The sequence below is a fragment of the Tasmannia lanceolata genome, unplaced genomic scaffold (assembly GCF_043159265.1).
Source record: "Tasmannia lanceolata isolate RefF3 unplaced genomic scaffold, GAP_Taslan_0.1 ptg000011l, whole genome shotgun sequence".
In the NCBI taxonomy this organism is placed as follows: Eukaryota; Viridiplantae; Streptophyta; class Magnoliopsida; order Canellales; family Winteraceae; genus Tasmannia; species Tasmannia lanceolata.
The window spans coordinates 11326047-11398135 of NW_027518688.1; the positions used below are offsets into that span (position 1 = coordinate 11326047).

At 40.1% G+C, this 72089-nt stretch overlaps 2 protein-coding genes and 1 long non-coding RNA gene across 24 annotated transcripts; 2 read left to right on the forward strand and 1 right to left on the reverse strand.

Moving 5' to 3' along the window:
* The first annotated feature begins 6147 nt into the window (after window positions 1-6147).
* LOC143886431 (UDP-glycosyltransferase 73C4-like) lies at window positions 6148-7874 on the forward strand. Its single transcript, XM_077390398.1, has one exon. It carries the CDS (start codon window positions 6273-6275, stop codon window positions 7770-7772), a length of 1500 nt encoding a protein of 499 aa, XP_077246513.1. The 5' UTR covers window positions 6148-6272; the 3' UTR covers window positions 7773-7874.
* Window positions 7875-9704: 1830 nt separating this feature from the next.
* LOC143886432 (uncharacterized) lies at window positions 9705-57474 on the reverse strand. Of its 22 annotated transcripts, none has more exons than XR_013253814.1 (10): window positions 57383-57474; window positions 56751-57271; window positions 24779-24895; window positions 16653-16746; window positions 16456-16520; window positions 14452-14547; window positions 13464-13563; window positions 12606-12662; window positions 10181-10308; window positions 9705-9977 (listed from the first exon to the last, which is right to left on the reverse strand). It is a non-coding gene; the product is annotated as an uncharacterized LOC143886432 (long non-coding RNA). The 22 variants fall into 22 exon arrangements; XR_013253812.1 differs by having other exon boundaries at window positions 13464-14141; XR_013253801.1 differs by lacking the exon at window positions 16456-16520.
* Window positions 57475-62282: 4808 nt separating this feature from the next.
* Window positions 62283-63152, forward strand: LOC143885872 (uncharacterized). The gene has a single exon (XM_077389917.1). It carries the CDS (start codon window positions 62283-62285, stop codon window positions 63150-63152), a length of 870 nt encoding a protein of 289 aa, XP_077246032.1.
* Window positions 63153-72089: the final 8937 nt, after the last annotated feature.

Consider the following 72089-nt stretch of genomic DNA (forward strand, 5'->3'; position numbering starts at 1 on the left):
TTTGTGTATTTTACTAAAAGTATCTAGTTCTACCAGAAGAACTTAGTACAATTTCATAATGGCTGAAAAATAAATATCAATATCAATAAGCATCAATGTCAAGTTTCAATCAAGAACCAGACCTAAACAGTTTCTTTACAAAGAACCATTCCATGTTTCCATTTGGAATGTTACAGGCATCATATCCAAATTGAGGTAAGCTGTATCATCAAGTTTGGAATGAAACAACCTTTCCCAAGAAGGACATGTCATCAAATGTGGAATGACATAAAGATAACTGTAAACATCATTGAAACATATCAAGTGCTTATCTTGGCCAAGATAGGGAGATTCGAAAAAATTCAAAATAATAGGAATGTAGGTTAAGACACGTCTACACAGTCTTTAACCCCATCTCCCCCACAGTTTTGAATATTCGATCTTTGTTCAGTCCCTTCGTAAGAGCATCGGCCATATTATCCTTCGATCGCACATCAACCAAAGTGATAATACCTTGTTCTAGAAGATAATTCAGCGTGGCATGTTTCAGCCTGACATGTCTCCTCTTACCATTAAAGAGTGAGTTTTTCACAATCGTAATTGTAGCTTGATTATCACAGAACAAACTTAAAGAGTTAATCTTTAAATGGGTCAATGGAATGTCCATGATCAGATCTCTTATCCACTCTGCTTCATCTCCTGTAGAAGCTAAAGCATAAAGTTCCGATTCCATAGATGACAGAGCAATACAAGTCTGTTTCTTTGACTTCCAAGCAACAGCGGCTCCACCCAGTGTAAAAACATAACCACTGGTAGATTTACTGTCTCCTAATTCTGAGCCCCATGATGCATCAGAATACCCTTCCAGGATAGGAGGATGGCCATTATAACATAGAGCATATCCTTGAGTACCCTTAAGGTATCTCATCAGCCTCATAAGGGCATCCCAGTGCTCATGGCCAGGATTACTAGTGAAACGACTCAGCATGCCAACTGTAAAGGCTATGTCTGGTCTAGTGCAACTCATAGCATACATGAGACTACCAATCAGTTTAGAATAATCTAATTGATTCACACTGTCTCCTCCATTAGAGATCAGCTTCTTGGTATAATCAAATGGTGTCTCAATCGGTTTACACTCACTGTATCCCCATGTAGAAAGTAGTTTTTCAATATAATGGGCTTGGCTAAGAGTAATCCCTTGCCTTTCAAAACTTACTTTCATACCAAGAATGGTGTCAACCACACCAAGATCTTTCATATCGAATTCTTGAGCCAAAGTGGTTTTCACGTCACTCACTACAGAGAGATCGGAACCAAGAATCAACATATCGTCCACATACAAACAAATAATCGCAACCTTATTCGACACAGAACGATAGTAAAGGCATTTATCTGAGTAACTGGTCTGAAAACCAAAGCTCTTTACTACCTTGTCAAATTTTTGATGCCACAATTTAGGTGCTTGTTTAAGACCATACAAAGATTTGTGTAACTTACAAACTCTGTTCTCGAAACCTTCCATGACAAACCCTTCAGGTTGGTTCATGTAGATTTTCTCTGTGAGGTCTCCATTTAGGAAAGCCGTTTTTACATCCATTTGATGCACAACATACTTCTCAATAGAAGCCAAAGCAAGAAGAATTCTTATCGTTGCCAAATGACAGACCGGTGAGTAAACATCAAAGTAGTCTATCCCACTGACTTGAGTATAGCCCTTAGCTACTAAACGTGCTTTATACCGAGCTATGGATCCGTCAGGATTAAGTTTCTTCTTCAAAATCCACATACAGCCCACAGTCTTAGCCCCTTTTGGCAAATCGACTAGCTGCCAAGTTTGATTTTGTAGCAGAGAGCTCATTTCATCATCAATGGCTTCTGCCCACAACAAAGAGTCCCTAGATCTCATCGCTTCCTTATAGGTTGATGGATCATTCTCTACATGGTAGGTCACAAAGTCCTCACCAAAGTTCTTGGGTACTCTATCTCTTGTAGAAACCCTTAAAGGTTCTGATGTAGAAATCAGTGTAGGACAGGTGTCAGAAGTATTCTGTTCAAACTCTACATGCAATTCTGTAACCATCTCAGTATCGCCAGGTAGGTTCAAACCATGATCTCTGAGAAATTTATTCTCAAAGAATACTGCATCTCTAGATTCTATAACCAAATTGGTAGATAGATCCAAAAACCGATCAGCAGCACTATCTTCTGCACCACCTAGATAAACACAAGTGTTTGTTCTAGGTCCTACCTTAGGTCTCCTAGGGTCTTGTATCCTCACATAAGCAATACAACCCCAAGTCTTAAGAGTGTCATATCTACAAGGATGTTTATGCCATAACTCATAAGGAGTAGTGGTCAACTTAGAGTGGTGTACTCTATTCAGGATGTGATTTGCAGTTAAAACTGCTTCTCCCCAATAGCTAGTAGGCATGCCAGCTGTCAATAACATAGAGTTTAACATTTCAGTTAACGTCCGGTTCTTACGTTCAGCTATGCCATTAGATTGAGGTGAGTAAGGAGCAGTAGTTTCAAGTATTATGCCCTGAGAGGCACAGAATTCCTTGAACTCTGTCAAAGTGTATTCTCCTCCTCTATCACTCCTAAATCGCTTAATTTTCAAGTTCAATTGATTTTCAACACGATTCTTGAAAATTTTAAATTTATCAAAAGCTTCATCTTTCGATTTTAGGAGATAAATATGACAATATCTAGAAAAATCGTCTATAAATGTGATTAAATACTTCCGACCACCTCGAGTAGTGAAACTTTTAAAGTCACAGAGGTCAGAATGTATTAACTCAAGAAGTTGTGTGCTCCTAGAAACCGAACGAAAAGGTTTTCTAGTGATCTTGGTTTGTGCACACACTTCACACCTGTCAAATCTAATCGATGTATCTAAAGGTATATTATAAGTTTTAGCAAGTGTGACCATTTTCCTATAGTTCACATGTCCCAATCTAGTGTGTAACAACTTAGGATCAATCAAAATGGAACTAACCTGACTAACGGTTTCATTTGCTAAACTCAGTCTATACATACCATCGATTAAGAAAGCACAGCCAAAATAATAAGAGTTAACAGTTAAAGTTACTCTACCACCCAAAAAAGATGAACACATGCCAGCATTGTCTAAAAGACTAATAGAAATTAAATTCTTTTGAATAGCAGGAACTACTTTAACATTTTTTAAAGTGAGTATTTTACCTGAAGAAAGGACCAGGTTCGCAGTTCCAGTGTGAGTCACCTGTGCCTCAGCTCCACTAGCCACTGTAACGGTCTCTTTCACGCCAACGGCATCCGTAAGAAGTTTCTTTGAGTTGCAAACATGGCAGGTGGCTCCTGTATCTAACCACCAGTCTGAAGAAGTACTGGCCTTACCATTGCCTAACATGGCAATAAAACTCTTAGGCGCAGCACTGCCCACCATCATATGAGCTTCCTTTTGTGGTGTGTCAGATTTAGCCTTCTTAGGTTGTTTACATTCTGCAGCAAAGTGACCCCATTTCCCACAGTTGTGGCACTTGCCCTTCTTTTTCTGAAAGATAGTCTTTTTGGCCTCCAACTTGGGATGTTCACTTTTAGGTGACTTGGATTTCCGAGGAAATTTCTTGGGATATGTTACCGCGTTAGCAGCAGACTGTTGCTGTCTAACCATCTCCAAGTTATTCCTAGCTCGATTCTCATCTTCGATTCGAATGAATCGTTTGAGATCATCCAGTCCCACTTGCACCTTTTTCCGATACATCTCGGTTTTGAAAGAATGCCATGCAGATGGTAATTTATATATAATTGCACCCACAAGAAACGAATCACAGACAGCTATTTTTTCATTATTCAACTTAGATCTCAAATTCTCTAGATCAGTAACTTGAGGAGTGATTTCCTTGTCTTCTTGAAACTTGAAATCCATGAATTTGTCCACAAGATGGGTCTTGGACAATTCTTCTTCCTTCTTAAAGTGAGCATCTAAGTTGTCCCATATTGCTTTAGCAGTGTTAAATTTACTATAGGTTTCTGCAAGACGATCTGAAAGACAATTCAACAGGTAGTCTTTGCAGAAATCCTCATCTCTAAGCCATTGAGATTCATCAACTTCTTCATCCGTCTCAGCAAAGGTACTCAAAACAGTGTAAAAACAATTCATATATTTGAGACTGAATTGAGTCTTTCGCTTCCATGAGTTAAACTCAGATCCACCAAAGGAGTGAAGTTTGACCATCTCAAAAGGCATAGAAATTTTTTCCATTGGATATTTCAGATGAAATTAAAAATTAGAAAGAGTGCACCTGATTGGCGAATCGCAGAACCAAATTCCAATAACCGTTCCAAGAACCAGAATCCAAGAACGGCGCCAAGACCCGTTCCACGAACCAAAATCCAAGAACCGAACTACGAAGAATTGCAGCACAATATTTGCACCAACAAGATTCGGCAATAAGAATTTGTACTCCACCAAAGATCCAAACTGCTTCGGTTGTGGGAGGCAACCAAACAAATTGGCCTTGTCCTTTCCCACTATCGTGAATAAAGATAAGCAACAGTGAGATCGTCCCCTCTCGTGAATAAAGACAAGCAACAGTGATGAAATGATTGAGGGCTGCAACTTAATGGCTTCAACAAACCCACTTTGGTTCGGTTGAGAGAGGAGAAGGATTCGGTACCCAACTGCAGGATTCAACCAAATATGGGTTCCAACTGATGGCAAGCAAAGGTAGGAGATCGACCCTCTCTCTCTCTCTTTTCAAATTACTACAAATCCCCAATAAAAACAGAGACGATTCTGCTGTGATGGAGAGTAATATCTCTGTGGAGAATAAATCCTCACAGTAGAGAGAGGCCAACTTCCTTTGTGTCCCAAAGACAAGAGATAGAGGAGACGTCCTCTTATTTTGCTCTGAATTTTTGAACGTGAGATCCCACCTGGAAGTGAGTCCGGCAACGAGTCTCCGGCAAGAGAGAACCTCCGATTGTTTTATTCCAACCAGAGAGAGAGAGGCAGACGTTCCCAAGAGAGAACCCTCAGCCAAAAACAATATTTATGCAGACAAAATCCACGCCCAAAAATCCGAACAAGAGAGAGAAGACGGCTAGGGTTTTTGATGCTTTCGTATGCTTCTCTCTCTCAAAAAAAATCGCAAGAACATCAGTCTCTGTCGAGTGAAAGAAAGAGATGGAGGCTGTGGGAGAAATCCGTCTTCTTCCTTTTGTGGGCGTTGATGAAACCCTAAAACCAATAATGCTTTAAGATTGTAAGGGTTATTAGGGTTTAAGCAGGATGCTTAAAGCATTACACCCAAGGTATCTAGTTTGGAATACCAAGTTTGTTGCCTCCAGCCCCTATATATAGAGATACACTAGGGTTAAGAGAGGTTAATGGGCTCCAGCCCAAATGGGCCCACTACACCTGGTCCATTACCTATTGGGCTTATATTAGAACATACATGGGTTATATTATATGTACCCAACAATAAAAGGGGCGTAAATAGCATTTCCCAAGAGAAAACATTGCAAATTCAATGGAAGCAGTTCGAATTGAAAAAAAAACTAATCACACATACGTATTAATCAAAAGAATAAGAGAATGCAAACCCAAACAAACATAAATCAGATTTTTACCCTATTAATATAAAAAAGAAAAGAAATACAAGACTTGGATATATTTTTATTGAATAAATATTGTTTTTCTTTGTTTTTAAAACTTAGACGAATTTGTCATATTTCCCACAAATTGAAAAAGAAAACAAAATTATGCTGCCCCGTGCATCGCACGGGTCTGCAACTAGTTCTTCTTATGCCGCAATCTTTGATGGTAATCCTCTATCTACCTCTCAAATATTACTTGTGTTTTTATTTAATCTTTTACTCCTTACACATTCCTTTCATTTCAGGTGTAACATTCTGCAAAAAAATATATCCACGAAATGAGATTGAACCTTTTTTTTTTTTTGATAGGTAAATGAGATTGAACCTGATCTTGCTTATGTAGTGGCATACGTCACATGATCAAATACCTTGACTACAAGTCAAAATAGGCTTCTTGTTTCCATGTCCATGTCCAAAAATTTCACTAGCAACAAATTGAGTTAGATATGTAAGAAGTATCATGGAACCTGACCTGCTTATGTAGGGGCATACGTCTCATAGTCAACATCTTACTTTCCAATGAACTCTAGATAAGATATGTTTCTGATTTATATATCCACCCCTTGCATTACGAAAGCAGTCCATAAAGAAAAATCAAACTCCTATCTGCATACTTCAACTTCATCCTCAATTTCCACCAATTTGCCATGGATTCACAGCCTCACTTGATTATGATCCCTTTCTTGGCACAAGGTCACATGATTCCCATGATAGACATGGCTAGATTGTTCGCAGCACGCGGTGCGATCGTGACCATAATCACCACATCGCTCAATGCCTCTCGATACGAGCCCATCATCGGTCGGGCGGCGGATTCCGGCCTCAAAATACGACTTCTCCCCCTCCAATTTCCATGTAAAGAAGCCGGATTACCCGAGGGATGTGAGAATTTAGACACCGTTCCAAGCCTCGACTTGTTGAGAAATTTCATTGACGCCATCGGAATGCTACAGCAGCCGGTAGAACAGTTCCTCCAAGAAGTTCGACCGGATCCAAGTTGCATCATCTCCGACACGGGATTTCCGTGGACTTCGGAAACTGGTCAAAAGTTTGGGATTCCAAGGATTGTTTTTCATGGGATGTGTTGCTTCGCTCTCTTGTGCTCACACAATGTGCGCCATTACATGCCCCATGAGAGCGTTGATTCGGATTCGACGCCCTTTGTGGTGCCCGGCTTACCTCATAAAATCGAGGTGACAAAAGGCCAGCTTCCACAATCTGTTTTAGGGAGATCAAATAGGCAAGAGTTTCACAAAAGAATCAGAGAGGCTGAATTAACAGCTTATGGTGTGGTGGTAAATAGTTTCGAAGGCTTGGAACCGGAATTCATCGAGTACTATCAGAAGGCTATAGGAAAGAAAGTCTGGACCATCGGGCCGATGTCTCTCAATAACAAGGAGATAGCGGATAAGATGGAGAGAGGTAACAAGGCAGCAATCAACGAGAACCAATGTGTAAGATGGCTTGATTCGAAGAAGCCGAAGTCTGTTATCTATGCTTGTTTCGGTAGCATTTCACACATTACAACTTCCCAATTGATGGAGATCGGTTTGGGATTGGAAGCTTCAAATTACGAATTCATTTGGGTGATTAGAAGTGGCAAGTACTCGTCGGAGGTCGATAAATGGCTTTCAGAGGGATTTGAAGAGAGGATTAAGGACAGGGGCCTTATAATTAGAGGATGGGCGCCACAGATATTAATCTTGTCGCACCCGGCAATTGCAGGGTTCGTAACTCATTGTGGTTGGAATTCGACACTTGAAGGAGTTTGCGCGGGATTACCGATGATAACATGGCCCTTCTTCGCGGATCAATTCTTTAATGAGAAGTTGGTTGTACAGGTATTGAAGATTGGAGTAAGCATTGGAGCCGAGGTCGGTGTTGGCTTTTTGGAAGAGGAGAAGGATGGGACATTGGTGAAGATGGAAATGGTTAGGAAAGCTGTAGAGCTCTTGATGGATGAAGGAGAAGAAGGAGAAGGGAGGAGAAAGAGAGCAAAAGAGTTGAGTGAGATGGCAAGAAGGGCCATGGAAGAAGGTGGGTCTTCTTACTTGAACATGACTAATTTGATCCAAGACATTATGCAACACTCTGAACAGAAGAACACGTCCTCGGAAGAAACTAGCAACACTGAAAATTGTCTGTAAGTCCACAAGTAAAAACGATCTCTGTTTTTTTGGTGAATTACAAAAGGTGAACTGTAAAACTTAAAGTCTGTTATGGAGTTGAATTTTCTATTCTGATAAGGACATCTGGGTGCACGTGAGAGTAACAAAATGAAGTTGATTTTATATGGGTTTATTGGAAAGAGAAGATTTGCAATCGCAAATCTGAAACAAGATTACCAAGAGATGGTCTTTATATGATGCCAATTTATACAATGCTTAACTTTTAATGTTTTTTTTTTCTTAGTAAAAAAACCCGTGCGATGCACAGGGCGACAAAGAAGTTGGAAGATATTTTAGAGTTCGCAGTAAATTGAAAACTCATTAAAGAAATGTACCCTTTTTATCAAAGTGAATAGAACACTAAACATGAAAAGTATATTTCAATTCTCACAACTTAGAAATGGAAGGAAGAGAAACAACCATCCAAGATTCAGATAATATCCTAATTCCAACTACCCTGCTCAAAGGGCCTTTTAGAAAGATCTTCTAACCTTGCATAGTTATCATATTGGTTTGAGAAAAAGAACTTCGCAAACCTATGGACTTGCTAGCTGCCAAAGAGTAAGTAGTTTCAAACCCATATGATATGTGGGTTTTGATTCTCACAAAGAAGATGTGTCAATTTAGATGAGTACATGGACATTTTATCTCCGTTAGGAGTAAGCCATTGATGAGAACAGGTGGTAGTGCCACTTGGATAAGTTATCATGTAGTGAATTATAATGATCTGCATTGGCACCAAAGAGACTTGAATCCACAACTGAATGCATTTCAGAAGAAAAATCAATGCAAAAAGCAACTGATATAGAAAAAAGTTTGCCCGCATATATAATATTTATGGTTCAACAGTGTCAGGATTTTCCAAACAGTGTCAAGAGGAAGTTGCAAAAAAGAACCCATGGTTTTGCTCCCTCACAAACCGTGAGAAATCGAAGCAACTATCTTCAAAAACCCACTTGAAAGAAACTCAAAAGCATGATTAATAGAAGCAATACTTAATAAACAATAAACAAACAAAAAAGTAATGGCCCATACACAGAAAAAAGGAAAAGAGGGAACGGGAAAGGAACACCCAGACGCCAAAAAAGCTAAAAAGGAGACATCCAAATAGAAAGTCACCTGGCGACATGGGGCTAATCTCGGAGAACCACCAGGGAATATCAGAAGAGATGCCATCTGGAGTAATATGAGATGTTGGGAGCTTTTGTTTACCTTAGTGGGTTTTATCCTCTAAACTTTTTCATGCAAAAATTGTGATCCAAAATATATGCACTCCATCAATTTGATATTAGCCCTCTCTTATAAAATTGTTTTGAGTATTTTTATTTATTTTTTTTTTTTTTTTTGAATGGTATGTTTTGAGTCTCCTGTACAATATCTGCTAAATGGGAGCCATCAAGACCCCAATGGTTCATTGTTAGTCTCTTCAAGAACCTGAATAAAAAAAATAAAAATTAAGAACAATATGCATGTCGATTCCTTGACAGTTGGCTGGAAGGACGCTAAAACTGAACAAAAGAATGAAGGTGAAGGGATATACTAAATTCAAGCTGAAAAGGCTCTGATAAATTAACAGAAAATCCAATAATGGACATTGAACAGACATGTAATTTCCTCTCCTTTTCTAATTTTTAAGTCTCTCGTCTTGTGTTCCCTCATCTAGAAATGAGTATTTATTCTTATATGCAAAATGAATACTTGAGTAATAGTATTATAATTAGAATCATCTTATAAACTATGGCAAAAGAAATGCTTTTTTTTTCATTTCGATGTAAAATAGATCCTATATGATACGTAAAGCCCACTTGATGTAAATCCAAATCTAAAAACAAAAGTTCATGAACCATTTCCAAAGAAAACCACAATAAGAGAGCCACAATAAGCAAAACAAAACCCATGAGAGAACCACAATAAGCAAAACAAAACCTATGATCCCATTTGAGCTATAAAAAAGATAAAGTTTCAGCCAAATGTTGTAAAAATCAACCGCTGTGATCATCTATAAACCAATAGATAAATGGACAGTAATTTCATTATTGTTACATGCATCGGTCCTTAATGGTTGAAGAGAAGATTGAAGGAAGGCATGTCAAATTCTTCAGAAATCATGAGTGGAACCATAGTTGACAGATCTTCTATTGTGAGTGGTGAAGGGACTGGTAATTCATTCTCCCTCAACTGGACCTTCAAAATTTCAAATAGTTTATCAATTATAACAGTATGTTCCATTGGCAACGGAAATAAGTAAGCTATCCTTTGAAGTTGTAGATGATAGCTGAACAAAAAATATAATTTTAGCTGAAAGTACAGCTTGTGAAGCATAAAACTATAACTCAAATTCGATTTGCAATAAAATGAGAAAATAGAAACAAATTAGAAAACCGAACCTCAACAAAGGGGTGACCATTAAAAAAATAAGTCCAACAAATTGGCTGGAGTCCGGAGGAATTGGTAAGCAATGATTTTGCATCATTTCAAAGAAATTGCTCGGAGTCCATGACTATTGAAAAAAAATCTGCACAATGAATTGAAGTAAAAAAAAAAAAACAGTTCAGTTGATAGAAAGATACAAATATTCCCTGGATATAGTGCAAACCAATAGATGTAGTGAAAGGATAAGGATACCCAAAACTGCATTTGGTAAAGAAAAATGAAGGCCCAATGTTGTAAAGTCATGAAAATGAAGAACACACATTTCCTTTTACAGAGCACTTCAAATTGGTGAGTCTAGCCACTTCAAATTGGATTAGTGTCCCCCGCTTCCCAAGCTTTTCCAACCCTGCAAGGAATGTGGTGTTCTTCTCCATCCAGGAAACTCCTAAAGTAGGAAGAACGCATGCAATTCCAAATGAGGGGTTGGACCTGTAGCTCAATGGTTGAGGCCTTGTATCTCAACCTTGAAGTCCCAGGTTCAATCCCAGATTACCTACCAAAAAACTAGTACCAATGCAGCACATCCAAATGCAGCACAACCATGAAACAGATTTCAAAACTTTAACCAATCAGATCCACGCTATCTGTAATTGCTGCATGAAAGCATTGAGCATTGTAAACCCAGTAAATGGTAAGAAGAAGATGATGGGAGCGGAGAGAGATGTCGTGTGATTTTGAGGGCAGAGGAGGTATTTCCAAGTAAAACGGTGGGACTTTGAGGGCATAGGAGGTATTTTTATTTATTTTAGGTGAGGTGTTAAATCCACAGATTCTTCAGAAAAATGATAAAAATTCTGCCTTTTCTCTTCTGCTATATATATACTAGTAAAAAACCCCGTGCGATGCACGGGCCGACAAAGAACTGTACGGACCACATCATAGGTTGATCCAAACCATCCATGTGATGGAACACAACATCAATAGGTTTTGCCCGTAAAATCATTTCTATAGGCTGATCCTAGCCCTCAAATCTATAGAGGTTTCCATAATCTGTTGTTCGTTTGAAGGTGCCTGGAATTTGTAAATATTTTTACAGGTGTGTAGAATTCATAATATCCTCAAAAATTAATAAGGAAAAGTAGTTTTTTTGTAATTGTCATATTTGATACCTCTTCTTTGTACCAGGTACCCATTTCCGTAATTTCCCTCCCAAACTTTACTACGTAATGATTATTATTGTAGCTTCTTTCTTTACGTATTATTGCTAGCAACCTTTCAAGAAATAGTATTTCCGTGCAGTTTTTCATCACATCTAATAAGACAAATATCTGAATACATACAATTGCAAAGGATGGGCGAGACATATCGTTTGGAGAAGGTGGCTAGCAAATCAAAATTCGAAATTACCAGCGAGGTGTTAATGCCACAGATTTTGCAAATAATTCCGAACATTCATACCTTTTTATCCTCACATAGATAGTATGTACATATATGTGGGGAGGGCAAAAAACGGTGAAAATCATCCACATTGACGTGTTAAATGGACAATATTCTCTCCTTTTCTCTTCTGCTATATATATACTAGTAAAAAGCCCCGTGCGATGCACGGGCCGACAAAGAACTGTACAAACCACATCATAGGTTGATCCAAACCGTCCATGTGATGGAACACAACATAAATAAGTTGTGCCCCAAAAATCATTTCCATAGGCTGATCCTAGCCCTCCAATCTATAGAGGTTTCCATAATATGTTGTTCCTCTTAAATCGGATGGTTAAGATCACCCTATAGATTTTTTATTAAAAAAGCATAAAGGAAGGGGGTAAGATTGAAAGAATGTGGCTTTAATGGGTGCCTTTGCTAAAAAGTATAGAGGAGGGGGTAGGATTGAAAATATGTGGGTTGAATGGGTGCCTTTGTTAAAAAAAGTCAAAAAAAGTGATATGTAATTCTCATAGAATTTTCAAATAATTCAAAAAATCCTTTTCTTTTCTCTTTTGCTATATATATCTATATATATACTACGTGGGTTTTGAAGCAATGGAGTCATTACTACAAAATATAAAAGGTAGTAGCATTCGATTCGAACTACGTAGTTGAGAGATCTACCTCAAAATGGGTAAAATATTGAAGATGAATTATGATTGCGGTTCAAGTAATGTGAGAAATGAAGATCAAGGACTTGATCCGGGGAATAGAATAGATGGAGATGCGATAAAACCATCTAGGATAAAAACCTAATACTGGCAACAAAAATATTTAAATAAGAGAGAGAAATTCAACACGCCATGCCCTTAATCTCATGACATTATTCATTATTCAATAGAGCATATGAAAACAAAAAAATACATTCTGCATAAGCATAAACTTAAAAAATGAAAACTCTCTTGGCAATGAACCTACAATTATATATCTACATTACCCTTCAAGAAGCCTCACCTCTTCTATGAGGAAAAATATTTTGGTCCTCCAATTCCTAATGTTGCCTTGAATTATCTGTTCAACAGTGTGCAATCCTTCAGTAATGCAAAAGCTGACAATAGAAAAAATAATAAATAAAAAATATCAAGTGGGGGGAACTCTTAACTGTCTTAAACACTATTGTAATTGGGTATTGACTGCTGTTATTGAATCATACTGGACTTTTAATAGTTAATTTGAAAAGTATAATAGAAAGGGTGGATTGCCATTACCAAAACAACAGAGTTTGAATATCATTTCCCGAATCAATAGTTTCCTTGTAGGTTTCTAATTGATGGGGAACATGACTGAAGTTTATGTGGAGTTCTAAGTTCGGTTTGGTAAAAGAATCAATGTAAGCAATAATTAATGCAACAAAATTTTAAGGAATGAGATATCATTTTTTTTAATGGAAGGCATGAGATACATGGGCCATTGTGTTTTTTTCCTTGCAACCCAAACATGGCCCATTTAATGAGGATTTTTTCTTGCACTGCAGGCAATAGATGTTTTTATAGGTGATAATGAAAATCACATTTCTGCAGGTGAAATCCTAGATTTTCATAGAATAAGGGAAACCCCTCAAGGAAAGAAACCCAAACAATAAATCATGGGTAAATATGGAAAAGCCCCACAGAAAGGAAGAAATATGGAAGTAATCATAAATTCATAAAAAAAATCGGATTATGCATGTACTATGGAATTTCAATTGCAATATCTGTAATTAGAAATGAAAGATATTTAAAATATAACTTTCTCCCTAAAAATCAAAACTCAATATTACATTTCTGCAATCATGGATTGGAGAAAAAAAATCCATGCATGAGAAGAACAAACCTAGCACCAAAATCTTGTCTTCTTCCACCATAACAACCTCGGAAAGCCACAATCCAAAAATCTGTTGAAGCCGAGAAGGCAGTTGAGATCTTCCATGACTCTGCAGCAGGACTGTTTTCAGATTAGAGTTATCGGAAGAATCCACTCTCAAAACCCCTATCAGACACCAATTTTTCCGTACTTGCCCGAAATTTTCTCAGAAATGCAATCCTCTATAAAGGGGAAAAAACAGAAACCCCTGAACTGAAACATTCAATCCAATCCCAAAGTCCCAAATCAACAACATGAAAATGTTCATGGGTTCTGCTCTCTCCATCAGAGGCGAGTTTTTCAGGATTTCAAAAATGCGAAGGACGCGAGTTTAATGAGATTTTAGCGAAATGAGGGGAATTTGTTTCCTTTTCCGTTGTTTTTTGGTATTTTTTACGATATTTTCTCCCTTTTTTCTGATATTTTCTTGCTTTTCTTAAATGGGAAATAGAGCTGAAGAGGAAGGAGAGTCGGACACGTATCTGTGAACAGTAAAACCCCCTTTCCTCTTTATAATTAGGATTAGGATATGTTCTCCCTTTTTTTCTGATTTTTTCTTGCTTTTCCTAAATGGGAAATAGAGCTGAAGACGAAGGAGAGTCAGACACGTGTCTGTGAATGTGAACAGTAAAACCCCCACATTGAGAACTGCCAAAAATACATGAAGTTTAATGAGGCTTCAGGTGCAAAAATTACTTTCAAGAAGTTACAGTTCTCTCTTAAAAACAAAGGATGTATCTTAGATATTGCAATGGAATGTACATGGGCTAAAAAATTTTGAAATAAATTATCAAGTTGGCATTTTAATTTCAAACTATTCAGATCCTTCTAATGCTCGACATAACAGATTTGGAAGAACCAAAACATGAACCAGATAGAGAGGTACAATGACTATCAATAGGAATAGAAGAACAATTAGAAATTTTTTGGCTTGGAATCTTTATTGTAAATTTGTAACCTAATGAAGTATAGGTATTTGGTTTTGAAGATGAGTCTGTTGATGTCATTTGAACTTCACTTCCATTCGGCAACCACTTGAGTTCTTCTGACTTCACTGCATTGCCAGAGGACATCATCATTAGATTGCAAACAATATGCGAAAAACTGCAGCCACTCTCCAAGCTATTGGGATAAGAAATGACAGTCATATTTCCCCTCATCCAACAATGAGGGTAGACATCGAATAATTTATGCATTGAAACTAAGTGGAGCTTGTTCACAATGTGGCTTTTCGTATTTGTTCAACCATCTCTCCCATTAGAGTCCCATCCTATCATTTCTCCATGTAAATAAACATTTTGATTCTTATATAAAATTCTGGCAAAACTGTATAATTGTTGCATTAAACAGTTTTTGAAGGAAAAAATCTAAGGCAAAAATCTAAATATAATTAATGCATTAAAATAAGTTTAGAATCTTTGCAAGTCCAAAACAGTTTTTGAAGTGGAAGCACCAACAGTGACCCACTTTGAATTAACAAAACCTCGCTAATCAGAAACCATGCATCGAGATCAAATTGAAACCTTAAAAACGTGATATAACATCATTTTTGTTACAAAAGTCCAAAGCGCGATCTAACGTATTAAAAACATAGCAACTAAGATGTCAACCAAGGTGTTGTCACATAACCTGTGGTAATATAGCAACCGCTTCTCAATGAGGGATATAACCCACATCCTCATTTAATCATAACTAACATGTCATACCTTGACAGTAAAGGCACGGACAAAATCACTACACAGGTTATGTCATGTTTGTTCAAAATAATGTGAACAGACATCAAGTTTGGTTGATTCAGACAAAAAACAGCAAACTATGCATACCAAGGTATTGGAGAGCCACTATTTGGGAAAGAGGCACCAATTCTTTCAAAGAAAAGAAAACAAAGTACTTTTTCACTGATTTGTTGACTTGGAAAAGGCTGGTAGAATCTCAACAGAAAAGAAAATCATTATTTGGCAAGCGAAATAACCATGATGTTTAAGTCCTTGTCATCCTCCATTTTGTAGAGCTTAGGTCCTAGAGTTCAGAGCTAACAGATTAATATTTGGAGGAGCTTTCAATCCAAGAAGTCCTTTGCTTCACTTGCATACACCCATCAAACAACATGAATCTAATTATGGTCATCAAACCTTAAGATGATTAAGAATCCATACATGCAAATAAACAAAATTTCAAAGTTTACCCCTAAAAAAAAAAAGATATGCCCACAGTAGAATTTGATGAAAATTTGTTTTTTTCCAAATGCTTTGTGAATTTTAGTTCTTTAAAAAAAAAATTGATTCAATCGAATTCTGAAATTTCAATCAAGGTTTTGATTTAATATTCAGTTTTTTTTTTTTTTGATTAATAATCATGTTTAACCCAAAAAAAAAAAAAAAAACACTGTGTTTAACTACAAAGAAAATGGTTCATAAGCCCCATAGTTCCATGTCATGTTTCAAAAAATTTATTAATATTAAATCAAATCTAAACCATCTAAATTCATAATACAACATATGTTTCCCCATAGCTATCATGTACTCCATATGCCAATCTCCATAGAACTCAAATTACTAAAAGACTTTTCAATCAAGGCAACGGGAGTCCGAGCAAGAGATAACCTTTGAACTGACTCGACATAGCCATATGTTAGAGTCAATAAAAGAAAGGAATGGGTCCATTCGGGTTCATTCCCAAATAACACAGAAATCAAACAACTTGAGGCGACAGGAGGGTTATTCCAGGGTAGTTATAAAAGGAAGGATCGGGTCCATTCGGTTTCATTCCTAAATAACACAGAAATCAAACAACTTGAAGCCAAGAAAAAATATGCTCAATAGAGGAACAACAAAATAGAAGACCCCAATTATGTAGAACCAAGTAGGGGAAAAATACCTAAACCCAAAAACCATGTGAGTAAAAAATGGAACTGTAGAAATTATAAGACCTAGAAGCAAATAAAAAAAAAGTTAGACGATACATGGAGCCATATCCAACTATTCATCCTGGTCTTAACAACTCCGCAACTTGGTTTTCTTAGCACACCTATAGACGATAAATAAAAAAACAACAGAGCATTTAGTGATCTCGTTAAACTGTACTAAGAATTAAATCATTGCACACCTCCTCTGAAGGAACCTCCACTGAGGCATTAGCTCGAACAATTGGGGTACATACCATAGAGTATGCTGATTACATCCTCTACAGCACCGGCCGAGAGCCACCAAAAGCCACGAAATTTGAGGCTGAAATCTGGCTTGTATTAATCACCCTGAAATGCAAGAACAGAAAGTTGGTTTGGAAAAAAAATGCCAGAGAATAAACAACTAACATCAAAAGATCCAGTAATACGGGAAGACGGTTTAGAAAACGAAACAGGGGAAACTCAACATCATTTGAAAGGGGAAAACACAGTAAAATTTATGAAGAACAACATCATGGTTAATCCCATTGATAAAAATACCAACGACAATCACCATAGCATCAATAAACATAATCACCGAACAATAAATAGAGAAAACAAAAAACCAATCTACAGAAACATTATAACTTCAATAAAATTCTAAGAAGTAAAAAAAACCCCGAGCACAAAAGGACAGAATCACTGATGAAAATGGTTGCCAAATGTGACCTAAAAGAGTAATATTATATTCATTGTGCTTGAGAAAAAAAATTAAATGTGCAAGAATATGGGCAATGTGATGAAGAGCATGAACCTTTGCCTCTGCCTCTCGTGGCTCGAATCCACAAAATTGCAAAATGAAAAAAAAATACCAAACGATTAGAAAGCCATGAAGGAAGGAAGCATGCCAGTTAAATGAAAGAAAATTTGACACGGGGGACAAATAATTCACATGATATCACAGGGGTCATGGGTTTGTTGAAAATTACATAGGGGAGTCAAAATCCAGATAACGAGGTCAGGCATGACGAAAATGCCCCTCTGCCATAAAAACAAAAGCAGACAACTGATTTGACTTTGAAAATCTGCTTTCCCTCTTCCCTCTTCCCTCTTCCCTGTTCTCTCTTCGTTCTTCCCTGTTTTGTTTTCCTCCTCTCCTCCGGCAACGTCATTTTCGCCGGTGATCTCGACGGTGAGTGCGAAGGTGAAGCATATACACGGTTAGGGTTCAAAAAATGTAAGTTATTTCCTCTCTCTCTCTCTCCTAACTGCCATGCCATGTTTTTTTTTTTTTTTTTGTTGACATATGTAACCATGAACTTTTTGATGGGTAATCTTTGATTTGTAACCATTTTTCTGCTATTTTGTGCTTGGATTTGTGATAGGATTTCAATGGTTGAAATATAGATTATTTGAACTGTGATGAGTGTCGGATTGAATCAATTGAATTGACTAAAGTTTCCAACACTTCTGCTTGTTTAGTGTTTGATGAAAGTTGTGACTTAGCAATATCTTATGGAGCACAACCACCCCTGTTCATTGCCTGTGCTTAGAATTAGTAATTCAAAACTCATGCTATCCCATTTAGCTTTGGTGTTAAATGTGAAAGTGCCTGCCAAAACAAGACAGATATGAGTTTGATGAGTATAGGAATTGAATTTTTCAAAGATTGGTTTCACTAGGATTGGGACTAAGCTCAATGAGGCCATGGCAATAATCGTACTCATCAATAATCGTTTCCCGATACATCTCTATACGAAACCATTTCTGGCAATAATCGTACTTATCAAAATCTGTGATGGCAATGGCTGCCATGGCATGTCCGCACGGTAGGCCAAGCATTTGGAACTCACGACATGTACAGGTTTGCAGCTGCAAGTCTACGACATCATGATGATCACGGGACCTTACTTCAAATTCATGCACACCTACTCGATAAGCATCATATCCGCGACCCTGTTCCTTGGCCAGACCCAAACGTTTTTCAGTATAATGAGTGCACTTTGTTTGCCATTCACGGCCCATCGCTTGACGTTTCTGTATGTATTCGGAGTTCTTAAAACGAGTCAGCTCCACCGCAGCTGCAATAGGCAATTTTCTCGCATCCTTCAGCACTGCATTGTAACACTCCGATCTATTGGTGGTCAACACATCATATCTACCCCCCTTGAAGAAGAAACTAGCCTAGTTTTCCTTTGGAATAGTGGCTATCCAGTTGTGTGCATTTTCACTCCTCGCCTTAATTTTTTCCATTGTGTCTATGAAAACACTCTCTCTCAAAGCCCTAGCAACTCTCCAGAACAATTTCTTAAGTAAAGGGTCTTTGAAGTCAGTGTACAAATTGGCGGCGAGGTGATGCATGCAGTAGCTATGGTTTACTTTAGGCACTGCTTGCATCAACCCCTTTTGTCGATCGGAGCATAGGGTGAATGCGCCTATCCCCTCCGGCAATACGTGCCGCTTCACCAAATAGAGGAACCAGCACTAGCTATCTTCGTTCTCCGTCTCGACAACTCCAAAAGCTAATGGAACTAATCCGTTGTTCCCGTCTACCCCAATTGCGATCAGTAAGATTCCAAGATACTTTCCACGTAGATGCGTCACATCGACCAAAACTATCGATCTGAGTGTTTGCTGGAAAGAACGTATGCTGGAACCAAATGCCCAGAATAAGCGAGCAAATTTATCATCTCCCCCTGGACGTAAATCTCTCGCTCGAAAAACATGCATGTAAGTGTCCGGGTTTGTTCTCATAATCTCAACTATCAGTGCAGGCAGCAAGCAGTACGAGTCCTCCACATTTCCACACTTTATTTCAAGGATGATGTTCATCGCAAGGTGTGCTCTCCGGGAGGTCATGGTTATACCCCAGTGCGACTTGATGTACTGTCTTATGATCCTTGTCCCGACATCTTCTGGACGATCAAATAGGGGTAAGCATGTCTCGGCAACCCATGGTGATGTAACTAGATGATTATCATTGCCCTTTAAGTGAGATGTACACGTATGGTCGCTGACAAACTTCTTCACTAACACATAAGTGAAATTCCACTTAGCAACCCAAGAGGGGGTGAATTGGGTTTCTTTTCAAATTTTAAGGATTTTGCAAACTTAGATTGCACTAGTTTTAGATTGAATAGGAAATCAAAAATAGTATTTAAAGCAATAGTAAAAAGCTTACCACAAGAGAAGAAGTGAAGAGACAAGGAAGCTTTGACACAAGGGTTTTTATAGTGGTTCGGTCTTAGCTCAAGACCTACTCCACTCTTCTCAAGTTTCTCTCCTTGAGGATTCCACTATCTTCTCCAAGGAACTTAAATACGGCGTTCCTTCCGCCTTGTACAAATCGAGCTTCACACTCCAAGGGTCTTCTACGGCGCCCTTTGTGCCAAATACAAGGAAGATGAAATGAAAAAGCTTGCTTGCCTCTAGATAGGCTAATTTAAAGTAAAGCTCACTCACTCTCACAAGAACAAGATGAACAAATGAAGGTCCTAAAGTCTCTCAAGAATAATCTAAGGTAAATGGCACAAGAGAGAGATGGAGAGTGAAGATCTTCAAGAGAAGGAGAATAAATGCCTTTTAGTGCTCTTGAAATCTTTGTAAACTCCTTAGGTTGTGTTCCAAGAGTCCCATGGTTCCTATTTATAGAGGAGAAAAAAATACACAATTTTTAAGCTCTCCAACGGTCTTCTCAGACTCCGGGCTCGGAGCTCCGAGCCTTATTTTTTTTGAACCTGGAACCATTCTCGGAGCTCCGAGAAGCCTACGACAGCAGATTTTTTCTTATAATTTTGCTGTTTTTGTTTGGGCTTTTGGAACTTTAATTTATCAAGTGAAATGGAATGTCATGAGGGTCCAACAATGTTGGGACACCACTATGATCATTCACTTAAGTTCAAATTAGTTTGATTTTGCTTGTGAAAATGTAACCGAGTCATCATTAGTCTCACTTTCAGGGTTAAGTTCTTGCCAGTACACTTCATAGTCAGGTAGAATTATAATTATAGATCTCCTTACCCTTGAGGTTCTTCTTTATATCACCCCTTCCTCTATTTATTGTGGAGTCTGGTCAATGGGTTCATTAAGATCCTATTCCTCACGGAGTGATATCACGTAGGTTGGTTGCTCAAAAATTTCATCCTGTGGGATACCAAGAGATACAATCACCTCATGTGTAGGTATAAAATCCTAAACCTACAACTGCCTGAGTTGAAAACTTTGAGGTTTCTCACTCCCACTAATTTCAAAGTCCTCAAGAAACATAGCATTCGTAGCTCCAATTATCTTCGTTGTGTGGGAATGACAGCAGAATCTATATCTGTTGGTCCCATCAGCGAACCCACTCTTCTTCTTCTTTTCTCTCCCTAGCCTACATCAATTTCTCCATGTTCATCAACCTACTAAATTCAAGATGCACAAATTGCACAATAAATCTCAGAAGGAAATAGCACTTCCACCCACGAAAGAGACACCAAAAGCACCACCGTGGTCTGTTAGTCTAAATTACTACTATCAAAGTTCAATTTGATACAACCTCCGGAGGGTTACCAATTTCTAGACAGCCTATAAAGAGTCTAGAAGGTAAGAAACCCTCAAATGACGAGTATAATTATCATCTCTTGCTTCACACAAATGGATCCATGCCTCCTATCTTGTTAGCAAAAATTTGTTGGCAACTTCATATGGTTGACCTTTACTTTGAAATCTTAATAAGAAACACAATCAGTCGTATTGATTCTTTCCATTCCTTTTGTTTTTACACTAGCTATTATGATAACAACGACTTCTTCATCTTTGAAGAATAGCAACCATCCTTCTATGAAACTCGTTCAAGAATCCTTGCTAGTTCACTTTTCTCCAATCTTTTGCTATCAATATTTACTAGATTACCACTACCCATCTCACAAGAGGTTCTATGAATTGATGAATTAATGAATAACTGACTTGAATTCACTGGATGTGGCTGCTAGAGTCACTATCCAATTACCAATCTTCTTTGGCGAGTTTGGGACAATATCATAGACCATCAAATCAGAAGCATTTTCATTCTCGATTTGTTGATATTCTTTATATCCAACTTGTTCTCCTGTGGCTTGTACAGCACCACACCTTTATCTCAACTAAATAGTTCCATATGTGTACATGGCCTAAACTTGGTTTTCAAACATTCCAAAGCTCAAAGGGTGTCTTTAGAAGTACCTTATTTGGAAAGTTGTTTATGATGTACACACAATTCTTTAGGACCTCACTTCACAAAGACACTAGGAGAGTGGAGCTTCTAAGCATACTAAACATATTCATTAGCATACGATTCTTTCTTTCAGCCACACTAGTTTATTGTGGTGTTCCCGGCATTAAGTATTGAGAAAAAATGATCTTCTCCTTATGGAAGTTTGCAAATGTTATTTCCTTGTGTAGCAACCACAATACTCTCCTTCTCTATCAGACCTCAGCATTTTAATTTCTTTTCTGTCTATCTCTCTACTTCAGCCTTATAAGTCTTAAAGGCATATAGTGTCATGTTCTTTTCAAATAGAAGATAGAGATACATGTATGGTGAGTGATCAACAATAAGGGAGCTAAAGTATACCTGACAATCTAAAAATAAAATTAGGAATGATCCACACGTATCAATGTCTATGATCTCTAAGATCTCCGAGCACCTCTTGGCACCGTTCTTAGTTTTGTTTGCTTGCTTTCCCTTTTATGCGTTCACACAATCACTAAAGTCATAGAAATCAAGTGTCTGTAGGAATCCATCATACACTAACCTTTTAATCCTCTCTGTGGATATATGTCCCAATTTCCTGTTCCAAAGCATTGAGAAGTCCTTATCACAAGTACGACGTTTTGTGCCACTTTTATTAGGCATGGTCATTGGGGTCCAAACGCAATTTATATAGACCATCAATAAGGGTTCTAGAACAAATAGTAGAATTCTACTTAATCAGTTTAAAAGTAAAATCAACGTAACTAAAGGCAAAACCATTCACGGCAAGTCTAGAAATAGATTTCAGTTTCTAGAAGAAGATGTAATGTTAAATATCCTCTCAAGGTTTAAACTAAATTTGGATTGAAGCACAAGTTCAGCAACCTCCATACGTGAACAGACAGAGCATTCACTTTCCGCTGAAATCCTATGGTAAATAAAGTCCTGCTGGGTGGTGTCAACATGGATTAAAGAACCAAAGTCAGTCCACCTTGTATTATGTAAAAGGTCAAGTATTAGACTCATAACACAAAAGGATTTGATATTACCTTTCTTCTCAACCCACTTCTAGTATTTGGTGCATTCTTTCTTGATGTATCCTTTCTTCTTGCAAAAGAAACACGCACGAGATTCCTCATCACCAACTGAGTGAGCTTATGTCATCTTGTGCATTATCTCATTTTGAATACAAAAGCCTTCCTTTTATGTCTCTTTCCATGAACCACTAGGTGTACATTCTCTAGTTTCACCTTCGTTAATATTCCTTCCTCTTGAACACGCATGATCAGTAATTCATTTAACGGTAATTTTACCCTACGTATTTTGTAAGAGATGTTTAGTGGCCCATAGTAGTTATGGAGGAAGTTGAGTATGAACAAGACAGGGAAATCCTTGGAAATCCAAATCTCCAACAAGATCATCAGAGAAGCTACTTCCCGCATCTCCATAATGTGCTCAAACATACCTCTCTCCGTTATGTTTCATATTGATGCTTTAAGATATTTTTATGGAAATGTGTTGGGTTCGACAGGACCTGTGTGATGCGAGCATGTGTACCCTAGCCTAGCTATGTTATTGTATCCCATTACATCTGCCTGTAGAGGCTGTGAAACTAGTGCGTGGTCACTAAAGATCGGTCTCCCACCTCGTCCAGTAGGAGCTGTGAAACTGGACTTTACCTCATCTAGTAGGGGCTGTGAAACTAAATACCTTTTCCAGTAGGGGCTGTGAAACTGGCCATGACTGCATTGGACCGATCACCAACCTTTGCCAGAACGGGATGTGAAGCTGGTGTTGAATTGTTCGCCACTCGGGAGGTGACAGTGGCCATAGCTATGTCTAGTCGGTAGCTGTTTGTTTTACACATGGTATCATGAAAACTTGATGTTGTTTCCAAATATTGTTTTCAATGGTCATGTCATGATGCAATGCATGTTTAGAAAGTAACTAATGCTTTGTGAAATGTTTTGCTTCATGATTAATCATATGCTTGATCCATCTGATATAGGATACATGTTTACCTACTGAGCGTAAGCTTACTCTGATATTATCTTATATTTTCAGATTCCAAGGACTAACTTGGATGGCGTTACTGGATCCGGGGCGAGAGAGGATCTAGCCGATAGGGCTAAAATTAGACAGTTGACGAGGAACTTTTATTGAATTTATTTATTGGTTATGGCGAACAATGATTGTTTGGGAATTGAGGAGTTTGAATTCTTTCAGATTAATTGATGGTTTAGTCTATATTTGGCTTTTATCTGATCTCCATATTTAATGCTGTATAGTTGAATGTTGAATAGCCCACCTTGCGCGTCCCCTAGGTTGGTGTGTGGATGCAGCACTGTCGCTGGCCCTGCTCCAGGCGTGACAGCTACATAAAAAAGAAAGGTCTGTATTTCCTTTGGAAGCTAGCTCGAAATCTCGTCTTATGTGGGAGGATGGTTTGGAGTAATTCTTGGGACACATGGCCCCTATTTTTTTAATTTTTTTTTGGGTGACATAGTGTATCCCCACCCCAATTTTTAGGGTGGGACTATTCCCAATGGATGCGCGCAATCACCCATAAACCACGCGCAATCACCCATAAACCACGCGCAATCACCCGTAAACCACGCGCATCAGCCAGGGGATTCGAACTCTCATCACTGGGGAGCATACCATGACTTTAAGCCAAAGAGCCACACCCGTACTGGTTGGGACACATGGCCCTTGCCATTAATTATTTCTCTACTTCTAGATTTTCAAGTGCTATTATAAATGTACTTTGATGGCGACGAACCAATGGAGGCACCCTTTCTGCTGTGTTTTCCAAGCAAGGGCGCCTCCATTGGAGCAAAAACCCAGCTCGTTGAGTTGCATGTGTCGACTGCAAACTATGCCATGCACATAGGATATATATAAGGTATCACCATTCACACTTACGGTTGATCTACTAGAGAGGTGAAAACTTAAATAAATAAAATTGAAAATTTGGGGATTTGGTTTAGGTTCAATCTGACCTTATGAGTTAGGATATTTTCCAGGCTTGAGGCTTGAGTCACTTTTTGCGAGTTTTATGGTTCGGAGTACTAACCTATTGTAGTGAGCTTTGCTTGATCAATTAATTACAAGGCTGATGTACAATAGGGAACTGATTTTGTTTTGGGCCGTCTTAGTGCGCTTTACAATTTGTGACGAGAGGCAAACCTGAAGTCTAAAATCTGTTCGCTGGAGTGCGTGCGGCACGAAAGGACCTGTTGGCTGTTTTGATGAGCGTTAGCGTGCACAAATGGAGACCGAACAAGAGTATGTAAATGTCCTATGCTGAAATGTTGTGAAACAAAGGGAGATGTATTAAGTGTAGCAATATGATCAGAAAGACTGGTTTCTATATAAAATTTGAACTTGAATGAATGAAAAAGTGAGACAAAGCAAAGGGATACTCAATCTTAGCAAATGATGGTATTTTAAAGGCTGTATGAATGTATATCTTAGCATTGAAAATAGATTGATTGGCAAGCTAATTAATATCAGTGAAGAGAGTAAGCAGGACTTAGTTCCTCTTTGGCATATGGGCTGTCCAACTCAAATGAGCAGGATCTAGTTATTATAGTTTTAATGAAACAAACAACATGGGAACTACGTAAAATAGAGTTTACAATGAGCAGTTCAGAAAACACTATGGATATCTTATTTTGTAAATGCTAGTAAATGGACAAATCAGTTTCAAAGGTAAATATTTGGATGAAAATGCAAATAATGCAGTTAGATTGTTACAAACATATGGTGACAAAAGAATGGTTTATGAAATCCAGAATTTAATGTGAACTGCGGAAGATTAATAGCAGAAGTTGGTCACTGAAATAAATAAAATCCTTGGTGAAAGCCTGAGATGAGTGGGCCTAAATAATATGACGAAATTAATACGAGCAAGTCAGTATAAAATGAAACAAACAAAGCAACAAATTATAAAATGAGCAAAGTGAAAAGTTCAGGCCTTCCCTGTTTGAGAGATGGATGCCGAGCTATGCACGAGCCGGGCGGAGAAGGAGAGGTTGGAGCGGAGGGTCATATGGGGATGTTTGAAGGCCTTTTAGACGGCGTCAAGCTGCTGCCCCGGTGATAAATAGTGGAAGAAAAATGAAAATATAGAGGAAAATTGAAAAAAATGTGAAAGGTTTAAGAGAAAAATAAAATAGAGAAGAAAATTGCAGATAATATAGAAGGAGAGAACTTGCGAACTTTCTAGAAGGGTCTATTTATAAATGAAAAGGGGAAAAAATACCCATTTTTAGGGTATCAATCATGGATTGAAAAGATTAGATTTGGTCATAATTTCAAAACGAAAATAGTATGTAAAATGAGATAACATTCGGATTTTGGTTGTAATTGAGGATTTTGGGCGAGATTTGGCTTTTAGGGCAAGAAAATGGAGAATTTATTTTGTTTAAATTGGATCTTTTGCTTGGATAGAGGGCGAATCTACAAAATAGGTAGATTATGGCTATTTGATTGGAATACAAAACGATTTTTGGGCAAGATTTGGGGGAAAAAATGGGCAAAGTTTCTGATTTGGGGTGAAAACACGTTTAGAATTAGACTGGGAAAACGGGTAACCCGTGCGGGTACAGGTAAAAAATACCCGTTTATACGGGTAGGTTTTTCATGTACCCGGACCCAACAAAATACCCGTTTATACGGGTAGGTTTTTCATGTACCCGGACCCAACCTGCGCGGGTTGGGTAAACCGCGGGTAACCCAATAAAAAACTTTGCGGCAATGACGATTTCATTCATTTCGCGGCCTATATTGTTTAACAATAATTGTTGTAAGTTTACCAACCATTCGTTGCAAATTTCAACACCCAATTAAAGTTAATTAGGTGGATCAATTCCAACCATTGAAATTTGGGTCCCACACACAGGGACATGTAAGTGCAATTGACTGTTGGCCACCCACATAGTCTGATTGCTTTGACTTGTTTTATTGGCCCACTCACATATTCTATTTTTTATTGTTTAGTGTTTAAGCCTTAGGAATAAAAAGTTAAAAACTGAATGGCGGGTAACCCGTGGGCACCCGCGGGTACAGGTCCCATTTTGTCAGGTCTATTTATAATGAGAAGTCTCGTTCTTTTAGGGCTCGATGGCAAGCTAGCGTAAATTCAACTAGTTTTTTGGTTGTTTAGGTACTTAAAGGGAGAAGGGCATGGCTTGTAAATAGTTGGAAAGTCAAGGGCATTTGGGTTTTGTTTTAAAAGTAAAAATGGCGTGCTTACAAGAGGTTTATCTGATTAATTTTTATTGTGGGCCCACAAAAGATCCAAGACACGGCACACCAAAAACACATTAGGCCCAACTATATATTTTTTTTTGAAAAGGGCAACAGAATATATATATATATATATATATATATATATATATATATATATATATATATATATATATATATATATATATATATATATATATATATGTGTGTGTGTGTAAAAACAGAACCGAGGTGGTCCTGAAGGAACAAAGATAATACAAAGATAGCAGCGCAATAATAGGCCCAACTATATATAATACACGCAATAAAGTTAACAAATTGAAAGCAGTCAAAGAAATTTTACTCAACAACACCAAATATCAAAAAAAGCAAACAAACCAATATTAATTTATGAGTCCAAAAATCCACCTCCTTCCATGTCGAAACATGTAGTCGTATGGTTTAGAACATCAACCGCTTTGTCGTGTCTTCCAAAACAGTTTGCTTATAATATTTCCAAGGTCCCCATGCTTTCTCTGCTGGTAAAGACTTTATTGCAAATAATACAAAGACACATGACATGTATTACAAGCTAGTTTGCAATCTTGATATGGGTTATGAGGAAAGCAAGAAGCAGAACCACATGATCCTACGTGACCTATGTTCCCTCATCAGACTCCACACAAAAGTGACTCAGCCACCCAATCCACATGAGAGGATATACATTGTCAGAGCATCTCTACATATACATACATACACAAACAATCATTCCATTCAATCTTCACCCTCTGCTCTTACTGCTCTCTCTTTGTTCCCAAAGGACTCTCAAAGCAAGAGATATATTTGTTGTTGTTCTATATCAAGCCAAAAGAGACGGAAAATGGGTATCAGATTGCCTGGAATGATTCATGCCAAACATATCATCCAGAGATCTCTTACAAGAAATCATATCCCCTCAACTGCAACTGTCCCCAAAGGTCACTTCGCCGTCGGAGAGACCCATAAGAGGTTCGTGATTCCGGTCTCCTTCTTGAAGCATCCTTTGTTCCAAAATTTACTCAGAAGTGCTGAAGAAGAATTTGGCTTTGATTATCAAATGGGTGGTCTCACAATTCCCTGCAATGAGGTGCCTTCCTCACTCTCGCTTCTCAATTGAATAATTTATGAGAGGGGAATAAAGAAGAACAGACCACGGGGAAGAAGAACCGATTTTGTATGGAGGTTATTGCCAACTTGTATATTATTTGTTTTCTTTTTTGTAAAATGGGAAGAGTAAAAGCCTCTCCCTATGAAAGCTTCATTCAATACAGATTGTTTACTTTAACTTCTATTCCTTTTTCAAAAAATTGCATGATTCTGTCTTGGTTTATGTAGTATATGGTAAAAGGGTTCTTATATGATGCATGGTGAAATAAGGGTAACGGGATGGAATTAGATTGGAGCGAAAATGGAGAGTTTTGCTTTAATGTACATTAATTGACTTTCCTTATGACAATATTTGTGCCCTAGAGTAATTGATGGGCAAATGGGATCCGCGAATTCGTCTCCAAGGTACAATGAAGTCCAGTAGAAAAACTATTATGATATTTCTTGATATTACGCACAAACGTTAACAAACCCAAAAAAACAACCAAAAGGGAATAAAAAGAAGGTTTACAAAGGCTTTAAGAGACTTAAGAAGGCTTTGAAATCTCTAGAATTGAGTAACCATAATGGAAATTTGTATGAAGACAGAAATGGTGAGTTTCTAGTCTATTTATAGACCATATGGTGGCTTTTTTGGTTGAAAAGAAACACTTTATCGCACTGATCAATCCAGGCTATTTATCTAACTGTTAGAATGCACCAGATTGCAATTTTACAGTCCAGATAGGCTTCTGTAGTGACTGTTTCCTAGTGAAAAACTCTAGTCCTCCCTGTCATGGGCGTTTGATCGTTGGATCACGACTGATCCCCAACATGTGGCTTGTAGTGTTCTAATCTTTATTCCATATCTTTCATTTATCACTTTCTTGTTGAATGCAAGAATGTCATCACTTTGATTTGGCGATTGATCAAGCTCATGTGCCCCCTCGCTGGTGGCGTAGATCAAATCATCTAGTGACTCCGTGCTTGTTCGAGCACGTGTGTCCCCTCACTCATTGTGTGCATCAAGAAATATCACTTTGTACAAAAACATCGAAGAACGCTTCTGGATCCAACTGTGTCAATTGGTATCAGCGCTTAGATTGCTAGAATTTCTTAATTTTAGCCGATCTTGTATGAGAAAATTGAAAATTCTGGTCTAGATATGCAAAGAAGCTCGAAAAATTTCATGATCAAACCTTGCATCTGATCGTGCTACCAAAGCTGTTGGAATTCTACTCCGAATGAGAAAGTTTTCTGCATTTTTGTTCATGTCTATTTGATTGACTGTTATTGAACGAAATTTTCGGAAGTCTGTCATTACACTTTCATTGAATGTTAGTTAGGTGAAATCCTTTAATTCTCTACTACCTGCTGCTCAGAAATTGGGATTTATCTAGTAGAAATTGTAGCAAGAAGCTAAAGAGTAGAAACTCCATTTCAGAGCTGGTCTATGTCTGCTCAGTGTATTCTTGCTCAAACCGAGAGCATCGCCCAAAAACTTTGAAGATTTTTCTCTAGAATTGGAACTTCTAGGTTCGATCATCAAATCATTTGAAGGATCCTTTCTTTTAAGACTTTGGAACCAAAATTATATCTTTCACCAAGTGAATTGAAAATTAAAGGGATGAATGAGTTCTAGAATCGGCATTATTGTTCATGACTGTGTATGTGCTCAATTGAGGGTAGTAACCGATCGAAGGCTTATTTAGATTTCAGACTTGGAAGATATTGATTGCACTCCATACCTGACTTTTACGCTTAGTAACAGCAATTGATTTCATCTTGGTTTGTTGTGATTGTCTTAGAAATCCGATATGGGGCTTGATTACAATATTGCCTAGGCGCGAATTTGTTGTGATTGTCTCAGAACTTTCATGTCTTCCAGAGATGCATTCTTCTCAATGTCAATTTTGTCGAGAGAACTTAGGGAAATTTGTCCAATTAAGCAAAGTGAGAATTGAATTGGTGCTCTTGGTTTGCACACTTGAGAGCTGCACACCCGATCATTAGACCTAATGGCCTTGGGAGATTATCTTCAGAACTAGAGTTAAGTACTTCCTCCAATAGTCTTGGCTACTGGTAAGCGCATTTAAATGTGTTAGTCAGTTCAATTTAAAGAGATCTTTTGAGTGCATGTTTTTAAAGACAGAGGTCATTGGCACTTTATCATGCTTGTGGAAATTCATGTTAGAAGTTGAATTAATGTTATGAATGTGCCTTATAATAGCATCTTTCTATGGAGTTAAAGAGGAAATAACTCGATTCACTTGAACAAAGTTTTCATCACTATTTGAGAAGGAATTGCACTAGTCAACAGTCCATTCATCGTAGTTCAGAAATTCCGAACTTAGTGTATTGCCTCCCAACCTTTGTCTTCAGAAACTGCGACATTTTTTTATGGAATATTACATCCACTCCTTCGTGTCGCATTCTTGCTACTTACCCTGCATCAAAAGTGGTATCCGCCTAAGGAATTGTACTTATGAAACATAACTGTAAGCCCAATGGTTCCCACCTTGGCATACCTATCTTATTTTGATGATTCCAACACACAAGTAATTTATGATCACTAATGTCTTTGATTGTCTAAGTTGTAGATCACATTGGTGCTAAGACAACATTGCTTGGATTGAGGCCAAGAAGCTCTCATTGGACCACATCATGAAGGCCAAAGACAACGAAGTCCAAGGCAAATGAAGACTTGAAGAATCCATTGAAGATCAAGTTATATTAGATTGTATTAAGATCCAATCCTAGTTTAGGATATTGAAAGGCATAATTAAGTTAATCACACACTCCCTAAATTTATATGTGATTGTCTTTGTGGTGTTCCAACACCTTGGAACCTTCATAGCAATCCCAACTTGGTGTTAAGTGTCTTTGTGGTGTTCCAACACCTTGGAACCTTCATAGCAATCCCAACTTGGTGTTAAGTTGGAAGCCCAAAAACATGAAGTGAAAATCTGCTCTTCATAGGCTTCTCGGAACTCCGAGAAATGGTCCAGTAGACTTTTTTCATCTTCTTTTTGTATTCCCGGAACTCCGAGAATTCTCGGAACTCCGAGAAGTATTCTCGGAACTCCGAGAACACTGTAACGATCATATTTTGAGCCGTTGGGAATTTTGCTGGAATTACCACAATGCCATTGAACGGTCATATTTTGGTTTTCCTATATATATGGGCATTCTAAACTTCCAAACAGGACATCCTAACACTCTAAAAACCTACTTGAACATCCTTAGAGTGAATCAAACTTGTTTATGCCTCTCATCATCTAAGATTAGGATTCGGATCTATAGGCTATATTTGTACATCTTCTGCAAAGTTGTAAACCCTTGAGAGGGATTTTTGTTCTTTCTTTCTTATTCAAGAAATTGTATTCGGGCGAGTGTTCGGAGAAGCGTAGCCCACTCTCCGTGGTGAGGATTGCCACCAAGGTTAAAGGTGATCGGAATTTGTAATCGGCACCGATCTTCGCCGAAGTTAAGAAGATCTCTTAGTGAAGCCATCAACGGGTCTTTGTTGGTGGAGTGGAGTAGGCCTCGCGTTTTGAGGACCGAACCACTTTAAATCTCGGGTGCACTCTCTCTTGAACTCTAGCTCTTTATTTTGCATTGCACCTCTAGATTTAACTTGTGTGCTTGAATTTCATTTTGATCTCTTAATTTCCAATTTAGGTTTGAGTTTTCAAAAGATTAAAACTTGTTAGAAACCTAATTAATTTTTACTCCTCATAGTTGCCGTACTCGGGACCACCCTTGGAATTTCACTTAGTATCAGAGCAAAGGCTCTTAAAAGATTTTCTTTTCTATAAATCTTTGGAAAATTTTTCTTTAAAAATTTCAACACGGGAAAGATCATAAGATCTTTGGCAACTTTCTAATTGTGAAATGGCGGATAGAAATGGAACCGGACTTCCGGAGGGCCATTCCACAACTAGACCTCCCTTCTTTAATGGGTCCAACTATGGACATTGGAAGACAAGGATGCGCATCTATCTTCTTTCGATAGATGTGGAACTTTGGCATATTGTTGAAAATTGATACATTTTGCCTTCCAGACCATTTGAAGAATGGAATACGGTAGAAAAAAGGCATGCAAATTTAAATTACAAAGCTATAAATTCTTTGTTTTGCGCCTTCTCTACGGAGGAGTTTAATCGAGTTGCTCTTTTTTATTCCGCCAAGATTATTTAGGATACACTTGCCGTTACCCATGAGGGAACTTCTCAAGTTAAGGATTCCAAAATAAACTTGTTAAAGAGCAAATATGAAATGTTTAGAATGGATCAAAACGAAAGCATTTCCGAAATGTATACCCGTTTTTCTAAAATTTCTAATGAATTAGCAAATCTTGGTAAATCTTATCCTACTGATGAGCTTGTGAGTAAGTTGCTTAGGTCTCTTCCTCCATATTGGGATTCAAAGGTAACCGCTATACAAGAATCAAAGAATCTCAAGACGCTAACCATGGAGGAGCTTGTAGGATCTCTCATCACCCATGAGATGCTCCTCACTAGCCGACAAGAGGAGAAGAAGCCGAAAGAGAAAGAGAAAGAGAAAGAGAGTCGATCTCTAGCTCTAAAAGCCTTCAAAGCAAACTCATCATCCTCTAGCGAGGCGGATAGCGATGAAGAAGAAGCTTTGAGAAAGTTTAAAAGCTTATGGAGAAAGAAACATAAGAAGGATAAAACGAAGAAGAAAGAAGAAAATGAAGTAGAAGGAGGAATAAGGTGCTATAATTGCAAGAAGGCCGGACACAAAAGACCGGATTGTCCACTTCTCAAGTCATCTTCCTCAAAATACAAGAGAAAGAAGGAATGGAAGAAACATAAAGCTCTTGCCGCCGGATCGGATGCTACTAGCATCTCGGGAAAGAGTTCAAGCGAAGGGGAAGAAAAAAAAGACGATCTTTGCTTCATGGCACTCACCCATGAAGATGAGGTAAACTCTAACCCTTCATGTTATTCATCTAGTAGTGATAGTGAAAAAATATCATATGATGAATTGTGCTCAACCTTGCACTCTCAAATTTCTAAAAATAAAGTTCAAAAGAAATCCATTTCAAAATTAGAAAATGAACTTAATTTTTTGAAAAATGAATTTTCTTCCAAATCTCAAATACAACTTGAAAATTTTAAACTTGAGATTTAAACCCTTAAAGGTTGTTTGGATGAGAAATCTTGCCAAATTGCAAAACTCCAAGATGTGGCAAGCTCTTCCAAATCTTATGAAGATGAATTTAATGATTTTCTAAATCAAATAACCCATCTTCATAATGAAAATGAAAGGTTAAGATTATGTCTCCATGGATTCTTAAATGGTGACAAAATTATTGACATAATCTTAAAGAAGTCTAGTCAAAGACCTAAACATGCATATGATAGGACTAGCGTATCTAACCCTCATGTTAGATGCCATTATTGTGGAATAAATGGTCATTACCAATTCCAATGTGCATCTAAGATTAGGGATAGAAGTGGAACCAAGAAATCTTGGGTTCCCAAAGCCCCCATATGATTTTCATCATATATGCTTAGATTAGGGGCTAATGCTTAAAATTGAATATCTTTTTCAAAGTTAATTAAATATCCCCTCTTATGTTGAATAAAAATTCTAAATAGGGGGAGTTCTAGGTTTGTCTTTTTCCTTGAAAAAGGGGGAGCTTTAAATTGAATATTTCATCCCTTTGTTTCTCTTTTACCCCAATCTTTTTGATTGATGCCAAAGGGGGAGAGAATTCTAGTGTAAGGAAAATATGTGCTTTTTATTTGAAAATCTCTTGTGCTTGTCATCATAAAAAAGGGGGAGATTGTAAGCCCAATGGTTCCCACCTTGGCATTCCCATCTTATTTTGATGATTCCAACACACAAGTGATTTATGATCACTAATGTCTTTGATTGTCTAAGTTGTAGATCACATTGGTGCTAAGACAACATTGCTTGGATTGAGGCCAAGAAGCTCTCATTGGACCACATCATGAAGGCCAAAGACAACGAAGTCCAAGGCAAATGAAGACTTGAAGAATCCATTGAAGATCAAGTTATATTAGATTGTATTAAGATCCAATCCTAGTTTAGGATTTTGAAAGGCATAATTAAGTTAATCACACACTCCCTAAATTTATATGTGATTGTCTTTGTGGTGTTCCAACACCTTGGAACCCTCATAGCAATCCCAACTTGGTGTTAAGTTGGAAGCCCAAAAACATGAAGTGAAAATCTGCTCTTCATAGGCTTCTCGGAACTCCGAGAGAAATTCTCGGAACTCCGAGAAATGGTCCAGTAGACTTTTTTCATCTTCTGTTTGTATTCCCGGAACTCCGAGAACACTGTAACGGTCATATTTTGAGCCGTTGGGAATTTTGCTGGAATTACCACAATGCCATTGAACGGTCATATTTTGGTTTTCCTATATATATGGGCATTCTAAACTTCCAAACAGGACATCCTAACACTCTAAAAACCTACTTGAACATCCTTAGAGTGAATCAAACTTGTTTATGCCTCTCATCATCTAAGATTAGGATTCAGATTTATAGGCTATATTTGTACATCTTCTGCAAAGTTGTAAACCCTTGAGAGGGATTTTTGTTCTTTCTTTCTTATTCAAGAAATTGTATTCGGGCGAGTGTTCGGAGAAGCGTAGCCCACTCTCCGTGGTGAGGATTGCCACCAAGGTTAAAGGTGATCGGAATTTGTAATCGGCACCGATCTTCGCCGAAGTTAAGAAGATCTCTTAGTGAAGCCATCAACGGGTCTTTGTTGGTGGAGTGGAGTAGGCCTCGCGTTTTGAGGACCGAACCACTTTAAATCTCGAGTGCACTCTCTCTTGAACTCTAGCTCTTTATTTTGCATTGCACCTCTAGATTTAACTTGTGTGCTTGAATTTCATTTTGATCTCTTAATTTCCAATTTAGGTTTAAGTTTTCAAAAGATTAAAACTTGTTAGAAACCTAATTAAGTTTTACTCCTCATAGTTGCCGTACTCGGGACCACCCTTGGAATTTCAATAACCATCGAGCTGTCACTGATGACAACTCAAGGAATAACAAAGTAGTGCGATTTGGGAGTATTTTCTGGTGTAACTCTCGTGGGGAGATTTCAAAAGAACTTTTGGTTCGTAGATTTTTTTTTGAGGTGGATCTCTAAAGCCTATATTCGCTTACATTGCAATGAAAAATAGTGTTTTCTTCTAGTCAGCTAATGAGAATCAAGGCAGTGGATGAGAATTTGGTTACTAGAGTAAAGAAGTGACAGCGGTCTATGGCTAGATCAATCTCCCCAGTTGTAATTTTACTCTCAGGAAGCAGCCTCGTGTAATTGGACAATAGTTGGTTTTCATGAGAGAATACTTCTTCCCTCAATAGATTGAAATGAAGTCACAGTCGCACCCAGTATGGCCAGATTGGCTTCAAGCAATTATTGTCAACCTTGCTACTGATGTTATTTCACTCTAGACACATAAGGAGAAACAAGGACTACGGAAAGTTCTTTTCTTGTTTTTAGACTGAACTGAATTCAAAAGGAGAAATGAACAAAAGTGCCTAAAATTGGGTACACTGGTAAACCAGGATCTTGAAGTGAAATGCAGGCTCGATCCCTTTTATTGCGGAAGGGGTGACCTTGAGGGCAAGTTCTCTTTAAAAAAATGGAGTTCGATGCACGAACATCCTCTTGACCCACATCATCTCCTACATTGCCCTTAGTGTTGGTGTCTGTTTTCATGTGATGCCTTGTTTAGCCATTTTACTTGTTATAATTTGCCTTTATGGTCTCTTTTTGTTTCATTGAGGGTAGAGTTTAGGAAATTTTCATAATGGACTAACCTAAATAAAGCCCCATCACTTCTCATTTTCTTTAGTTTTAGAATTAAAATTTTTTGAGGGAATATCTTTGGAGAGAAATTTGAGATAGAGCTTGGGTCTTTTTCTTTTCTATTAAGGTTATGGGATTTGGAGATTAGCTTCCTAATCTTTATTCCATATCTTCCATTTATCACTTTCTTGTTGAATGCAAGAATGTCATCACTTCGATTTGTTGGTTGATAAAGCCCATCCGTCCCCTCGTTTGTGGAGTAGATCAAATCAATTGGCGAGTCCGTGCTTGAACGAGCATGTGCATCCCCTCACTCATGGTGTAAATCAAGAAATATTATTTTCTACAAAAAAAGGAAGAATTATGAGATCTATCCGATCTCAAAGATTGTCGAAGAATACTTCTAGATCCAACTTCGTCACTGGATTGACATCTGATCTTTTGTACTCGACTAGTCGCAATCCAGCAATCAAGATCGTGCCGGAACGAGCATCGACCGTTGTTACACGTTCCATCACCATCCTGTAGTATAGATCAACCCGATCAATTTTCTACTGTTACCACGAGATCATACGACCCAGACAATACCTTATAAATTCTAAGCTTTGGAACAAAACTAGGCGTGATCCTATGATCTAGATCGCAGCCACCTTTACACCAATCTCATCCGATCACACCATCAGCTCAAGATTAACACAGATCAAGATTAAGAACCCAAATCTGATTGGAAAAAATATTTACTGCTACCAATCGCTCCTTGCGACGATGCAGACACTAGTTCCCTACAGCCAGTTGTCCACATGCATGTTCGGACGGTGAAACACTGTGCTATTGGTCCCAGCATTTACAAAACCACATTAGCTATAAAAGCAAGGGAGAGGAGTTAAAGTATACTTATTAATTCTTTTCCACTTTCCATTTTCCAATGTGGGATAATATATCAATGTTAACTAGAATGACGTAGTAGACGGATCGTTGAACTAGCGATTTTACTTGGCCAACTCGATACATTTCGCATATAAGATTTCATCTCTTCAGATGATTTCTAGAAACAGAGACCTGTATTTGCCTTGTGTCTATATCTTGATTTCATTAGCACGGTAGAGATTAGCCGTCTCATCGGAAATGGCACAACTTCCACAATCATATAAGTATGCTTATCAAAAGTGCCATTGCTACTCAAGAACTCTGTAAAAACATGCTATAAGTCTATTAAGTGCTCATAAATCTCAGCTTCAAGCACTTTATCTTGGGATGGCATTTTAAATATCATTATAGTTCTTGAAATTTCTCCATATGATGTAATTGGACTCATTGAGCTCAAGATTTGATGTCTCTAACCGTCGAGCTACGTCCCATCATTGGTGATTATCTGTTATTTACTTTACTTCCATACCTATTAAATCTTTTGCAAGACATTTTGTTAGTAAACCAGCCAAATTCTGGTTTCATCTCACAAAATCTATAGTTACTAGTTGATACAGTAGCATTGATATAGGTTCATCTCTCCGGATCGTGCAAATTGACAGTCAAGAGTGTCATATCCTCAATTAGGCTGTACAGGACCATCTGATCAACAATCAGATAACTTTAATTATTGATCGATCCGGCCAAAACTAAAGAAGATGAATGCCTTCTGTCTACCAATCATCTTAGATCCATCAAAGATTAGAGCACCGATCAAATCAACGGACCTTGTTTCATTCAGGTTTCAAAATTTAATTTATTTTATTTTAGAATATTCTTATTAGTTGAAAATAGCTTATTTAACTTGTGGCAGGATTTCCATGATGGATGAGTTTTAGTTAGAGAATTTTCTGGGAAAAAATAAAGAAATTGTTGTGCCTAAAATCGGTTAACAGACACGGCAGTGACGTAAGAGCTGAGCTGGAGGACTCGAGGAGCCGAAGTGAAGGAAATGAGTCCTACGGAACTGTGTTCTGCAGAGAAGAAAACGAGGTCAGAATGACCAAGCCTGAGTGTTACTCCGGACAGGCCCTTCGACACTCAAGTCAGTATGAGCAGGAGTACAGAGCTAGTTTAAGAGTGGTGGGTGAGAAGTTATTACAATTTTTATGAGCTTTGGAAGCCCTTTTATAGAAGGAAACCTGTGGTAGTTGGGGAGTTATTATCCCAGGACATGTATCGGCTAGCTATAGGTTCGAGTTCACCTACACTGCGGTAATTACCAAACTACCCCTGCTGACGTGGGATCTGTGGTGGGCCATCCTCGAGCCACGTGTCGACAGCTAATAGGCTGCTGTTTTTATACCCCATCAGTTGCCCCCTATTTCTCCAAGTCCTTGTGGTGACTTGGGGAAGTGTGGTGAGTTACATCTCTGATCGGGGGGAGTTTGTCCGGCCTGGGCATCAGTCCGGCAATTTGTCAGTCCGGAAATTTGTCGGTCAGGCCTGTGAGTCAGTCCGAAAATTTGTCAATCCGGCCTGTGAGTCAGTCCGGAAATTTGTCAGTCCGGCCTGGGAATCAGTTCGGAAATTTGTCAATCCGGCCTGTGAGTCAGTCCGGAAATTTGTCAGTCCGGCCTGGGAATCAGTCCGGAAATTTGTCAGTCCGGCCTGTGAGTCAGTCCGAAAATTTGTCGGTCCGGCTTGGGAATCAGTCCGGAAATTTGTCAGTCCGGCTGGAATCAGTCCGGAAATTTGTCTGTCCGGCTTGAGCCGGACTGATTTTTGTCGTGTAGCGAGACGCGTCATATCCGGTCCGGCTTGGGCCGGACTGATTTTTGTCGTGAAGCGAAACGCGTCATATCCAGTCCGGCTTGGGCCGGACTGATTTTTGTCGTGTAGCGAGATGCGTCTCACTTTTGCCTATAAGAAGAGGTTTTTCTCCCTTCATTTTTTTACATTTCACTTTTACTTTCGCTCCCTCCTCTTTTTGCTTTTTGCTTTTTGCTCTGCCTGTTCGGTTCACATAGGTTGTCGTTGTGATCGTCTGAGGATTAGGAGCTTCTCTGTTCAGACCGGTAATCTTCTTGAGCTCGCCTTTTATTCGTTTCTTTTCCTGCTTTCATGTCAAGTAGTAGCTCTAGTTCTGAGTCCGGTTCAGGGGAGTCGTCTTCTAGTAGCTCAGGGTCTAGTTCGTCGGGTAGGACCCAGGATAAGCCGATCAGGATTCCAACGCCAGACATGGCAAGTCCTGATGTTAGTGTGGAAATCGTAAGTAGCGACGACAAGGTGGTTGGGGACGAAGTGATTTTGGATTTGAACACCACTCCGCTCCCAAAGGATAGTTATCTCTCAGCAGAGGGGAGTGTTGGTAGTGACGCCGCCGAGGCGTCCACAACGTCCCTGGCCGGGCCGTTGAGGTCGTAGCTAGGGCCCGGATAGACGCCAATCCTAAATACAACGTACGGGCTCTTCACGAGGAGAATTACCTTGACGAGTCCATGATGGTGGACATCAGGGATAGTGTCCAGGGATAGGTACTGTGTTCCTCCCAGGTTTGGGCTGAGGGAGGCGATAGAGGGAGATAGGGCCTGTAATGAAAGCTCTAATGTTTGTATATACGATGAGTCGTTGAGGGCCGGACTCAGGTCCCCTCTGCACCCATTCTTCGCCGCGGTGCTTCGATACTGCGGGCTGGCTCCGGCTCAGGTTGCGCTGAACTCATGGAGGACGCTGACAGGGTTCGTATACCTTGTCCAGGGCCAGCTTAAGAGGAACTTGTCTGTGCCGTTGTTCTGCGCGTGTGCGCAATTGAAGAGGCACAAGGACGGAGGTTGGATTTACATTAGCCAGCGGCCGGAGGTGAAAATAGCCACCGGCGCTCCCTCTTCCATACACTTATGGAAGAACAGGTTCTTCTACGTCGAGGGCAGGGAGTCCACTGAGCCCTGGCCGGTTCCTCTGAAATGGGACGCCCCAGATACAGTTGCAATGAGTCGTAAGCCGTTCCTTGAGGGCGAGGATGTGAGAACGTTTGCCCTAGTCCGCGAGGAGCTGGACCGTGAGGGACCCATTCACTGTTCGAAATTCCACGGGGAAGAGATTCTAGCCAGGCTTGGCCTTAGTACTGCGACCCCGGCACGTACGTGGCTAGTTTTGTTTTAAAACTCATTTTCCTCTTTTTCTTGCTTCTGACTGGTTTTGTTTGTCTATGCCGTCTTTCAGAGATGCAGCGGCAGTCCAAGGTAGAGAGAGTAAGGCATGGGGCATTCGGGAAGGCCCAGCAGGGCCAGAAAAGAAAGGCTGTGGAGATATCGAGTCCGGCTCCGACCTAGCAGACGCCGCCTCCCAAAAGTAAGACTACGGTGAAGCTGGTCGGCGCCTATGGCAGGGGGGCAGGTTCCTCAAAGACGGGCAGAACATCCATCGGAGCCCGTCCACCTCGAGCAAGGTTCGGAGACAATGTTTTTCGGCCCAACTGGGCCGTTCAGAAGAATGACACCGGCCTTGGTGAGAGCCGGGTAGCTGCGGAGCTTCTCACTAAGGTTCTCCTCAGCAATGATAAGCGCCAAGTTCTCCACGAACGTCCAGCTGCGGCCGACGAGGCCATATTTTCGTCAGTTTACCAGGTGAGATGGCCCTCGAGTTTTTGTTTATCTTCGTTTCTTGCCTCGCTTTCCTGTGTTAACACTGGCTGGTCTGTAGGTTTTATTGTAGTATAACGACCTCCGAGAGAAGAGCAAGAAATTCTCTGAGGCAATAACAAAGTCCGAGGAGGAGAGCGGGAAATTGATGCAGGAGGCAAAAGAGCTTCAGAGGTCCGTCGAAAAGACGGTCGAGGAGAACAAACGGCTCAGAGAAGATTTTGCCGCTCAGTTGGCTGCACAGAAGGTGAAGGTTGCCGAAGCCCTCAACGCTCAGAGAGAGAGAGCCCGAGAGAGGAAGATAGCGTCCGTTCAGAAAAAGGAGGACGAACTCTTCATTTTGTCCAGCGAGTCCTACAAGATTGGATTCTTTGACTGCCTTGAGCAGGTTAAGGAATCCAATCCGGCCGTTATTTTGACGGGAATGGTTCTCCCTGACTCACCGTCGCTTGGCGATGACGAGCCGGCCACAACTGCTGCATCCGTGGCCCCGGAGGCGGACCCAGCACAGGATGTTAGCCATGGGGTGCCTTGAGCTCCCCTTCTTTCTTCTCTTTTGACGATTTTTTTTGTAATGGTCCCTTGGAGGCCCAACTTTTGTAGCACCCTTTTGAGGCCTTACTTAATGAATGGAAAGTAAATTTTACTGTCCACCTCTTCTCCACTTGTCTGTTTCATGTTAATATTGTTTGGTTCTATGCTGTGTCGATAACACTCCAGACAGGCGTTTCGAGCTTAGGTTTGAGCTTGGTCCTTGCGGGGGCAAACCGTGGTGAACTAACCATCGAGTACCCTAGTTTTAGTGAACTTGGTTTCCGAGGAGCTTTGGTTTTTGCATTCGGGCTGGTTCCGGACCAGGAGTGCGCTCCTGGTCTTTGCGGAGACGAGCCGTGGCGAACCAAGCAGCGAGTACCTTAGTTTTAGTGAACTGGGTATTACATCCGAGCTGGTTCCGGACCAGGAGTGCGCTCCCGGTCTTTGCAGAGACGAGCCGTGGAGAACCAAGCAGCGAGTACCCTAGTTTTAGTGAACTGGGTTTCCAAGGAGCTTTGGTTTTTGCATCCGGGCTGGTTCCGGACCAGGAGTGCGCTCCCGGTCTTTGCGGAGACGAGCCGTGGCAAACCAACCAGCGAGTACCCTAGTTTTAGTGAACTGGGTTTCCAAGGAGCTTTGGTTTTTGCATCCGGGCTGGTTCCGGACCAAGAGTGCGCTCCCGGTCTTTGCGGAGACGAGCCGTGGCGAACCAAGCAGCGAGTACCATAGTTTTAGTGAACTGGGTTTCCAAGGAGCTTTGGTTTTTGCATCCGGGCTAGTTTCGAACCAGGAGTGCGCTCCTGGTCTTTGCAGAGACGAGCCGTGACGAACCAAGCAGTGAGTACCCTAGTTTTAGTGAACTGGGTTTCCAAGGAGTACGAAGAGATTTTGCAGAAGACCTTCAATAATTCACATTCAGTATATATTTACAAAGTCACTCTCACGCCGGGTAGCCTACTACTGATAGTATTTGCGGAGGTTCTTTGAATTCCAGGCATGGGGTAATAGGTGCTCCTCCAGCGTCTCGAGCTTATAACTCCCTGGGCGAATCACTTCTTTTACTCGGTACGGCCCCTCCCAGGTCGGGGAGAGTTTTCCGACCTTCTTTGGTTGGGAGATAGCAGCTTTCCTTAGGACTAGATCCCTTGCTCGAAATTCTCTGGGACGTATCTTTGAATCATGATAGTTGGACACTTTCTGTTTGTAAGCGGCGACCCTGATTCGGGATTCTTCCCTGGCTTCTTCCAATAAGTCGAGATTTGCACGGAGCCCGTCACCATTGAGCTGTTCATCTAAGTTGGTGACTCTGGGAGACGGGGCGCCTACATCAACCGGTGTTACTGCCTCCATCCCGAAGGACAAGTTGAATGGTGACTCCCCCGTTGGTGTGCGCGGGGTGGTTCGATACGCCCATAGAACGTGATAAAGCTCATCTGCCCATCGGCCAGCTTTTTCGTCCAGCCTCTTCTTTATCCCCTGCTGTAGGATCCTGTTCGTCACTTCTGTCTGCCCATTGGTCTGCGGGTGTGCTACTGAAGTGAACCTCTGCTCGATCTTCAAGTCGGAGCAAAACTTTCGAAAGTTTCGGCAGTCGAATTGTTTGTCGTTGTCTGTTATTAAGACACGGGGAATCCCAAACCTGCAAACCACTGACTTCCAAAAGAAGTTCTGTACGTTTTGCTCTGTGATCTGGGCCAGAGGTTCAGCCTCCGCCCACTTGGTGAAATAATCGATGGCCACTACTACAAACGTGCGCCTTCCGGAGGCCGGTGGAAAGGGGCCCAAGATGTCCATTCCCCAAACTGCGAAAGGGAGTGGGTTGATGATCGGGGCCATAGACACAGCAGGCTGGTGAATGGTGGGAGAGAACTTCTGGCATCTCTCGCACTTCTTGACCAGGCCCAGTGCGTCCTGCCTTAAGGTGGACCAGTACAGGCCTCTCAGCAACACTTTGATCGCCAGGGCCTTGCCCCCTAGGTGTTCTCCACAGATTCCTTCGTGTGTCTCTTGCAGGGTGTACGCGGCGTTACTGGGCCGGAGGCACTTCAGGTACGGGAGTGTGTATGACCTTTTGTACAGGTTCTCACCATCGAGGGAAAACCGGCCTCTCTCTGTGTCACTTTGCGGGCTTCTTTCTTGGCTTCGGGCAGTCTTCCACTGTGCAGGTAGTCGATGATCTCATCCATCCAACAGGACTCGTGCTCCACCTGCATCACTTCGGCGATCTCCTTTTCGATACTGGATTTCTGTAGAAATTTCATACATATATTCCCGAGAGTTGTGTATCTGGATGCGGCCAGTTTAGACAGCACATCTGATTTTGTGTTTTCTGTTCTGGGGATTCTGATGACGCCAAAACTTTTGAACTTGCTGGATAACTGGCGGACCTTGGAGAGGTATTTGACCATGCGCTCGTCGCGGGCCTCGTAGATCCCTTGAATCTGGTTTGCAACCAGCTGGGAGTCACAATAGGCTTTCAGTTTTTGGGCGCTGGTCTGGACTGCGAGATTCAGTCCGGCGAGGAGGGCTTGATATTCAGCCTCATTGTTGGATGCGCGGAATCCGAACCTCAGGGCGTAGTCTAAAGTGAAGTTTTCCGGCCCGGTTAGAACCAGACCGGCTCCACAACCACCCTTGTTCGAAGATCCATCCACGTATACTTCCCAGAGCAGTTCGGCGGGCGATGGATCCTGTCCTGCTGGTATGGAGATGATTTCTGCTTCAGTTCCATCTTCTGGTCGCTCCTCATTTGTGATTACCTTTTCCACAGCTGGGGTTTGGACAATTTCGGATTCGGTGATTTGCTGGGGGATGGTGCATTCAGCCACGAAGTCTGCCAGCACTTGAGCCTTGATTGCTGGTCTTGGCACGTACTGGATATCAAATTCGCTCAGCTCCACCGCCCATTTCACTAGTCGTCCTGAGGTGTCCGGCTTATGGAGTACTTGCCTGAGTGGCTGATCGGTCAGGACCTTTATTGTGTGGGGTTGAAAATATGGCCTCAACTTCCGGGCTGCCATGATCAGGGCGTAGGCCAATTTCTCGACCCGCTGGTGTTTGATTTCGGCATCATGCAGGACTTTGCTAACATAATAGATCGGTTTTTGTTGGCTGCGCTCCTCACGAACTAGGACAGCTACTAGAGCCATGGGGCTCACGGAAAGGTATAAGAGTAGCTCTTCACCTGGTTCCGGCTTTGTCAACAGTGGTGGAGAGGACAAATACTGCTTCAATTCCTCGAATGCGGCCTGGCACTCCTCTGTCCAGGGCGCAGTCTTGAGTCCTTTGACTACGTTAAAGAAGGGCAGGCACCTCTCTGCAGATTTTGAGATGAAGCGCCCCAGCACGGCCACCATTCCTGTTAGCCGTTGCACTTCTCTGATGGTTTTCGGTGGAGTGAGCTCCGCCACGGCCTTGATCTTCTCTGGATTGGCCTCTATCCCTCTCTGGCTTACCATAAACCCCAAGAACTTTCCGGAGCTGACGCCGAAGGTGCAGTTGGTGGGATTGAGCTTCATCTTATGCTCTCTCAGGACCTGAAATGTTTCTTTCAAGTCGGAGACGTGATCTTGCGCACTTCGGCTTTTGACCAGCATGTCGTCGACATAGACTTCTATGTTACGGTCGATCTGATTCTGGAAGAGTTTCTTCACGAGCCTCTAATACATGTCCCCGGCATTTTTCAGGCCGAAGGGCATGACACGATAACAGTAAGTACCCTGATCCGTCACAAAAGAAGTCTTTGGTATGTCCGACTCATACATTCTGATTTGGTTGTATCCGGAGAAGGCGTCCATGAAGCTTAGTAGTTCGTGACCTGCGGTGGCGTCAATGAGCTGATCGATTTTTGGGAGCGGGTAGCTGTCCTTGGGACAAGCCTTGTTCAGATCAGTGAAATCAACGCAGGTCCTCCACTTTCCATTTGTCTTCTTTACCAGGACCACGTTTGCCAACCAGTCCGGGTATTGGATTTCTTGAATGAAGTCGGCCTTTAAGAGCCTCTCCACTTCTTCTTTTATCACCTGCCGCCTTTCGAGGGCGAAATGTCTTCTTTTCTGTTTCACCGGCCTGCAGGTTGGGTCAACACCAAGCCTGTGCGTGCTGACTTCTGGGTCGATGCCGGGCATGTCAACAGGAGCCCATGCAAAGACGTCTGCATTGTCCTGAAGAAACTGGGTGAGGCTGTGCCGGGTGCCGTTGCTTAGAGATGAGCCGATCTGAACGACTTTCTCATTATCGTTTTCGCACAAGGGGATGGAGACGAGGTCTTCGGCGGGCTGAGTCCCCAGGGCTTCATCCCTCAGATCTAGTAGCTCAATTGGCAGCGATTCCACAGCATTCTTGCCTTTTAGTGCCATGGCATAGTACTCTCTGGACTGGGGTTGGTCTCCCCGTACTTCTCCCACGCCGTCTGGCATTATGAATTTCATCTTCTGGTGGTAAGCTGAAGCGACTGCGCGGATCAGGTTCTGGCCAGGCCGTCTGAAGATAGCGTTATAGACCGAAGTGGCCCTCACTACCAAGAAGTTGACCATGGCAAAAGCTTGGCAGGGCGGCTCTCCGACGAGGACCGGGAGCTCAATCTGTCCCTCCACTTTGACGACCTCTCCTGAGAAACCAAACAAATCCGAGTTCGCCGGCCTGAGGCGGTCGTCTCCTATCATCATTCTCTCGAAAGCATGATAGTACAAAATATCGGCCGAACTCCCATTGTCGACCAGGATTTTTTTCAACTCCCAGTGTGCGACGAGCACGGTTAAGACCAGTGCGTCGTCGTGTGGCAGTATCAGATTGTCGAGGTCCGCATCTGAAAAGGAGATCTCATTGTCAGTCTTCATCTTCTTGCTACATGTGTGCACGGCGTTGACTCGGCGTGCGTATGCTTTTCTTGCAGCAGACGATGTGCCCCCAGCGGCTGGTCAGCCCATAATCGTGCCGATGACTCCTCTTGGTTGGGATCGGTGTGCCTCTGGTGGTGGACTGGATGGCGGAGGAGATTGACCCCGGGCAGGGGGCGGCAGTGACGGCCGAGGCTCTGGCCCTGGGGACTCTTCCCCTTGCGCTCACTTCTGTGGCTGTCGCTGATGACGTACTTTTTCAAGTATCCACAGCCAATCAGCAGTTCAATTTCTTCCTTGAGCTGCCAGCATTCGTCCGTGTCGTGACCGTGGTCCCTGTGGAACCGGCAGTACTTCGATTTGTCTCTCCTATTTCCCTTGGAGATCATTCTGGTCAGCCACCTTACGAATTCTTCTTCACTGATAGCGGCCAGTATGTGTCTCCGGGAGGTGTTGGGAGGGGTAAAGTTCTCCTCCCTCCTCTGGGGAGACTTTTCTCTTCTGACGGCCTTGTCATCCCTACACTGCTTGGTAAGGTTCTTGTCTTCAGAGGTTCTCCTCCGATTTGAGTCCAGGGCCGCCAGTGTCTCTTCCACTAATATATATTCCTCTGCCCCAGCCATTAGATCTGCTAGTGAGTGCAGATTCCGGCGGGCCACTGCTCGGCGAAAATCATTAGATCTAGCACCTGCGAGATGCGCGTTTGTAGCGGCTGAGGGATCTAGATTTGACACTTGAAGTGCCTCCCTGTTGAAGCGCCTGACGAAGGCTTTCAGAGGTTCATTATCCTCCTGTCGCAAGGCCATCAAGGATGCTGTTGTTTTCCTTGGCCTACGGCTGCTCATGAAGTGGCGGACCAAATCTTCCCCGAAGTCATCGAAGTTGCTGATGGAGTTCGATTTGATCCTTGAGTACCAGTCCCTTGCTGCACCAGTCAGTGTCGTCGGGAATGCTCTGCAGAGGAAGCCGTCTGACGCACTGTGGAGGAGCATCATTGTCCTGAACGTCTCCAAGTGGTCCACAGGGTCAGTGGTCCCGTCGTATTGCGGGACGGTTGGCATTTTAAATCCCCTGGGTGCTGGGGCACCCATGACGTCGTCGGTGAACGACGTTCTGCTTGAGAACGCCCTCGAAGCAGGCCGGCTCTGGTCCTTTGCCAGCTCTTCTATTCGGTGGTCCATCTCTTCCATCCTCCGTAGCATCGGATCAGCTCTACGGTCTGGTCGGTCCAGTGACCTGTTTCTCTCCACGGATTGGCTCGCCGCGGAGCCGGACTGGCTTTCCGGACTCCTACGATGAGGCCGGAGTTTTTCCTGCGGCGCGCGGTCTTCCTGGGCTCGATGCTTTCGTGCAGAGCGGGACCGTGATCTCCGGCGGTGGTGAGGTTCTGTATGGGCGTGCCGGGCTCTGGACTGTTGGACTTGCCTTGAGTGGTGAGTCTGGTCTTCTCCGTGGCGTGATGGCTCTCCCCTGTGTATATTCGACCTTTTCTGGACAGGTCGCGGAGTCTCTAGACGATGTTGGGGAGGTGCTTGGATCAGCTGCTGGTACTGACCAACAAGGGCCGTCATCTGCTAAAAGAGAGCTTAAACTTGATCCGGAGTAGGAGTAGGATTGAGGTGGTCTGAACGAGCCGAGCTCGGTTCGGCCGTAGCAGAAGGAGCCACCACCTGTGAGGCGATTCGCTCACTCCGGGTCCTGCGAGGTATCCCGACTCGGGTAGCCCGTGCAGTCGGTACCCGGGCACTCTTCCGTCCTGCCATTTTGTATATAGGGGATTCGAACAGCTTTTAGTCCGACGTCCCACGGATGGTGCCAATCTGTTGTGCCTAAAATCGGTTAACAGACACGGCGGTGACGTAAGAGCTGAGCTGGAGGACTGGAGGAGCCGAAGTGAAGGAAATGAGTCCTACGGAACTGTGTTCTGTACAGAAGCAAACGAGGTCAGAATGACCAACCCTGAGTGTTACTCCGGACAGGCCCTTCGACACTCAAGTCAGTATGAGCAGGAGTACAGAGCTAGTTTAAGAGTGGTGGGTGAGAAGTTATTACAATTTTTATGAGCTTTGGAAACCTTTTTATAGAAGGAAACCTGTGGTAGTTGGGGAGTTATTATCCCAGGACATGTATCGGCCAGCTACAGGTTCGAGTTCACCTACTTTGCGGTAATTACCAAACTACCCCTGCTGACGTGGGATCTGTGGTGGGCCATCCTCAGGCCACGTGTCGACAGCTAATAGGCTGCTGTTTTCATACCCCATCAGAAATTTTAGGAGCTTTTTTGAGTTGGACACCCAAGGTGGGATTTGTTTGTCTTTTGTATTTTCTAGTTTTAGTAGCATCAGGTAGTTAAATTAGATTAGGATGGTTCATCAAAGGCCTATATATAGCCGGCTATATGCCTATGTATAGCCTTTGACTACAATTCAAGGTAGTGTTCATCAGAAACACTTTAGGCCCAACTATGCGAAATAGATGCAATAAAGTTAACGACTCAAATTCATAGCAACCAAAGAAATTTTACTCGAAAAAGCAAATATCAAAACAAAAAAAAGAAGCAAACAAACCCATATTAACTGAACTCCAAAGATCCACCTCCTTCTATGTCGAAACATGTAGTGGTATGATTTAAAACATCATCCGCTCAGTGTCTTCCAAATAGTACGCTCATAATATTTCCAAGGGCCCCATGTTTTTCTCTACTGGTAAAGACTCTGTTGCAACTAATACAAGGACATTTGACATGTATTAAAAGCAATAGGTTGCAATCTTTACATGGGTTATAAGGAAAACAGTAGGTTGCAATCTTGACATGGGTTATAAGGAAAGCAAGAAACAGAGCCACATGATCCTACGTGACCTATGTACCCTCATCAGACCCCACAAAAAAGTGACTCAAGGGACCCAGTCCACATGAGAGGATAAAAACCATCCGAGTATCTCTATATATACAATGATATATGCTCAAGCAGTCATTCCATTCAATCCTCACACTTTTCTCTTAGCGCTCTCTCTCTCTCTCTCTTTGTTCTCAAAGCATTCTCAGAGCTAAGAGATATAATTGTTGTTGTTCTACATCAAAGCATAAGAGAAGGAAATGGGTATCTGATTGCCTGGAATGATTCATGCCAAGCATATCATCCAGAGATCTCTTTCAAGAAATCATATCCACTCAGCTGTAACTGTCCCCAGAGGTCACTTCGCCATTTATGTTGGAGAGACCCATAAGCGGTTCGTGATTCCGGTCTCCTTCTTGAAGCATCCTTTGTTCCAAAACTTACTCAGAATTTGATCATCAAATGGGTGGTCTCACAATTCCCTGCAAAGAAGACACCTTCCTCACTCTCATTTCGCAATTGCATAACTTATGAGAGGGGAATAAAGAAGAAACAATTTTGCATAGGGTATTTTGCTAACTTATATATTTTTTTTGGTAAAATGGGAAGAGAAACACTCTCCCTATGAAAGCTTCATTCAATACAGATTTTTGACTTTTCCCACTTTCTTTTTCCAAAAAATTGCATTATTCTGTCTTGGTCTATCTATTATATTCGGAAGGGGCACTAAATGATGCATGGTGAAATATGAGTAACGTTAAATAAGGGTAACGGGGATGGTATTAGATTGGAAAGAAAATGGAGAGTTTTGCTTCAAGGCGCATTACTTGTGGTCACTTTCCTTGAGACAATATTTGCCCCCGTCAATCGAATAACTGATGGCAAATGGAATCCGCAAATTCACATCTAGGGTGCAATGAAGTCCAGTAGAAGATGTTTCTTGATTGAATGCATGAACGCTCCAAAACACCCTTGGAATCGACAAGTCTATTGCGAATCTGGTTTCTATTTCTGCAGATTAACAAATCAATAGAGAGAAACAACAAAATGGGAATAAAAAGAATGTTTACGAGGGCTTTAAGAGAGTGAGGAAGGGTTTGAAATCCCTAGAATTGAGTAACCAGAATGGAAACTCGTATGGTGACATAAATGGTGAGTTTCTAGTCTGTTTATAGATCATATGGTGGATTTTGTGGCTGAAAAGCAACTCTTTCTAGCACCTGATCGATGCAAGCTTCTTATTATCAGTTAGATGACACAAGATTGTGATTTTGCAATTCAAATCGACGTGTGCAGTGATTGTTTGCTAGTGTAAAAATCTTGTCAACCCTATAATGGGCATTAGATAGTTGGATCACGCCGATTCCCAACAGTGGGTTGGATCACACGTGATTGACATTTCATCGTTAGTACTTGATTGGTAGCAATCCAACAGTCCAATTCATTCTTGATCGAGCACCGACCATTGTTACGTGTCACATCATCATGATGCTGTCAACATCACACCTGATCAACTTTCTACAGTTACCACAAGATCTATGGTCCGGATCATACCTAATCAAATCTAATGGATGGAAGTAACCTAAGCATGATCCTACAATCTAGATCGCACCCGGTTGAGACCGATCTCCAAGATCAATATGGACCAAGATCAACGACCCAAATCTGATTGGAAAAAATTTAATGCTCCCAATCGCTCTTCATGAGGACACATACATGCAAAGTGAGCCATTAGCACCCTACAGGCCATTGCCCGTGTGCGTGCACAAACGGTGCAACACCGTCCTATTGGTCCCACCATTTAACCACACGTGCTATAAAGGCAAGAGAGATGAGTGAAAGTGTACTTATTAACCCTTCTCCACCCTTTTCATTTCCCAATGTGGGATGACATATCAAAGTTAGCTTGAATGACATAGTAGACGTATCTTTGAACTAGTAATTCTATTTGTCCAACTGGTTACATTTCACATATAAGATTTCATCTCTTTAGATGATTTATAGAAATCGAGATGTGTATTTCCCTTGTATCTATCTCTTGGTTTCATTAGCGCTCTAGAGATTAGCCAAGTCTCATTGAAAGCGGCACTTCCTAGGGGTGTTCATTATTTAGTTATAACCGAATAACCGAACCAAACCGAATTGGTTTGGTCGGTTCGGTTCGGTTTTTTCTTTTCGGTTCGGTTTCGATTATTTTTATTGGAAATTCGGGTTCGGTTTTGGTTATCTAAAAAAAAAATCGGTTAACCGAATAACCAAAATTATAGATAAAAACCATTATTTTTCTAAAAAAAGTGCTATATGGTCACTCCGTAGGATGATCAAAACCGTCCATTTGATTTATCACAACTTAATTGTTGTGCTAAGAAAATCATTTCGATAGGATGATCTTAGCCCTCCGATTCAAATTAAGATTTCTCTTTTTTCCCACCTTTTCTCCCACTATTCAGTTATTCGGTTATAACCGAATAACCGAATTTTTAATAGGTTCGGTTTCGGTTATCAAAATTTGATAACCGAAATTATTTCGGTTATCTAATTTCGGTCTATTCGGTTCGGTTATAACCGAACGAACACCCCTATCACTTCCACAATCATATAAGTATGCTTATCAAAAGTGCCCTGTAACTCAAGCACTCTAGCAAAACTTTTTATAAGCCTATTAAGTGCTCATATGGCTAAACTTCCTCCTTTACACATTACAAGTACCAAACACTTTCTCTTATTATAGCAGTTTAAATAATAATGAAATCTCTCTAATGAAGTATTTGGACTCATTGAATTCAAGATTTGATGTCTCTCTAAGCATTGAGTTGAGTTCCCATTATTGATGATTATCTGTTATTGCTTTTAGTATTATCCATATTAATGTTTTATACTTAAAGTCTTTTGCAAGACCTTTTGCTAGTATACCGGCCAAACTGTTGTGTCATCTTACAAAATCAATAGTTACTACTAGATGCAGGAGCATTGAAGCAAGTTCATCCCTCCAGGTCGTGCAGATCAATGGTCAAGATTACTAGATCCTCAATCGGGTTGCCCAGGACCATCTAATCAACCGTCAGAGAATTTAGATCGTTGATCCAGTAAAACCTAAAGTAGTTGAATAACTTCCGTCCTCCAATCGTCTTAGATCCTTCAGTGATTAGAGCGCTGATCAAATCAACAGCCCTTGTTTCATCTAGGTTTCAAAGTATAATGTTTTATTTTAGGATTTTCTTTTTATTTGAAAATTTCTTATTTTAGTTGTGGCAGGATTTCTATGATGGAAGATTGAAAACTCCTTTTGTCCCTCCAAATTACCCCACCTCTGCCAGAGAAAAGACAAGCCACTTGATGCTTACTCTCTATTGCCGCCAAACTTCCAACATGTAGATCAGTCACGATCAGCCGCTTTATTCAACCATTTCCTCAACCTTGTTTCGATTTGTTTTTCACCTTTCTTCCTCGTAAAACCATTCCCTAACTCTTTCTTTTAGGCTCTAAAAACCATCAATCACAACCTCTTAAACTTAGTCGTAAATGTCCCTGAAATTTAGACATCCATAGCGACCTTTCCCTCACCCTAAACCTTCCTTTGCCCCCCTAAAGCTAGTTACTCGAGAGCCCACCCCCAAAAAATTTAGGCACCAACATTCCTTCCATTAGTCGCCCAAACCAGCCACCTTCACCTCCTTATCTCCTTCCATATTGAACACTCATTCCTCCTTTATTTTGGATGATCTTTACACACTATCACCTACCTCCCTTCCACGCAAACCCACTCCTTTCTTTAACCGAGACCTATCTTTCTTTCTTTCTTTCTTTCTTTCTTTGTCTTTCTTTCCTTCACCTAGTGCTAGTCGACCAACGCTTCATCAAAACCGCCACTATCAAATCCCATCATACCCAACACCCAATTCTTGATCATAACTACTCTTCCTTTCTTGATTCTCCTTAAACCACTCAATTACTTTTCTCCCAATCTTTAACTAAGCTTCTTCAATTCATAACCGGTCAAGAATCTACCATCTTGTTATCTTTTAACAAGTAATATTCTATAATTTTCATTTTTCAAAACCAATATCCTTCCATCTACATGAAACTAATCCAAGAATCACCCATAAACCTATATCAATATACCATTAGATTAACCATATCATTCCCTACACATCCATCTTCCCTTCATTAAAGATTCTAATTAGTTTAGTGCCCTTTTCAATCCATTTTGTCCCTTTTGAACACCCTTTTCAACTATTTCACATGCCCTTTCAACTTTTCCACGTCTTTTATCTCCCATTTTTTGTTATGTTACATAAATTTTCTTCCCTTAGCATCTTCTTCCCTTTTTCCTTTACCCCTAAGACATTGCCCTTAACCTTCAACCTTTCGTTGCATCAGTTGATATCATACCATCTGTTATCAGAGCATCAATCCATCGCACCTACTCTACATTAAGCATTCTCTTAGCAATGTCTACATCATCCTTAGAAGCTCATTAGTGTAATATTTTTTTTAAGTAGATTTATCATATAGTGGTAATTTGGTCATCTCCATAGTTTTACACTTCCTTAATTGCAATTTGCATTAGTATGGGTATATTGCATGTCCTTAATGATGGAACCAATGTTGCACCGTCCGCGCAAAACGTTGACTGTAAGGCGCTACTGGAACTTTTTGGTGTACTTTGCACATTCGCAGCATCGCAAGGAGCGATTGGGAGCACAAATTTTTTCAATGAGATCTATACCATTGATCATGATCCATGGTAATCTTGATCGGATGGTGCTCCGATGAGATCGATCCCAAGCAGCCGCTATCTGGATCATAGGGTTGCGCTCAGGTGTGTACCAATAGTTAGACTTAATCGGGTGCGATACAAGATATAGGATTGCATGGTAATGATCGGTGCTCGATCGGGTGCTATCTGAACCATAAGGTGGCAATCTATCGCGATCCAATGATGAAATGTCCGTTATGGGCCAGATTAGGATTTGACACTAACCAACAGGCACGTTCGTAGTCGATTTAGATCGTGGAATCACAATCGGATGAGCTCTAATGGTCAAATTTTAACGTGAATGATCAGGTACGCTTTGAAGCTCGATTTCAAACAGAAAAGATTAGAAGGTCTATAAAAATACCATAAACTTACCATTTGATTATATATATTAAATGAGAAAACATTTCCTACACTTGTGTATACACACTAGCTTAAAATACAGTGGGGGCCCACATTGTTTGGGTGATCCAAACCATTCATTTGAATGGTCCTCACAGAGATAGGGTGTCCACAAAAAATCAGATCCATAGGATCATCCCAACCCTACGATTTGTGGAGGTAAAATGGACGTGTATAAACCTTCACAAATTAGTCCATTTTTTGCCTCCATAGTTTGAATGGTTGGGATGATCCTATGGATCTGATTTTTTGTGAACACCCTATCTATGTGAGGACCATTCAAATGAATGGTTTGGATCACCCAAACAATGTGGGCCCCCACTGTATTTTAAGCTAGTGTGTAGGTAACTTACCTACACAAGTATGTAGGAAATGTTTTCTCATATTAAATTCCAAAGTTGAAAGCAGAATCTTGTTCAAAACTATGCTTAACTTCACCATATATATATATATATGAGGAAAAGGATTGTACACTCGAGCGTACCAAGCTTATAGTACGCTCGAGTGCCCCAATCACATGGGTCCCACATTTTTTGTGGTGATCCAAAGCATTCATTTGCAAGGCCCTATCATAGATAGGGTGTGTACCAAAAATCAGCTCCATTGAATCATCCTAACCCCTCCAAAAGTGGAGGGCAAAAATGGGCAGATTTATGGTTTGTCCATTTTGCCCCCCCACAAATGGATGGGTTAGGATGATCCTATGGAGCTGAGTTTTGGTACACACCCCATCTATGTAAGGGCCTTTCAAATGAATGCTTTGGATCATCCTAACAAAGTGGGCCCACATGTGATTGGGCACTCGAGCGTACCATAACCTTGGTACGCTCGAGCGTACAATCCTTTTCCTATATATATATATATATATATATATATATATATATAGAGAGAGAGAGAGAGAGAGAGAGAAAACATTTCCTAGCTATACACTTGTGTAGGTAAGTTACCTACACACTAGCTTAAAATACAGTGGGGGCCCACATTGTTTGGGTGATCCAAGCCATTCATTTGAATGGTCCTCACATAGATAGGGTGTCAACAAAAAATCAGATCCATAGGATCATCCCAACCATTCAAACTATGGAGGCAAAAAATGGAATAATTTGTGAAGGTTTATACACGTCCATTTTACCTCCACAAATTGTAGGGTTGGGATGATCCTATGGATCTGATTTTTTGTGGACACCCTATCTCTGTGAGGACCATTCAAATGAATGGTTTGGATCACCCAAACAATGTGGGCCTCCACTGTATTTTAAGCTAGTGTGTAGGTAACTTACCTACACAAGTGTGTAGGAAATGTTTTCTCATATATATAGGAAAAGGAGTGTACGGTCGAGTGCACCTAAGCTTAGGTGCGGTCGAGGGCCCAAACACATGGGTTCCACATTTTTTTTGTTGATCAAAACCATTCATTTGCAAAGCCCTATCATAGATAGGGTGTGTACAAAAAATCATATCCATTGGATCATCCTAACCCCTCCAAAAGTGGAAGGCCAAAATGGGCAGATTTGTGGCAAACGGTGTCTGTCCATTTTGACGTCCACATATGGATAGGTTAGGATGATCCTATGGAGCTGATTTTTTGTACATACCCCATCTATGTAAGGGCCTTTCAAATGAATGCTTTGGATCATCCTAACAAAGTGGGCCCACATGAGTTTAGGGCCCTCGACCGCACCTAAGCTTGGTGCGGTCAACCGCACAATCTTATTCCTCATATATATATCAAAATCCAATCACAATGAATAACAAAATAATATTATGGTCTCATCCCCAAGGTTTTAAATTTCGGATTCAGAATGACCGAAACCAAAATTTTTGTTGAAATTTTGAAATTTCGTTCGAAATTTGACGAAATCAAAAAAGGTAATATTTATCTACCCTGAATTTTTGGGCGAAATCCCCGAAATTTTTGCCGTTTCACCCAAAATTTTAGGGAAATATTAAATAAAGAATAAAAGATAATTTTTAACATGATCTCCCTGAAATCGAAATTTCGACCGAAATTTCAAAATTTCGGTCGAAATAAAGTAACGTTTCGGGTTTAACATATTTCGATTTCGGTAGCCACTGAAACCCGAAATTTTGGATTTCGGTCGAAATTTAAAACCTTGCTCATCCCATCGAAATTTAAAACCTTGCTCATCCCATCCGATGAATAAACTAAATCTTCAATAGTCTATGTCATAGAACTACTAAAAAGAACTATGCTTCCGCCTCTCCAAATCTGCACAGAATCAAATTCTGGGATCTTTAAATGTAAACTATGGGTGAGCTAACACTAAATGAACTAATAAGGTACTGCTCTAGCATGGCCTAAGCATGCCAAGGGAACAACGTCAAAATAATGTAAACAGGGAATCCAACAGGGCTCAACAAAATAAGGGTATCAGCAATCAGAAATCCAAGCTCAATATAGTCCATAAGGAATCATGCATTTGTCATATACTAAAATAGATTCCGAAGCTGAAACTGAATTAGAAACAGATTAGAACAGCAGTCAGAACTCAGAAATCAGAACACCTCAGGGTCATAGGCTTAGTCTAGAAACAGAAAGCTCATTATTTTGTCCCACGGTGTTAGAACTCATTCCTACAGAAATTCCTATCGACGGAACCAACATATTAATCCTCATTTGCAGGATCCAAATACCAACTTATCAATCCCCATCGGTGGACAAAATTGCCAACGAATTAATTCCCTATTGGCGGGGACTTAGAATTTAACCCAAGCCTCATGAGAAGTGTCAATCATGCAGTATCGTAGAAAACATGGAAGTGTGTTCATTCATATGTTTAACAAAAGCATATACTAAGAATAACATGAATCAATATGACAACTAGTCGAATACATCCGTGATCAGAACAATGATGGGACAAGTCTACAATTTATCGAATACAAATCATTTAGGTAAAGATGCATGCTAGACCAAGTATCCATAAAAAAAGGGGTACAAGTCAAATCACATACATTTAGGGTTACAGATATCAATACGATTAGTACGAGGAGATATCAAAGGAGTTTGTTGTCAAACTAGTAAACTAATCCCCTATTACTCACCTCGATCGGAAATCCCAATGTCCTTTGCAAGTCGAACATCAATTAGCTACAATCCGATGTACAGGTACATTCTGATAAATCCAAACATCATCATCTGTTTCAAAAACTCTGCCTAAAATTCCCTAAAAGGATTACAAAATTTGGGAACGGATCCTGGTTCGGTCGACCGGCCCTGGCTCAGTTGTCCAAATCACAGATCCAAACTTTCTTGAAAGTGGGGTTTGGTCGAACAATATTGGCTTGATCGACCAGAACCATTTCTCGCAATTTTAAAAAATCCAGTATCGTCGCCTCAGTTGACCGAAGGCCTACTTTGTCGACTAAAGACAAGCTTGGTCGAACGAACTCGAAATCGGGGATTTTTTTTCCCGAGCCAATATTTCTTCCAATTCTTGCCAATTTTTGAAGTGTTCTAACTTCTTCGTTTCCTGTAGGAATCAAGCGAGGTTGGACTCATTGGAGAGCTCTGGATGGGAGGTTTCCAAAGAGCCCACCAAACTTACTCGAGTCTCCCCAAAGCTCTGTCGAACGGAGAAAAATGAAAACGAATCCCCCAATCAAACCATAACTATGATGAAAAGAACATATTCAAGATGATTAACACGGAAATCACTCTCCATGTCTATTCTTACCTTGAATCAATCCCTCTGGCTTCCAAAATGTTCTCTAATGGCCCTTGAATCTCCACAACACTTTCTCCTCTTTGATTTAGGGTTTCTACTAGAGAACCAATCTATCGTTAATATTTATACGACATACATAATACCCTTAACTCTAAATTTTACAATTTGACTAAAATACCCTTAGGTTCAAACGGAATTACATATTGGGTATTTCAATTTTTTTATCTCTAGTTATCTTTTATTGTGTAGAAATATAAACTAGTGTCTCATAGTCTTATAAACGTGTGTTTTGGGTTTGTTTCCGTTTGTGCATAACGTCAACAAACAAATGTAGGGTTTCTACATAGATTCATCATATATTGGAGGCAAATTTATGGTTATCCTGGGCACATCAATTTAATAATTGGTGAGGGGGCCAATTCACGAGGATCAGTTGGAACAGGTATTGATAGTAGCACCCAGTCTCAGCCAATTAGTCTAGATGATATCGTCAACAACTTCAATGAGGAAATCCCTATGTCCGAGACACCTATTTCCGAGCCGGTGGAACGCCACCATCTCCATTGCCAGACCACACAATGGGGACTTCTGAAACCTCGCCTTTACGAGGCACAACCACAAGAATAAACGGGTGCCAGAAGAAGGGACGGGCAGGAGTACTTGGGGAGACATGGCATCTGCAATGAAGGACATGTCTGGATATGAGGATCTTCGGGAACTGCATACCGTAGTAAAGGAGCTTAAGGCTCGTGTGTTTCTCATGTATGATGAGGAGCGCAGTGAATGGGTGTTCTTTCTCATGTATGATGAGGAGCGCAGTGAATGGGTGTTCTGGAAGATGGCATTATGCTTTTACATGGATAGATTGTACTAATTCATACCTTTTTTTCCTTCGAACTGTGCTGCTTGATTTGGGTTGAACCTTATAGGTAGGCTCATATTCTTCTTTCTTCAGACTATGTTGTTGATCGGTACCATGATATGTACCTTAACTATCTAACTGTCTGTATCTTTGTTACGTTTGCTCATTATATTACCTGGCATATAGTTGACCTTATTTCTGTGGCTTATTTTTTGATAGATAGCACTCTTAAATTTTATGTGGGCCATAAATATGCACGGGTGGGTGAAGATGGCAAAGAAGAAGTTCTATGTCGTCTTTAGGAGCAGGCAGCCGGGAGTATACAATACTTGGACGGAGGGCCAAATTTAGGTGAATGGGTATAGCAGGGCTTGTGACTATGCTTACAGTACGAGGGAGGGGCAGAAGAGCATCTGGCAACATTCATATCTCGAACAATATGTGGCACGGTTGACGATAGTGTTTGGTGGACATTGGTACCTCTAGTAGTTGGCATAGTAGTTCTTCTGTCCTTTGTTTATGTTACTTATGTTATCTGGGTTCTTTATTAAGTTAGGACCTTCCTTGTGTTCATTTACACTGATACTGACATGTTATTGAGGTAAAATGCCCCTATACGGTCTTTACATTGTATCTTATACGTTTTCTAGATTTTCCAGCACAGAAAACAGCAGATATTTGTTTCCAAGACTTTCCAGCAACTGTCCATCCAACTTTGCAGGCAACAGTACACCCAGATTCCAATTTCCAACAACTTACTACCCAACTTTCCAGACAACATAACACCAAAAAAATAGGCTTTCCTTCCTTTTCATTTCTAATTCCTTTTTATTTGCCACATCACTTTCCTTTCCATTCCTTTCCTTTCTCACGCCCATTTTTCAACTGAACAGAGCCTAAGGGAAAGCGTCATCAGTAAGGCGATCCAAAGAAATTCATCTCCATTTCTCACTGGTTCTTCTCAATTCCCATTGCCATATCTCCAACATATTATATATATATATATACAAAGAAATTCATCTCCATTTCTCACTGGTTCTTCTCAATTCCCATTGCCATATCTCCAACATATTATATATATATATATATATATATATATATATATATAGGGAAAATGACCAAAAAAAGCCTTTTTTTGCACGAATCTTAAAAATGCAGTGGTGATTTGAAAAGGACGAAAGAAGAATGCTTTACACTGTTCATGTATTTGGGAGGACCAATATGCCCCTCCCGCCCATTCCCACTGACAGAGATCTTGTCAGTTGGTAAAAGATAGGATTTTATACCTTTTGGATTTTCTCTCATCTCATTTTCATGCATCATCTTCAACCTTTTGCCCTTTTTCCCTTTTGCCTTTTACCTCCTCCATTTTCCCCTTTTTCCCCTTCCATTATAAGCGTTTGAAGATTGCTGTGTAGGTATCTCTCTCTCTCTCCCTCTCCCTCTCTCTCTCTCTCTCTCTCTCTCTCTCTCTCTCTCTCTCTCTCTCTATATATATATATATATATATATATATATATATATATATATATTCATGCTTCGTTTTGTGTTGTGTAGTGGTTGAGCTAAATCTGGTGGGTTGAGTTCAACCCGTGTTCAACCACTATTTAGTGGTAGTGAACCACTATGTAGAGTGTTTTATGGGAAACTATTGATAGGAGTTATTGTGAACTGTTATCTAGAGTTCAATCTAGAGTTCATGTTATAGTGAAGCACTATCTAAAGTTCAATCTATTGATAGTAGTTATAGTGAACCACTAAGTAGAGTTCAATCTAGACTTCAAAACGGGATGAGCTAATACCGTTTTGAACCACTATTTATTGATAATGAACCACTATATAGTAGTTGATGTGTTTACATAGTGTTTCGTAAATGTAAATAGTGGTTAAAATTGTGTATACATAGTGTTTCATAAGTGTAAATAGTGGTTCATGGGTGTAAGTAATGGTTAAAACAATATAAATAGTGGTTCAAGGTTGTTCAAGTGGTTCATGGGATTGGATTCCATGTAGTTTACATTGGTTCATTGGATTGGGTTCCATCTACTTCAATAGTGGTTTATGATTGCTGGAATAGTGGTTCATGTGTTTACATAGTGTTTCCTAGGTGTAAATAGTGATTAAGAGGGTATAAATAGTGGTTCCAACCCTGCCAATAGTGGTTCATTGGTGTAAGTAGTGGTTAAAACAATATAAATAGTGGTTCAGGGTTCTTAAAACACTCTGTAAGTAGTGGTTAAAACAATATAAATAGTGGTTCATGGTTGTAAAAGGTGGTTCATTGGATTGGATTCCATCCAGTTTTAATTGTTTATTGGATTAGATTCCATCTACTTAAATAGTGGTTGAGGAGTGTTGGAATAGTGGCTCATGTGTTTACATAGTGTGTCATGTGTAAATTGGTGGTTTAAAGTGGCTTATCATCCTACAGGGAATGTGAAAATGGTAGGAGCAAGGGCTTCCTTTATCTTACACGTTGATTGTTACTTGAAGGATGCTATATCATTCAAACAAGTTGGGGGGACGAAGAGGTGTGTAATTGTGAATCGTGAAATAAATTTTTTGGGATTTGAGTCTCCAATACACAATAAAATTGGGACAAAGCAACTGAGGTTTCATTATCTTTAAAATGTCGATATGTCATAGATCCATATCAGATCATTTTATATGAAATTTGAAATGATAGTGACCTACAGCTTATGATGATGCTCTTTGAGAATACCAGCTTCTATTGTCTAAGCCTCTACGTAACGAAAGAGTATAGAGTCAGAGGATTAAATTTTCAAAACCCAAGAAATGTTCATCTACCGTTCTGTACTCCAAACGCACAAGGAGAGAATGCATCACTAATTCCACCTGAAGCTGCTTTAAATGAACAAAGACAGAGAGGAGATACAATCCATAGGTAAAATTGAATGGTTAAAGGGGTGTCTTTACAATTCCCTCATTCAAATTTTAATTCCATTATGCTAATGCACCGTTGGTCAGATACGAACCATAATTTAATGAAGAATATGAAGATCCTAAATTTTATGGAAATCTTACTCTATCGTATTCTAGTCCAATTGCACCGGCTTCGAGCCCCAACGTTGCTCCCAAAAAGCGAAGACATGGCGAACGACTTCCCATCCATAGGTAAAAAATTATTCGAGCAATGGGGGAAATTGTTGCATCCATCCATTTATTTTCATTCTAACTCATCCGTGCAGATATATGAAGTGGACTTGAATGAAGATTATGAAGATCAAAATTTTAATGGTGCGAGTGAAACAGAATACGACACAACTGAACATATGACCAATGCCATGTAATGTATTCATTTCTGTAATTGGAAACTTGTTTATTTGTCTCATAAAATATTCATCCTACTAGCCAAACTATGACTAGTCCATGCAGGAGCGATGCGAAGTGTAGTAGAGATTTCAAAGGCGATATTCATGTCAATGATGTGCGATAATGCAACGATGGTTGGTTACAGTACGGAAGACACTGATGATGAAGACTTCGATGTAGAAGGGGATGATGTACATAAGAATGTGGGTGAAGGGGATGACATATTTGACAATGTGGGTGATTTGTTAGGCAATACTGTCACAAGGCATCCGATGCTAGTGGATGATATGGTTGTTGGAGATGATGAATGTAACAAGGGGAATTTGGGAGTTGAGGAGTTGAAGGTCGGGGCAATCTTCCCAAATTTGAGACTCTTTAGGAAGATAGCTAAAGAGTATGTAATTCTACGCAGGTTTGTATTTTTTCCGATCGAGACAACACTTAAGAAGTATGATGTTAGATGCAAGCATTTGAAGTTGCCCATGGCGTCTGACAGGGAGAATTTACTTGGATTATGTTAAGGTAAAAAGGTTTGTCCCAGAGCATACATGCTCAAATTCATTGACCGGTAATGATCATCCCCTAGTGACAGTGTCTTGGGTTGCTGAAACCTGCTTAGGCTTATTCCCCCATCCAGAAGACATCAAGCCAAGTTTGATAAGAGAATTCATCAAGGATCGGCGGGGCATAACTATATTTTACTGGAAAACACACATGGCGAAGGTCATTATACACGAAATTAAGTGTGGAAATGTCGAGGCGTCTTATCGGATCCTGCCTTCATATACTCATGAGATGGTAAGATCTAATCCCAACAGTATTATGTGTGTATACCGATCTCGAGACCTACGGAGCAATGGAAATGATAGATTTGGTCGTCTATTCTTCTCATTTGGCCTTAGCATACGTGCCTTCAACACAATTAGATCCATGGTCCTTGTTGATGCGACATATCTTCGAGGCAAGTATAGAGGAATTCTGCTAGCTGCAACTGGGATAGATGGTAGTGGTGGATTATTTCCGTTAGCATTTGCAATGGTTGAGACTGAGTTGTATGGAAGTTGGCTATGGTTTCTTCTTCTGTTCCGTCATTCGTTGATGTCAGCAGAAAGAAACGTCATTACGATTGCGTCCGATCGGATGAAGGGGTTACGTAGAGCAGTAGCTGACGCATTACCCAGTTCATACCATAGCTATTGTATTCGTCACATGAGTGCCAATTTTTATTCAACCTTTAAAAGTGAAGTTCTACGTAGACAGCTTATAAGAGCTGCATATGCCCTAAGAGAGAGAGTGTTCAAAGATGCGATGGATAAAATTAAAGAAAAGAATATAGAGGCATACAAATGGATAAAAGAGGTTCCTAAAGAAGATTGGGCGGGCGTATTTTTCAAAGGATCTAGATATAATGTGTTGACAACTAATGTGGCTGAGTGCCTCAATGCCATACTGAAGGACGAAAGGGAGCTGCCGATTGCTTCACTTGCAGGTCACATAAGATGGAAAGTTTCAGACTTCTTTCAAGCATGTCAGAAGTTGGGCCAGTCATGGAATACACGTTTGACACCCAAGGCAGAAGAGTGATTGGCATCATCATGTCGTGGTACCCGTGTAGGTATACACCTTATGCGTGTAGTTTGACAGAATAAGAAGTGAGGTCATTAACTAATGCGTATCGGGTGGACTTAGAAAACCAAACGTGTACATGTGGTTTGCTCTAAACGATGGGATTGTCGCGCGGTCATGCCATAACAGCCATGGGGATGAACCATTTGGACCCATCTATATTGCTAGGATTGCTTCTTCGTCGATACGTATCAGAATACATATGAGGGGGTGGTTCATCCTATGCTTGATCGATCACAATGGCTAGAGCCTCCCAATCGTTTGACATTAGTATTGCCACCACTGGTAAGACGACAACCTGGACGACCTCGTAAATGCCGGTTGGAGAAAGGTTTGCAAATAGGATCACATCATCACTGTCGTACATGCGGCCAACCTGGACATAATAAATGATCATGCAAAAATCCTCCTCTCGTAAATCGTCGAGCAAATGTGACTCCCATTAGGCCTTCCGAACCTATGCAGAATAGGTATGCATTTTAATTGTGTTGAATTATTACTCATTGGCGATTCTCCACAATACTACCTTCCTTTAATTGATCGATGTAAATATCTTTGTAGGTCTGGTATAGCCTGCCAACCTCTTTTCTTTTTATAGCTATGAGAGGATTTTTGGTAGGTCTGTTATAACACGCAACACCCATTCTTTTTGTAAGTATGAAACGTAGTTTTTGAACCGGTATATCCTGTCGACCTTCGTTCTTTTTGTAAGGAGGTGTTGCTTTCTGTTCAGATATATCCTGCCATTCCTTTTGTAAGTATGAATATGTCAATCTTTCTTTAAAACTGACAAATATATATATATATATATATATATATATATATATATATATATATATATTGATATTCTATACGAAGATTACATGAAGAGGGGACTATGAGTTCATCATGAATACATCGCATAATGAAAAACTATACGAAAGCTATCCCATTTACATTCCCCCATAAAATGAAAAACTTTCCAAAAACTATCCAAAAGTAGCATTCCAAAAAAGATGAAAAACTATCCAAAAGTAAGACATTGAAATAAACCGTTGTGATCTTCGTAGAAGATCTTGACTAGAGCACCCATAGTAGCATTTAAAAAAAACATGTGCAGTCTTCCACGAAGATCATGAAGAAAAACCCTTCTGTCAATCTACACATCCTCATCCTGGTCCGCTTCGTCGCAGTCCTTCTTCCACTGAGCGAGTACATTCTCTATGGCGGCAAACCTGTTGTCCTGAGCAGTCATTGATGTAAGCACCTCATTGTGCTGATTGGTCATAGTGTTCTCAAGCACCGAGAACTACTACATCATGAACTCTTCGGTGACACCATGCCCTTGAGAAGCGGCAGGTAGAGCAAGCCTCATCTTCTTCAGTGATGCGTCATCAATAGGAGGGGATGGATCCTTTGTAAATTCACCATGTAGGGGTACTTGAAAGTGCTCAAATATGGAAGTGAGGATCATACCGAAAGGTAGAGGCACTCTATTTTGACCTGGGACTTCACTCATATAACGGAATATTATGTTAGCAACATTGATTTTTCGATGGATGACGAGGCAATAGAGGATGAAGGCTTCGAAAGGGCCCACGGTGTTAAAGGTTCCATATTAAGGAGTAGTGCTATGGGCAAGGATTTTGTGCAGTATTCGAGGCGTGTGCTTGAGGTGTTGTGAACGAACATCAAATTTAGGATCATAGTCTATACAAATGTCCAGGTAGATAGTAGCTTCATCAAGACCATAATTTCCAGTCAGGTTTTCTACCAAAAAATAAACTAGTTCACCACTGTCTTCCAGGTCCATGATTTCATAGAAGAGTTGCCTACTCAGTTTAATGGAAACGGAGTTTGCATTGGACTCAAGGGTTGAAAAGCCATAAAAAATCGTTAGATGGGCATAAAACATACGTATCAAGTTCGGATAAATCAGTTTCTTCAAAGCTAGTATAGAGCTCCAACCTTGAAAATAAAAAAAGGAATCGATCTCATAACGATGCAATTCGGGAATATTTACATACCGTCCAGATAAGATCTCGTGAAACCCTAATTCATGGTAGAGCTTTTTCGCTTCGTCATTTACAAAGAAACGTGATCGACCTTGAGAACCTCTCTTTCTCCCTCCGGCTTTCGCATGCGTGGAAGGCTCTAAGCTTCCCTCGGCGATTTTACCCTTTCCCTTCCCGTTTTTGGAGGCCATGGTGGAGGAGTGGGATGGAGGGTTGTAGGGTTTTGAGGGTTTGGGGGTTTGAGGCGATTTTCTCTTTTCCCCTAGGTTTTGAGGCTTTCTTCTCGATTATTTGGTTTGGAGAGAGTGGAGGAGGAACTTAAATAGGATGTTGCTTTCAATTCTAGGGTTTTTTTTTTTTAAATAAAAAGCAAAGTGGAGTCGACTCTGGAATCGGCTTTGTAACGACTGTTTTTATCAAAGTTGACTCCAGAGTTGCCTCTAACAAAATTGGTCACTTGCGTTAGCAAGATTTTTTGGAGAAAAAGGGAAAGGGAGTCTACTCTGAAGTCAACGCTGGAACTACTGCTTTGGTCGAAGTCAATACCAGAGTTGACTTTGAAGCTACTGGCCTTTTTTGCCTAAAAACATGAAGGAGAGTCGAATCTGGTGTTGGCTTTACTGTTTTGTCAAAGTCGATTCTAGAGTCGACTTCGAAGCTACTGTTAGGTTATTGGGGACTCTGAAGTCGACTCCTAACCTTCTGTCAAATTTCATGTACCTGATACCTAAGTAATCTAACTCACAATCCATGTTTTGAAGACACTCAACCCAACAGAACACCACACTCGAGTCAATTTCTCATCATAATTACCTTTACTAGGTAACGTGCCGAGGCAATATTATTTAATTTACTCTGAATAAACAACCACCAGAGTCACTAATGTCGCCACACCTACCAATTAGCATTCAAATTCGGACCATTTTCACAACTATTTGACTCCCATTGTGTGCGAACGACAACATGAGGAATTGACTAGGACATTGACATTAAGCAAACACAAACACAATTACAAAAAAGGAGTTGCTAATCACAACGAGTATGAGCTAGACCTATAATAGTGAAGACCCACAAGGAGCTGTTAATCACAATGAGTAGGAGCTAGAGCTATAACAAAGATTGTACTTGTAACTCCTAACATGTGCCAAATGGATGGGATTTGACAAAGTAGTGGATTTGATTACCAGTACATGTAGAGATACTGATGGTAGCTTGTTTGCCACTCACAACTGGATCAGGAGACACCTCGATTCCACTGACCTTAACCTTATAGTTATTTTTATTATCTGCAATCATCAACAACACCATAGAGAAAAATTTATTTACAAATTTAAGTCAGATACATTATCAAAAAGGGATTCAGTTACAAACTCCCTTCCATATCATATTCTGTTGCATTTTATATACCTGAAAAGAAAACAATGAACTTCGAATTTCCATGTACATTCAGTTACATTGAAAAATTAAAGAAATTAAAGTAGTGATTCATATGTTCCTTCCATCTACATTCAATTATAGAAAACAATCAACGACATTTCATTTTCATCTACAATACTGGCAAAGTCCTATATATTGACACGCCCATACACACTCTCTAAGAATTCATCGAGTAGACTTCTTTTCATAGTAGTAATATCTGCCTGCCCGAAGTTAAAACTATCATCTCTGCTCAGGCAATCCATTTCTTTAATAACAAATAGCCCACAGTCAAAGCTGCAGGAAAGGAAGACTACACGAAGTTAGAACTGAACAGATTTCAAAGTTATAGGAACCAGTTCAAATTAGTTTACATCACCCATTTTTTTTAATGGACCGATGAGCAGGTTCATCCACTTGAAATGCACTTATATCTACTTTTTTCATTTCCTTCAAGAAATTCTGAAGATAATGAACCTGCGAAACATCGATTAGTACGTAAGGGTTTTAAAATAAAAAAGATATTAAAGTAAGTCTCTAGTACTTATCACAGGCATCGCCATCGTAAAATATGTTGCGTGTTCAAGAGAATTGTAAACTATGAAGCATTCCTTAACCATATCCAATTCTATTAGAATCCAATGATTGGGGACATTCATGGGAGTGAGGACTCTTCTTATATCTGAAGGAGGGATTTCCTATAGACGTTAAACGTATTTGGGGGACCGGCATATATGTTGTCGGATATACATTATTGTACAACGAAAAGAAACAATGACACGGTATGAAATTTCATAAATAGAATCAAGGAATATAAATCGATTTAGTCTTACGTATAAATGGGTAGAAATGGCAACGCATGCCCATCTTCCTTCTGTTGTACATGTATCTTCATCCCTCTTATTTATATATTCTGTGTAAACGTTGATAACCTACAAAATAAGACTTATGTCAGTAGATTAAATTTAAAAGCAACAGTCAATGTCAGGCCAGTTAAGTTAATTTAATGTCTGACTTACGGGAGAACTTAACCACCCTCAAGATTTTAAGATTGTCTCAATATCTTCCTTGCACATGTAATAGCTTAAACTTTCAACAACCTTGGCACTACAACACAATCATATGAGTAGTGTTAGGAGTTGTTGGTGCATTAGATAAAGTTGTTGATGCATGGCATAAAGTTGTAAGGAAGCCTACCAATCATAAAGCACCCCAATAGCTTTGAGCTTATTGGATCTTGGTTGGTTGACTTCTCTATGGATATTCTTCATCTTTCTCCTACAATGTGAAGTTAATGGTGACTTCTTAGTAGGGCTTGGTTTCTTTATCTTAGACCTTGCTTTACCCCTCTTATGATGCTGCCAGGAGCCGCCTTTTCTTTCTGTTTCATATTGGTCAAATTTGCTTCAATTAGTAAGGCTACCCCTTCAGTATCTTGACTGTCAACTATATCAAAAATCTCATTCACCTCCCCATCTTTGTCTCTTCCGTCACTTTTGTACACCCTCTCTAAAATTTTCTCTCCAATCTCTTTCACCATCCCATCTTTCTCTCCACTCTCTCTCTCTGTACAGTCTTCTCTCCATCCTCCCTTTCATCTTCGTCATGTAACTCAGGAGTCTCCCTCTTCTTTTGCTCCTTTAACTCCAATTCAACTTTGCTTACTCTGTAATGAAAATGAAAAGTCCTCTTTAGTTCCTTTACTCTATAATGGAAACTCATCTTTAGTTCCTTTACTCTTCAGAAAATTGAATTCTATAATGGAAACTCCCTCTCTTTCCCATGTGCCTTTCTTTGAAACTTTCCTTTCTTCTGATTAATCGGAATGAGAATTCCATAGCATCAGATTAGGATCGACAATATAAACTAAAATTTACTAAAAATGATAATTGATTACTAATATAGGTACGGATGACATCGTGTCCACCTCTGCAATGGAAACATCAACCAGCACATCACAGGAGCTGGTTACTGCTTCTTCGCCTTCTAATAGGCGTTCTTATGTTGCAAGAGGCTTTAGCCTCCTCACCACCTAGAATCCATTTTATTTTTGAGTTAGCACAATGACTATAATTTGCCAATAAACAACCAAAATACTTGCATCTCACCTTTGACGGTGCCAGCTTCCCATCACAGATAATGTCAATCAAAGTACTATGCTCCTTCCTCCTCGTATCTATCTTAGCAGTCAACTTCAATAGACGTGGACTCGCATCTGGATGAGCAGGTTTCCACAAGGTGGTATGCTCAAATAACCATACCTAAAATGATGACATAGTTATTTATTACATAAGATATCAGTTATAAAATATTTGAAGTATAAAGAGTATGTGAAATTCACCTGTAATAGAATCGAGCATCCAAGTATGTTCCCATTTCCCTTGTCAGCATATGAATGTAATGACTTTATCAAGTACTCACACACGACGTATGCCCAAGCAAAATTTTCTACAGTCTCCATATCTATGTAGGGGAAGAGGCAAGAAGAGGTCTTATGACCTGTCTAGGAGAACAAAAAAGTGCTAAACAATAGCAAGAAGACATGCTTTACAGTCGCCTCTACGAATTCTTTCTCAATTGAATCTACCTCGGCATGTGTTACTGCTAAAATCTCATCAAAGGTAGTTGTAAAAACCACTAAACCTCCAACCTTGCACATGATCCGTGATACCCCAGTCAATTTTTATTATTTCTCCTACCATACTTAACCCTAAAATTTGTGCTGCATCCTTAACTTCGAAGGGCAGTATCACACAACCTATTCTAAAGGCCCTAAGTTCTTTTTGCCAACAGCGCACCAAACTAGTCATAAGTTTTTTCTGCAGTTTGACACCTTCTAGTTTGACCAACTGTCCAAATAGGCTACTTTTTATCAAATCTTCATGCTCTTCTCTAAGTTTTAAGGACTAAATGCAATCGTGAAAACGGGAAACGCGACATCTAGATGAAACATAAAATGCCTGCACAGAAATGCATTATCGTAAAAGCGTAAACACTTAGAAAAAACTGCAAATGAATGAATATATGTATGGGTTAAAGTCATAGTCACTCACCATGATGTCACCCTAGCCTTACTTACTCTTCCCTTCTCTACAGAAACAAAAACATTGCAATACGTGAACATATGTTATAGAGGAGAAGATGCATAATAAAGATAGAAAAAAATATAGACACTTTCAACTACTAATTACAGATTTCAACCACTAATTTCTCACTATAAACAACTATTACACCTATTTTCACATTTTCAACCATATTTGGACACTTTAAACCACTAAATAGACACTTTGAACCACTTTGAACCACTGTTTCGACACTTTGAACAACTACTTACCTTACAGATCTGAACCACTAATTTGTCACTGTAAACTACTATAACACCTATTTTCACATTTTAACCACTATTTTGACACTATGAACAAGTATATATAGATTTCAACAACTAATTTGTCACAATTACACCTATTTGGACCACTATAGACAATTTAAACCAATTTCATCGAAGAATTACAGATTTCCACCTCTAATTTCTCATAATAATTATAGATGTACACCTATTTTCATAATTTCAATCACTATTTGGGCACTTCGAACCACTATTTCAACACTTTGAACCACTAATTACATATTTCAACCACAAATTTGTTACTATTACACCTATTTGGACCACTATAGACACTTTCAACCAGATTTCAACCACTAAGTTCTCACCATTACACCTGTTTGGACCACTATAGACACTTTGAACCAATTTCAATCAATAATTACATATTTTCATCACTAATTTCTCACAACAAACCACTATTACACCTATTTTCAACCACTATTTGGGCACTTTGAACGACTATTTCAACACTTTAAACCACTAATTACATATTTAAACTGATTTCTCACTGTTACACCTATTTGGACCACTATAGACATTTTGACCCAATTTCAACTAATAATTACAGATTTCCACCACTAATTTCTCACAATAATTACAGATGTACACCGATTTTCCTATTTTCAACCACTATTTGCCCACTTTGAACCACTATTTCAAGATTTTAAACCACTAATGATAGATTTCAACCACTATTACCCACTATTACAGCTATTTGGACCACTATGTACACTTTAAACCAATTTCAACCAATAATTACAGATTTTTACCACTAATTTCTCACTAAAAACCACTATTACATCTATTTTCATGATTTCAACCGCTATTTCTGCACTTTGAACCACTATTTCAACACATTGAACCACTACTTTAGAGGGTTCTCAATAGTGGTTCTTAACAAAGAAAACCCTAACAAAACCCTAAATGCAAAACCCTAACAAAACCCATCGCCTAGTATGCAACACCCTAAATGCAAAAGCAAAATTTCTATACAAAACCCTAATCTCTCAAATCTGTATTTTAAGCATTGAAGATGAGAAAACCTACTCGGTAAGGCATGCTTGAACGGCATGAATCAACGGCGTACTTCAACAGTAGTCTTCACCGGCGGCTTTAACGGCGTGCTTGAATGGCGCGAGTCAACGGCAGCCTTCACCGGTGGCTTCAACGGCGTGCTTCTCCAGCATGCTTCACCGGCGATGGGGTGGGTTTTTCCGTCGAAAATGAGAAAGGCAAAAGGAAAGAGAAAGGTAAATTTCAAAAAGTAAAAAAAAAAAACAGAGAATGTGAATTCTTTATTTGAAAAGGGTAAAGGGCATTTGTGTCCTCCCCAAAATATGAACAATGTAAAGCACTCTTCTTTGGTCCTATTCAAAACACCACTGCTTTTTTAATATTCGTGTAAAAAAGAGCATTTTTTATGTCATTTTCTCATGTATATATATATATATATATATATATATATATATATATATATGAGATAATTGTAGGTGCGCTTAAGCGTTTGAAAAAATGGTGCGCTGAAGGTGCGTTTTGAAGGGCGTTTTGAAGTGGGACCCACTAAGAGACGCGTTTAAGAAAATCGAGGGTTTTGAAAATCCCATAACGCAGAACCCATAACGCACTCTCTCTCTCTCTCTCTCTCTGTATCTCTTTCTTCTCGAACGAATTTTTTGAAGAAAACCCAAAACCTTCACCGCACTCTCTCTCTCTCTCTGTATCTCTTTCTTCTCTCTGAGTTTTTTGAAAAAAACCCAAAACCTTCACTGCACTCTCTCTCTCTCTGTATCTATTTCTTCTCTCTGGGTTTTGAAAATAACCCAAAACCTTCAGCGCAGAGACTCTCTCTCTCTCTCTCTCTCTCTGTATCTCTTTCTTCTCTCTGGGTTTTGAAAGAAACCCAAAACGCTCAGCGCAGACTCTCTCTTTCTCTGTATCTCTTCTCTGGGTTTTGAAAAAAACCCAAAAACGTGCAGACTCTCTCGCAAGAAGAAAGTTGGGTTTGAAGAGAAAGCGAAAGTTGGATTTGAAGAGAAAGCGAGGTTCGAGGTGAGTTTTGTGATTCTTTCTTATTCTCTACTAATCATAGCAAGAAGAAAA

What these genes read in the sequence shown, in the direction of transcription:
- LOC143885872 (XM_077389917.1), top strand. Translation starts at nt 62,283, where the DNA reads ATGGCGAAGGTCATTATACACGAAATTAAGTGTGGAAATGTCGAGGCG.
- LOC143886431 (XM_077390398.1), top strand. Translation starts at nt 6,273, where the DNA reads ATGGATTCACAGCCTCACTTGATTATGATCCCTTTCTTGGCACAAGGT.